Below are 69,532 nucleotides of genomic sequence, written 5' to 3' on the forward strand. Positions count from 1 at the left end.
GAAGGAGTGAGGTGAGGTGTTTTGGGGTAAGGGAGCGGAGAGGTAGGACAGGGTGGAGTGAGGTGGGGTGGGATGCAGAGAGGAAAGCACCCATGACGGATGCCCACGTAGTGCCAGCACACCTTGGCAGTGACAAAGCTCTTGATGCCCCCCATGGTGACTTTGTGGGACCTAAATGCCCCTGGGGATGGGGCTCGCAACCTCCACTTCCCAAGCAAAGTGGCCTTGTAGCAAGCTCGATCTGGAAATGGATACCTCTGAAGTTCTCATCTTCAGAGCAATGATGAATAAGGTGGATCTCCCCGTTACAGACGGGGCCAGAAGCTGCATTTTTAGGAGTCTTGAGGAACATCAGGGTTACAATGGAAAAAAAAAGCTGATGGCAGTCGTGATTTTAAAACGAAGAGAAAGCATTCAGATGACCCCAAGGCATGGTTTATTAAAGGAAGGGCTATTTGCTCTGCTCCAGATGTATGTGGGAGACTGCTAAGCTTCAGAGGCTAATGCTGATTTTCTGTGGTCTCTTTGCTTTGGAATGTAATAATGTGAAGGGATTTAATCAATAGGGTGATACAGAAACGTAAATTGGTTTCTGTAAAGATGGCTTTGAAAATCTATAGAATGTAAGGGAGAACTAGAAGGCTTCTGTACAATTCATAAATATCCTATAAAATACACGGGAAGAATAATTCTCCATTCGTTAAATGCATATAAAAAGATATAGGCCATTTATAGCAGCACTTTCCAGTAATAGCAGATGAAACTTGTAAAGAATGCGATCAATATTGGGATGACTCCACCTCATCTCTGCAGGTACCCAAGAGCAACACATGAGAACAGGGCGTGTGCGTGGCTGGACCTACAGCAGAAGGGTTTCCTCCTGGTCCCATTCGCTAAGGACTAACTTATACCCTGATGCATAACTGCTCTAGAGACCTTCCATGCTTTCTTCTTTGCTTCTATTTTTACTTTTTATTATAAAACATGTAACTATTTTACTACTGATAGCAGTAATTTATAATTTCTTTTTTTCTTGTGTCCAAAATATTATGGCCGTGACCTTATTGCTTTAGGCACTACACATAAGAGAAAGCAAGCTGTGGAAACAGATCTGGTACGATATGAGCTGTATCAGGTTTTAAATCAATTGGTATGCTCATTATTTTTTTCTAAGAATAAACCTGATCAGATATCTTCCTTTGTTTCCATTTAGATGTGTTTCCTTTGTCTTGTTTTACCGTTCTGAATAGGAAGAGCACCCACAGTGCTTCTTCTGTCCCACATTTTATGTTGTGGACTTTCCTTGTATCTTCTTGTCCTGATACCTCTCAATTGTCTCTTGTTCCCAGTAACCAGTCTCAAGTTTTATTCTTTATCCTGGTATTTTCATATTGGGCAGAATATTTTCATTGGGATGAAGTTTCCCCCATGTTTGTTTTCCTTGTATTAATACAGGAATCTCTACAGTTATGAAAGCAAGCTAATCCACACTCAGAAAAAAAAAACAGGAACACCTAAGCCAGTTCTCTGGAAATGCTTTTGTGTGCATGCAGATGTTATTGCTAAGGTGAGTGGGGAGAAAACCCCAGAATTCCACTTTTTACAATAAAAAGTCCATCAGATTAAATAATAACAAGAGTGGCAATAATTCAGGGTTTTTAATAGCCCTGTTGCCAGCATTAAGTTTTTCTATCAGGAAAGGTCACCAAATACTGTGTTATTTAGACTGGAAAAGCAGGACTGAAAAAATAAGAGGGGGAGAGCTTCCTTCCTGGAGTCTCACTCCTCACCCTCTTGGACCCCGGCGCTATTCAGGGCATGCAGCCTCCGTGGGCACCGTGTGCTTCCGAAATGCCGTGGGCATCTTCCCCCACCCCGAGCAGTTGCGGAGTGCCAAAACCTGGAGGAAGATGAAATTATGGAAAGAATACCAAAGGAGGTGATGAAACAGCTGCCACTCGCAGCATTTGCCAGCAGCGCTGCAGTCCTGCCCCCGCAGAACTGAGTGGGAGTTTTGTTACTGATATCTCACGGCGCAGGCTTGGACCATCTCCTCCAAATCCTGAGCCACCCGTTATCTTCAGTTTGCACCTGCTTCTTATCTACAAATTTAATCTGTGAGCAAAAATGGCCTCCCAAATGTACTGGAGCAATCACAGTGGCTCAAAGCACAACTGAAGCAGTGTAAGCAGTCTTTGGCCCCGTCTGACCACCAGAACATCAACACTAGGAAGAAATGTCTTAAAATCATTCGATTTTCAAGAAGCGAGCAGTCCTTATACATTTCTGCTCACTGGGATAATCCCAAACTCTTTGGCCAGAAATGGATTATGATTTCTTATGAATGGTTGAGTCCAGAGATTAGAGTGGATAAAGCAAGTCAAATTAATGTTGACTGTATCAGCATTAGCATATCCCTGATTGTTTCCGTTACTTTTTTAGAATATAAAAACAGTTGGATCCATCTAGCTCTGTATCTTGTCTCTGCAGCCAAGAGTGGATGGCTTAGTGAAACAGTGTAAAAATAGACCGTGTATTCTTCTCCTATTTACCTTATAATTTCCCAGCAACTGGTGAGTTAGAGACTTCTGGAACTCCGGGTTGCCTCCAAGCTCCAGTATTTAGTAGCTACCAGTGGCCCTGTCCTCTGAGAATTTGTCTTGTCTCTTTTCTTACCTCTTTTGTGGATTTGCTTTCCACAACGTGCCTTGCCATGGTAATTCTTCACCATGTAAAAACAATTTCAAGCCTGCTTCCTGATTGTTTTGCTAAATGTTCTTTTGTTATGAGAGGCAGTAAAGGAAATGTGTTTTTTAACCATCTCTCCATCATTGTTTTGCAGGTTTTAATTGTATTTCCCTTCAGCTATCTCTTTTTCCAAGCTGACATGTTTTTCTCTATTTCCTAGATGAAAGCCATTCCATTCTTTATTGCCATTCTCTCTCTTTTCTAAATTTTACCCCCCAAAAGTTCTCTTTAAAATGCTGATCCTACCAAAACAACTTGAATTTAGCTGGAATAGGCAAGAGCAATGTGGCTGGGGGCCTCAGAAGAACTCTCATCATCTGAGCGATAGGGTCCTGTGACTTTGGGGGTCCCCTCTCCATCTAAGGGGAGAGATCCTAATTCTTAGCCCTCGGTTCGCCTTTCTGACGACTCCCTAGCCCCACACAAATATTTCAGAGCTGTCTGCTTTGACCCCTAGATCTCTTGCAGCAAAAAGCGATAGCTCAAACCAGGCTCCACACACGGATAGTTGGGGTTATTTTTTCACGTGTGCATTGCTTTGCACTTATCACCGCTCAGCTGCATCTGCTGTTTTATCACCCAGACACTCAGTGCAGCGAGACAACATTGCCTCGACACCTCTTCAGCTCCGTTCCTAATATGTGCAGCAAATGCAAAGCAGCTGAGCTACAATGCGTTGCAGATGGTTAAAGAAAAATGCGTAAAGCTAAGGCCAGCTATCCTTGCCTTGTATCTGCAGAGCAGTCTGCACGGCTGTGGGGGCAAGATGAATGATTCATTGCCACCATGAGAAGTGCCTGCAGAAAGGGAGAGCATCCTTCACTCGCTGTACAGTTTCACAGCCTGTGATACCCTTGTGCATGATTCTCACGGAGGTGCCGAGAAGCCCACGCTGCTGCTGTGCTCAGGGATGCGGGTTGTCTCCAAATTTCATACCTGGAGCCCAGGTGAGTGGGAAGAACTTGTGGCCCCGCTCTGTGAACTCCTGAACTCCCAGCACTGCCGTGGGACAGGCCCTGTATCTGGGTCTGTTGCTTCCTAAACCCTCTCTCTGGTAAATCCCTGTTGTTTCGGAGCATCTTCAGGGGCAGACAGAGGTCAGACAGGAGGCTGGTGTGCTCTAGGGCAATGAGAACAGCAAGAAGGAATCTTCATATTTTCCATCCACTTCTGAGAGTGCCTGAAAAAAAAAGGCTTTGTGATTTGACATTGCAAAAATTCCACATTTAACAAAAAAAGTCCCACAAAACAGAGCTTTATTATTTTGCAGCTAGCCCTCAGTTTTGAAGACAACAAAAATGCTATGTCCCAATTTCTGGTTAAGGAATATTTTTAACCAAGAGATGTTTTTTTAGCCTGGATGAATGATAGATCAAGGGGAAAGATGAGTTTCGGCGACTTTTAAAACAATCTCCGTTTCAAGACAGAAAAAAAACAAAAGGCTTTTGTTCCGCAACAAAAACCATCCTTAGAGTACAAGAAGTACAAGCACAATTCTTTCTCTCAAACCTGAAATATTACAGCCAGAGAAGGACATTTTAATTTTGTTGAAACACACAAGGTGTTCACCCGTGGGCTACCTGTTTCTTCGCAGCCATCATCCCCATACAAAATTGAGGCAGCGCTGTGGGAATTGCTGATCATGTCTGCACCTGCTCCCCAAGCTCCAAGCATCTCACGGTGCGAAAGGAGGTGACGAGCTGCAGAGGTAGGATGTTAAGAGATCACTTTCGTTATTTCTTTAAAAGCCTGTAGTTTCCTCTTGATGCCCTTTCCCCAGTGATCGTCTCTCTGCGGTCCTACACGAAAAGACCTTGCTGTTTATTTTATAACAGGTTTGCTAAGGCCAAGGCCTGTGTGAGGTACCACACAGGCTCAAAAGCAATCTGGGAGGTACAGTCACAATTCCACGGCACGGGTGATAACGTCAGCTCAAATTCCTCACAAATAAACCACGTTTTGCTGCCATTTGTTAATAGAAGCATTTGATTTCTGGAATTTACCCAACGTACAGGAAGCCAAAACATCTGGCTTGTCAAGATGACCATAAGCTTGCAGAGGGAATGACAAAGATGCCAGACGAACAAAACCCAGGAAATAAGCACAGTCTAACCAGAACATAAGCTCAGGCCCTAAACCTACCGTCTCACCTTTCTGCTGCACTGTTTTCTATCTTTTTTTAGACTGAAATTCTCCGGGGAGGAACCTTTACATATCTTAGGACGTGCAAAGCGCTGTGACAGTACATAACAAGTGACTCTTCCCACCTCTCCTGCTACTTCATAGGCTGTGATGAGAATTATTAGAAGTGACTTGCCCATTGTGACCCAAATGGAAATAAAAAAAAGCAATGAGCCATAGCTATGTGACCTCAAGCCAAACGCTGCAAACTCGCGTACCTAAATATAGACACCTAAATGAATGGCCTGATTTGCAGAGGCACTGTGCAATTCTGGCATTTGTAGGTGCTCTGAAAAATCAGGATGCTTCTTTAGGTATCTAAATATAGACCGAACTTCTGAATATATTATTCAATCTGCTTCAGAACGTAAACAACGAAGAAAACAAAGGTACTACAAATCCTATTTGTACATGTGCTAATTACCAAGCCACACAGTGTAATCAACTGCAAGACACAATTTAATCCTATAAAGTGAACAGTGTGGTAATTATTGTTTATTAATTGTAGAGAAGGAACCCTAGGATATTTAGGAACCCTAGTTGTGAAGCACTGCCAGACAGGTTTGATAGAGAAGTCCTTTGTGTCTTTGTTTTTAATTCATCTTTATCCCTAATTACAGAGATGAGCTTCAAAATGCCAGATTAAGGAGGTTTGGTTTTTATATTGTGAGATCATAAAACAATTATTTACATTTAATTCGCTGAAAGAGGGATTGATGGTCTTAAAGGGGGGTGGTTTCCTTCTCTTTCTGAAGCTTCATTCGTTATTCTGACACCTTTAGGCAACTGTGGAAGACGTAATTATAGCATTGGAAGCAGAGGAGTGTGAATGATGAGTTATTAGTGAGCAAATAACAGCACACAGCATTCAGTTAACAGAAAATAAGCCGCCCAAGTAGATAAGTAACAACCGAGACTATATTTTTGTTCCTGAACTGTGAAGAGAAGTAAAGACTTACTGCCTTTCTCAGCACTTTTACTAAGACATGTTTTGGTTCGACACTTGATGTATCATGTGTCGTGTGACAGAGCTGCAGAGAGGCAGCCAGTCCTTCCAGGCGCTATGGTCTGCCAGTCTTACCCCTTTCAATGTTGCACTCTTGAAAATCTTGGAGGAAAGAGTAAGCTGGGCGAAAAAGGGGTGAAAAAAGAGCACTAATGAAGCTTGTGGGGAGGAAAGAAACAATGAGGGGAAGCTAAAAGGGAAGGGAGAGAATAAGCAGGGCCTCTGGGCTAGCTTCTACCTTGGGGCTGCTCCAGTGCCAGCTCTGGGATGAAACCTGCTGTGAATTTGTCACATAAATATGCTTGCAGAAGGAGCCCATGCTAGAGAGGATGCCGTACATCCAGTGTGGTGCTGACAACGGGACAGCCCCAGCCCACTGTGCCCAGTTTCCACCTTCCACCACCTCCCAAAGATGCCGGTGCCGTCCTGTCTCCTTGTGGAGGGATAAATTATCTTGTCATGGGCAGATCCGTGCTGGCAGGTGTGGTAGCTCAGGGCAGATGCTTTAGTGATTGCAGCTCTTGCTATGTTCTCTCACTTGGATTTGTCCAGGCTTAGGGGTATGTAGAGAACTTGTTACCCTGCTCGTTCCTAAAGACCCCTGTGCCAACCTGTGCGAAATCACAGAATCACAGAATTTCTAGGTTGGAAGAGACCTCAAGATCATCGAGTCCAACCTCTGACCTAACGCTAACAGTCCCCACTAAACCATTTCCCTAAGCTCTACATCTAAACGTCTTTTAAAGACTTCCAGGGATGGTGACTCCACCACTTCCCTGGGCAGCCTGTTCCAATGCCTCACAACCCTTTCGGTAAAGAAGTTCTTCCTAACATCCAACCTAAAACTCCCCTGGCTCAACTTAAGCCCATTCCCCCTCGTCCTGTCACCAGGCACGTGGGAGAACAGGCCAACCCCCACCTCGCTACAGCCTCCTTTAAGTTACCTGTAGAGAGCGATAAGGTCGCCCCTGAGCCTCCTTTTCTCCAGGAAATGCATGCCTGCAAAACCTCTGAACCCGATGGAAAGGCCAAAGTCTCTAAGAAAAGATTAGCCCAAACAGCAGGGCTGGATTTGTTTATTAATGCCTGAAGGACAGAACATGACCATCTCCTGGCGATTTGGGTCTTCTTTCAGGTATTTTAAGGAACAACCAGAATGTTTTGATGAGACTGGCTTTTAATGAAGTGCTACTTGATTTAAGTTCACGGTCAGCGAAGACCGGTTGCCAGGCTTTCAGACAGTAAAACATCCTTTGGTTTATTTTTTCAGAAAAAAAAAGGGAACTTCAAGCCTCAGTTTAAATGCCTGAAAGCACTCTTGTCATCGTCCTTTTATATCTGTGTATTACTCCAGTTCTGTAAACAAGCTTAAAATAGTCAATGGCAATACCAAGATTCGGACAGAGGAAGCGCACCAAAGGCAGCATCTTCAGCTGTGATGAATTACCTGACGTGTAGGACTCCCTCACACCACGCTTTGTGTCTTGCAATGCTCAACTACTCGTTTGAACCTGGGAATGACGCCCAGGTGGCTGTGCCATGACGCCGGCAAACATTTCATAGCAAAACATTTTCTTTTGGTATCAAGTAAACAGAAGGAGCCACTTAATGCTCTTCTGAGCGATGATGGTTTTCAGAACTGGGATGGGATTAAAAGGTCAATGCCTTGCAATTGCCTCTGGATCTGTGTCAGCAGTAACAAAGACCAACATTATGAAACTTTTGTATTTAGTGGAAGAGAGTCATGTCCACTTACGATGGAGATCTTTGGCATGAGAAAGAGTAACAAAGTCCTATCTTCAGCCTGGAACACGCTTTACCAGTGCAAGACCCCATAACTAAAGAAGACTGGAAATACCGTGCTGAGGGTATTCCTCAGAGCCTCGTTTGGCACTTATTTGGGTCAGATCCACGACAGGACCCAAGAAAAATGGAATGCCAGATCTTGCCACTCCCTAATCACACTCTGCAAAGAACAAGATCCTCTGTAGCCTTAGGCTTCTTTGGCCAGCTGTAATTACCTGATCAGATGCTTGCTAAACACTGCCTTGTCCGACTGGTATCATACCCTCAGGAAAGATGTTTTCTCCCTTCCTAAATCTTTAATAGATGCTTTATGGCAGTGGACTGCCTGTATAGAGAATTCAGGTCTTCAGAGTGTTCTGATTTATGTTTTGCAGACCCCTCATGTTGCCTTTCCTGCCTCTCTCCACCCCAGGAGTGCAGAGATGGCAGATCAGAAGCTTTTGTTTCAGAGAAACGCACAATTTTGTTTTCAGAACTATTAATATAGAAATGTAATTTCAGTCCTTGGATAACACAGCTCCCTTTTCTGATCTGCATTTTTACCTCATTTCAGGTGGAAATCTGCTGGATTTCACTTCGACCCGCTGCAGAAAGGTACAGCAAGCTCCAAAGGGCCATCCATTACTGAACTTCATTTTCCTCAGGAATAGGGGAAATGTCTATCAGGAGATGTTATAGCTCCTCTCCAGCACAGGACTTCCTGTCTTCATGTCTAAAACCCACGTCATCCCTTTCAGGCGTAATATCCCATTGAAACTCAGGCCCAGTTGCTTGTTCATTTGCCACAACTCCTCCTTCCTCACTTGTCTTTTTCAAAGCTGCAAAGATTTAACAGTAACAGTTGCGTTGTACTTGCACATTAAGCTCTTTCAATATTTGTTGATACTTGGGAAGGATGATATACACGTATCAATCTTCTCATGCAACAAAGCCAGCACACAAGTAGAAAAGCCTGATAGAACTTGGAGTACAAATGTAGTTATTTTCTCACAGGCAGCTCTAGACATCCTTCTAGATTGCTCCTACCAAGTGGTTGGTTTTATCACAGCATTTTTACTTAGCAAGAAACATGCCCAAAGCCTTGAGTTTCCAAGCTTTGCTTGGAACACAAAATATTTCTGAAGATTCTGGGATACAGCTGTTACATCAACATCTTCAAAAGCGTGAACTAAGATATTTCAAGTATTTCTTCTGAATGTTTTGACTGCAGCTCTACAAAGAATGTGGTTTCTCAGTCACACAACTGTGACAGTTCCCATTCAGACTAGCGCATAGCTTACCCCAATTCTTGCAGCCAGCCATCGCTAGCAATAAGCGGGCTCTGATGAGTGTGAGTAATACTTACAATTTTTAATTCACAGAGTTTGCAGCAGTGGGTAATTATCATTATTACCCCAGTTTACAGATGAAAAAACTGAGTCACTGAGAGATGAAGTGATTCGCCCAAATCGCGCACTGAGTCAATAGCAGAGCTGGGAATAGAACGCAGAATTCCCTGCCTCATCTATCGGAGCCCTCAGATAATATCATTTTATAAATGCTCTATCTTTGTAAAGACTTCGGTGCTATAATTATCTTCCCGGGACTCTCATGGAAACAAGATATTTATAACTCCATTAAGCCTTTCCTAGTAATTTTATGATCAAAGTGAAAAAAAAATAAATCATCTTGTGCCAATCAGTCGCACGTTCAATGTCATTCAGAATGGCTACATGATGAAAGCTTCTCCTTGGTTGTTTCAATTAAACGCTTGCTATCTGCTGAATGCCTTTCCTGTGTCTAATTCCCCTTCCACTGCATACCAGTGGAGAGGAAATATTTTTTGCCATGTGATGAGCCACACATTTAGAATGTACCAAATAACTGGGAAAGATGCTTGCTGCCCATTAAGCCTACTGGTTTATGCTATAAATGTTTTTTTAGAAGAAAATGTTTTTCCTTAAAGTGCTTAACGTTTGCCAGTTTCCCCTAACATGAGCAAAGCTACCCCAGTATTCCCACTTATGCTTGATTATCTGAAAAAGTTCAACAGTGATGCCAAGACTAACTGTAAAAACTGGTGAGCAACAACGGCAGTAGGACCGTGGCTTAGCAAAGCACTTAAGCATGTGCTTAAATTAAAATCCAGTCTCACTCTGCAAACCAATCGTTTGCTTAAAGCAAAATAAATGCTTGGGTTTTGCTTGGCACAGCACTTAAGCACGTTGCAGAACCGGAGCCATCAAATTAATTTCTGTTTGAAAGGAAGTCATTATTTTTAGCTTAGCTCTCAATAGCTCCAGCCATATCTTTTGGTCCCCAAGTATCTATTTTGAGGAGATGTATGTGCTAAGCCTAAACCTCTGGTTTCTGTGACAATCAGCAGCACAGAAATGACTGAATGCCATTAGTAGTACAAAGAAAGAGCCCACTTGAAATACTTGACTGCTAAGCACAGATGAGAGGGGCCTCCAGTGAGGCTCATTAGAGGGAAGACATAAAAGAAGGCGCGATTATTCTGGGAGGTGGCTGCTGATACGGAGGGTTATCTGTTCGCTCTGTGACTGAAGAAGATTCACTTGGAGTAGGTCAACGATTTTAATGGAAAATGTTTTGATGAGTCTTCTGTCAAATAGTGTATTTCCACAGTAAATTTATGATTTCAGTGAAGACGTTTCTACTTCCCTCAAAAACATCAAAAAAAAAGGGTTTTCTGCAATGCAGTTATTTTCTGAGTTTTATTTTGTTTTCAGAAACTCTTAAATACATAACAAAATACAAAAAGTGTTTAAGGAAACTCAGTGTAAAATAGGTTTTTATTTTTCACTTCTTGTAACTGCAGATTTTCTCTCTTAGAAACAGGAATTACTTATTCCAATATAAATTAATACCAGCAGATAGTCTTGGCCAGCCCAGGGTGAGGGCTTTGCTCGGAAAAATATGGCCAATGTCATGTTTGAGGTTGAATAATTGCATTTTCAAAGATGTCATCGCCTCTGCATTCCCTTTAACATCCATACTTCATACAGAAGGAAGAAATACAAAGATGAAAAGGTAAAAATACATTTCTTTCTCTGTGGGTTTAAAAATCTCCTGCTTCTTACACCCTAGTGGTAGTGGTATGAATAAATCCTTGTGACTCCTACTGGTAAGAAGAAAAGCCTTCTAACAGTAGGAATAGCCAGGTATGAGCACAAATCACCTGTGGAACTTGAGCGTTGTCATTTTTAAAACCAGACTGGACAAGCACTTGAAGAATTTAGAAACCATTCACCCAATCCTGAGTAGAGCAGAGTGATGACCTTTTAATAGCATTTAACCCTGTCCCAGGGGTAAAGTGCTATCCCTCCCTCCCCCAGAAGCTTCTGAATTATTTCCAGGTAGAAGACCCCATATAGCTCTATCACCTGACTACCACATTGCTTTACTAATCCGACTCACATGCTTTTTTTCTACCTAGGAAAGTATGGCAAGTGCACGGAGCTGTCATCCACAACAGAGCAGGCAGGCAGCAGTGGGATTCCAGAGTCAAAGCCACTTCTCTTCGCGTGCTTCTTTGGTATCTCTCCAGGTGTCAAGTGCAGGTAGTGCTTCTTTCCTCTCAAAAGCCTAAACTTGGGGGAAAAAAAAAAAAAAAAAAAAAAAAAAAAAAAAAAGAGGAAAAAAAAAAAAGCCCTGCCTTCACAGACAGTTATTTTCATAACTGATTATGGCCTGCTAGGGAGTTGCTAAATCTGGCAGCCTGACAGAAGCGAGGCTGCTGCAGCTCCGTGCCCGCAGGTCCAGCCAGGAGAGACTGAGCAGGCATTTCCCGGAGGCACACGCACAAACCCGTGTGTAACGAGTACAGATGCTGATGGCCACACACATCAACAGAAACACGCAGCACTCCCACGACCAGCTCCGGTAGCCTCATCCTGCTCCCCTCCCTGGCAGATTGGGGTGCAGGTCTGTGAGTACAAAATGTTATCTATGAACATCTATTTCCAATGCAGATCCCTCCAGTAGCTGGTCCTGAATCCTTGCTCTCCCTCGTTGCCTTGGTCCTTCCACAGGCCAACTCCTTCTGGCTCACCCCTAGAGCCACTCCAGCTACTTGCCAGCTTGGCAGGCTGGATTCTTGCTGCACTGATCAGGACCAAGGCACAGCCAGACAAAACTAACAGTCGGAAGCCTGTTCACATGCAACCAACTCTTTACACCCCTTTATCCCTTCATTTTCCCACATTTATTCCTCCCAAAAGCATCCATATCCCTTCCTTTCCCCACCTTTGGTTCCTCCCATCAATATCCCACAAGAATTCCTGTGCAATTTAGATGCTCCTCTTGGTGCCCATGGGAGTCACCTCTGGACACAGGGCTTTGGGTGCCTTTCATTCAGCGTAACCAAACCGTTGCTGACCTGCAAGTTATACTTCCCTTTAGGGACCTTTGACTTTAGTCAAGTTTGCCATCAGAGAGTTTTGCTTTTTTTGAGTTAACCTCTCTTGGGGAAAAAACACAGTAAATACATAAACACTAAATAGAAAAAATAAAAAGAAATGCACATTGGAAATAGTTGCTTAGATTTGCAAATCCACTAGATACCTGGGCAGATATTGTGGACATCTCCAAATGTTAAAATTAAATCACATACTTTTGGGTAATGACCATAGATGAAAACCAAGGGAATAGTTCTCAGTTACCAGAGCAATTCCGAAACAGCAGTTAAGAGTGCAGCTCCTGCAGAGTTAAGCACTATAAGCCAAATTAGATACTGGATGAATCGTTTTCCAGACACATAAATCATTAAAGTTTGTTAAATTGTCGTGTCTGTAGTTGAGATAAGCCAATCATTGAATGAATTATACGAGTTATTTTCCTATGGATGTTATTCTCATAGTTTTAAGTGTTTCTGAAAGTCCATTTGTGTTTTTTTTACAAATATTTCTCAAATGATGAATAATCTTCAAAGACTAAAAATACATGCCCGCTATTATTATATATGAAATCTGACAGCACTTAAAGTGTTGGTATCTGAACTTATTTGACAGCTTCCTTGAACAACTTTTACTAGGTGTTCTTTATAGGATTACATCTTTTTAGATTTCTGCAAGTTGGTCTGTTAAGTCGTGTTAAAAGTAAAAATGTTCTAGAGCTCACACAAGCGATCTGATGAACAGTGATGGCATTTCTTGCAACCTCTGCATTGGAGAGCCAAGCATCACAATCAAGCTTTCATTGCGTATTTACGTAAGGTTCAGTCCTGAATCCTGTGGAGCAATAAAGCTCAGTCACGTGTTAGGCGTTCCAGTGGAACAACACCTCAGGTATTTGTCATGCTTGACATTCTTCTGTTATTAATGCATTTTATTTGCAATATGTTGGCCCCAATTGTAGACAGGGTAGACCAGATCCTCCATGACCTACACAAGCAACAGGACATAAGTGATGCTACTTTATGGTGGCCAAGGATCTGATCCAGAGGTCTCTGCTCAGCACCTTCCTGGCTTTTGGGCACAGCAAAGCCTGGGAACCACAGGGTTACCACTGATTTCTTAGCCTGAGGCACCACCTTCACCTTAGCTTGAAGAAACCCGCAGGAAGCGGTGACCTGGCACAAGGGACCTGTTTTTCTCTTGGTTCTAACAAAACTTCCATGCTGGATTTCCAGATGTAGCCGCTTTTTGTCCTGAATGTTTGCTGAGTGAGTTTAGTGTATCAGTTAGACTACCAAAGAATGCAAATAATTTGGCCCACAAATTCCGAATGCAGCAGAGCTTGATTTTTAAATTCTAGGAGGCAGGCAATCAGGAAAAAGAGCCCAGATATGACTGTACTGTCATGGCATACACAGAGTATGTACAGCATTCAAAACTGAAATTAAGAACTTTTATGGCAGAGAACCTATTTGAACATGGAGGGTAGAGAAGCAGCTCAGCGGGGCTGGCAAAGCGAGGTGAGTTAGTACTGGGCCGCTCTCATTCCCGGCATTTATACTGGACCCGGAATGGTGCCATGGGTTGCTGTGTCCCCACCAAATGTAGAGGGCTCTGCAAAAAGAGGATCAGTAAAAACATGAAGTTAGTTCAGTTAAAGGAGCCATCTTCTTGCTTTAATATTAAGATATTACCATATTCTTGGAGCTTTGGCCTCAAAGAGTCAAGACCAAATACTGAGAATATTTCTTGGCTTTGCAGAAGCCACTCGTTAACTTTTATTCCACTTCCTCTGACAGAGGATGACACATGAGATCTTAAGAAACTCTAATGGTTTGGGATATTTTCACCAGCATAATTGCCTGTGGGTGCAGACCCGATTTATAAACAACTCCACCGAGAGCTGGGATGGCAACACACCACCAGTCAGGATGAGGCAACCTTCCGCCCTGTTCTGGTGGGAATGTGAGATCAACCTCTCTTCAAGAATTCCTCAACTTTTAGCCCAAAGGGCAATGCTAACAAAGCCCAGACCACTCCTAACTTCTCTCTCTTCTCCCTGACAGTTAACCAACAGGGCCCGCGTGTCATGCTTAGGCTGTGACAGCAGACACGTTCATTCCACAGCACTTTGTGTTTGTGAGGAACCACAAGTTTTGGAAAGTGGAAAGGACACTTTGCAAATGGGATAGGAAATTACTTCTGAGTGACCACGCCACTCTCTCTTAATGGTAAAACCTCTCTGTGTTGCATTTGTTCCTTCAGCCCTACCCTAATCGTTTTTCTTCCACCACTCAATATGTAACGGAAGAGCACTGAGAATGCTGCATCTGCTTTCATGCCTGCTTCACGTATTAATAATCCAGTTCCATATTCATTGGTTTTGTGAATGGCAGAAAGTAATTATAAAACCTCTTGTAATGTTTAGGCAATGATGAGACAAAACACTCTCAGGGGTGCATTCTTGTACAGACAGCACAGCCCCATTAGATCACTGGAGTTACTCTGGGTTTTCTGAGTAAAAGTGAAGATCAAATTATTTCTTACATGTTTTTAAATGCTTCTCTCAACATTTTGCTTCAGTATAAATAAGCAGTTAAGAATGGCTGTTCAGCTGAGCACGGTGAATGAAGGATATAAAGGTGTGGAATGTTAAATAAATACACGGATCTTTTACCTCCTTTGGTACCGCATCCAAAAGCACAAATTCGTATTTGTACAGGAACAGCACAATGAACAACTGGATTTCCATGATAGCAAACCACCTGCAAGAAAAGAGAGAAAGATGTTCGATATCCAGCCTGATGATCACACTTGTGGTATTATCAGATAAGAAACAGATTCTCTTTTACACATTTTACATTCCATGCCTCAGTTCTGCCTGTAGGTTTATCTGCAGTAGGAAAAAATGCTGTGGCTTTGTTCAGCTTCACTATTCAGTGCAGAACATGAATGTAGCGGCTGCCCCTGCTTTCTGGTGAAACTTTAGAGCAACTCTATCCCTCTGACACCCTATTTTAAAACAGCTCCTTATCATTAGGGTTTTTTTCCACTGTGTAAACATTTATGTTCTTCTAACACTTGCTGACTCAAAATAACTTCCTAGGAGTGAGAAGCCAGTCAAATATAGAAAAGGCTATATGACTAATTGTGCTATATAAAGTTATATAATACAGCTGGGAGCCTGATGACATCAGAGGAGTTGTGACAGCGGGAGTTATTACTTAATGTGTCAGCATTAGAATGCAGCATGAAACCCAAGGGCATGATTTTTTTTTTTTTTTCTGTAACATGCTCAGAAAGCTCTTAGTCAGTGCAGAGAAGATTTCAGATAACTACAGATGAACTCTTCTCAGCTATTATTTTTTAATGTCACTACGTACAAGAACTTTCTGCATTCAGCCACTTGCGTGTACCTGTGCCAGGTCAGGGGATTACTCATTTGCAGAATTTAGCCATATGTCTTAAAGAGTTAGTTAAAATAGTCAGACTGCCTTACTCTTCTACACAGTTTATTTTCCATTATCTGAGAGATGCTGGAAAACTCAGATAAAAAAGCTATTGGGGAATTCACCAGGGAGAAGAGCACATGACTGCACATGGGATCTGCCTGGATTTGGCCCGGCAGGTGTGAAGAGGGAGCTAATAAGTCCCACAAGACCCAAGATAACTTCTGCAGAGCTGTTCAGATCTGCACACTGAGCTGCCCCGTGCTCCGGAGTGGGAGGATGCTTGTTTGTTTTGGCGTAGCTTGAGACCCAAATGATCTCTGTGATTTCACATTGCAATTACCTTGAGATGGGGAGCTCTTGGTGACCTTCAGCTCAGGGGAGAGCAGTGCAGAGCTACAGGAATGGAAACCAGCTCCAGCCAGGCAGGACTTGCTGGCCCAAACTCAATGCCAACAAAGGGGGCTCCTTTCAGTCCCTGCACTGTTTGCACGGTGCTGCCCTGGGCTCCTGATGGTGCTCCAGGGCTCCTGGTCCTGCCCCTGCAGCCCACCGAGATCTCAAAGTACTTTTTCAAACAGGCTGCTGCTGTTTCTCCCCTCTGCAGAGACGCTGAGGCAGATGGAGGGTACCACATGTCAGAAGGAGAGCTCAGGAGGAACCAGGAATGAGAGGCAGGACTGCAGTGTCCCGGTGCATCCCTCTCTCCCTGTCCATGTCGTACTGAGCACAATCCGTGAGCTCTCTTGCAGCTGACTGCCCTTTAGTCCCCGCTTGCCTTTCATATTCATAACCGAGTCCTAAAGCAGTTTTCCTCTAGGAGCTCTGAGTCACAGAAGCCTTCCTGCTTTATTTAGTGACAAGGGGGCCGACCAAGATGCACTTTCTCAAGTCTTGTCCCCAGTGCACTGCTGTGTACTTGTGTTCTGCAGCAACCCAGGAGTCCAGCTGGGCACTGAGATCCTGCAGTAAATGGAGGCTGAGAATGAAATCACAGCCCTTGTGCTGAAGGGTTTATAATGTCAGTGTAAGATCAGAGACAGTGGATGGATCCATGCAAGATAAGCACCAGCAACCAGTCTCCTGGTTAGACAAAAGTCATGTTAGACTAGCAGCTCCACTTTTCCCTTTGGTACAGAAATGGCTTTGTGGGAGTTCTTCCTGTGTCAGTTTGCTAGATTATTTAACAAGTTATTTTCTAGCTTTCAGTTCAATTACATTAGCTTTTGATTTCATGATAAGATTTTGCAATATGTAGAGAAAATGAAATATTTAATACATTTCATTTATAAATACCAGTACTGAATTAAATGAAAACTCATCTGAAACCTCAAATAACATTGTTTCATTCAGCTATACCACGGACATCTGCAACGTGGGATCTGGATACATCCCTTCATTTAATTTCCTTTCTTCCAGGACTACCACATTATTATTCAGAATTACCACCAGAGAGTGTGGAGGTGTGTGATACCATGTGGCCTGCCAAAGGCTTTGAAAGGACTTTTTGTCTATCAGCAAGTGAAAGACTCTCCATCCATTGTCTAAGTAGAAATGTTATCATTTTCTTTTGAACCACAAATTTATTTTAGAGATGTTATCGGAGTCCAGAGAACAGCCTGAACAAAGAAATAGGTCAGTGTATATAAAAAAGCAGCTTTCAGAAACGTTATTTTGCAGCTTGTCCTCTACTTGTGGATGCCTCTTGTGACTTTTGCTGTTGCCCTTGCTGGGAATGAGGCTGCGCTCAGCTCATATTTAGCTCAGGAATATTGGATAAGCCATGGAGGTACAGCAGTGAGTGAGGGCTTTACTTTGTTAAGCCAAAAGAGTGGATGCAGATTTATTCATTTTACTTATGTATACAATGTCTTCACAAAATTTATCTGACACTCATGTCCAGCCTGCTATAGGGTACAGATTCAAGGTTCTGTTTCCTTCCAACACCCTCTGGCTTCCTTTGCTGCACGTGGGACTCTTGGATTAAAACGACCTGTTTTAAGGAATCTTGGTTATTTGCTGCCTAGAGCAGACCAGGTTCTGAAGGCAGAGAACTGAGCAAAGCGATGTTTTAACACAGAAAACAAGGAGCAGCTGGCTCCCTGGGATTTGTTCCAGGAAGAGGGACCACAGAGAAAACAGCAGAAGGAATGCAGGAAGCACTGAGGCTGGCATTGCTGGGGGAATGGAGGAGACAGGATCTGCAATTTAAGCCATTGTACAATTGCGTGGGCCTTGATGGAAAGACGAGAGACTTAAACAGAGAGGAGCCATTTAAGACATTTGAAGATTAGCAAAAATGGCAATGGCATGGAGGATGGAAAGAGAGTCTCAGACCAGAGAAATGTAAAGTTAGTTTGGAAGTGGTTTATGGTGACTTAAAAGCCTGCTGTGTCTGTGAAGTGGCATATTTGTACATGGAACAACTCCCTTGATGAAAAGGTGCCTCCAGCAGCAGCAGAGTTAGGCTTTTCTCCCTGGGGAATATCCCTTGGTACACTAGTCTCAGGTTCTGCTTTTGCATCGTGCCTTAACCTGCTTTTTCCAGGAACGAAGCCACTTTCAAATTAGTTTAAATAAGGTCCAGATAATACTGAACATTAGAACATTGACAAAGCAAAACAACGAAAACACTGTATGGCCAAGTGTAAGGGGAGCCCAGTTCAAGAGGGTTGTTCTCTGCAGGGTTTGGGAATAAATAAACCCCAGCTGTTTCACTGACCTTCCTGGACACTGATGCTTCCCTCCTCCAAATGCCACAAAGCTGTCCAAGAAAGCATTCTTCTCTAAATTTGCCTCTTTCCAACGATCCTGTGGGAAGAAACTTTTTTTTCCAAATCAGTCTTATATAAATAAAGCTTAACTTTATTTCTCCGGGCTAAAAATGACCTTGAACAGCTAATCCTCAATACAAAGTTGCAGTAATGCCATTTTTTGAGTTCAACCTGTTAGCGTTAGAGTCTGTATTCAAATGTCAGCAATAACTCAGGTAAACAAATGATGGTTCAATTTGAAATATATACAGCTGCCTCAAAGTGCTGGAGAAGTTTTCTAAATCCACACAAAAAATCATTCTTTCTATACATTCCCATTGTTTTAAATCCCACTTCTTGAGCTATTGACATGCCTACAAAAATGTGACCTCCTTTTAAATACACACACATTCAAAGCAGCTCTTCAGCCAGTGCCCTTCCTCAGCCACCAAGCTGTATCACAGCACACAAAGGACTCGTGCATCTTTCAGGCAAGCCGTATCTCAGGTGCTATGCACAGGAAAATTCAAGGTGTATAAGAAAAACGTGAGGATTACACAGCTTCATTCTCAGGTGCAAGCCAGTGTGTGAGAAAATGGTTCAAAACTAACAAAAAGAGCCTGTCTGTGCCCAGAGGGCTCCTTGTTCCAGACGGTTTTAAGAAAAAACAAATAACAAGAGCAGCAAGGCAATATTGGGTTAAAGTTTGGGTGGACTGACACTGACAGAAATACATTTTTTGAATTTTGGGTGACAAATTATGCCAGCCTCCAGAAACTCAGCACAACTCTACCAAGGCCTTCGAGTAACTTTGCTAATTTTTTTTGTGGCTAATGCTTCTGATGGAGCCCTTAGAGAAGCTGCAATCTTCTGTTTGTTTATCTTGGATTTTTTTCAGCTTGGGCTGTTTAGAGCTTTCTGAAGAGGAAATCTGTTAGCATGAAAATCTAATAAAAGCAAGAAAAAAAATTGAGGTGATGAAACAAAGCAATACAATTTGGAATGACAATATCCAAGGGTAACTGCCCTATTCCTCATGGAAGAAGTACAAGTTTTAAACAACAAGCTAGCTTGTTTTTTTAGGAAGTTACTAGAGAAATAAGTTACTGCATCAGGGTTTCTGCTTGGGGTTTCAAAGAGGCAGGAACAGTTATGAGGGATTTCAGATCGGTGAAGAGTTTGCTAGAAGGGGAATTTTGTTTGAATTACTCCTTGATGTATTTCTAAAAAAAGACAAACTGCTCTGTAGAGGATGGTGCTAAAAAGAGCAGCTACAAGCCTGCCCACACGGCCACCTGGAGTGGAATAATAAGCAAGAAACTCTAGATGAGCTACTAAATTAGCTGAGCTAATACGTACCAGAAATCATCTGACTGGAAGGACCAGTGAACCTGGGTAAGTACATGGAGATGAGCTACACAAACAAATGCCAGGGAGAGGAGAGGACGTGGACCTTGTTTCCACACTGAAGTCAGTGGTGTCCTTCTATGGTGGGCTTTGAATCGAGCCCAAAGTGATACAAATGATATCACCAAGTGATATCTGGAACAGGTAACTGAACTTTAAAGTCTTGCTTACCCCTAGAGGCCCCTCCTGTCTGTGCACACATTCTCTGCACATGAGGCCACCCTCCAGTGGCTGGGAAATACCCAACTTGAAGCCAATTTGTCCCTGTGCTTTTATTGTGAAATAGGCAAAGAGGAGAAAAGACGGCAAAACACCCACATTAGGAGTGACAACTTACAGGTTTGAACATTTCTGGGTCAGGAAAGTATTTTGGATTCCTGTGCAGCCAATACGGAGACAACATCAACATATCACCTGCAGGGACGGTGAAATTCTGAAAAGGAGAAAAAAAACTGAAGAAAAGAGAAAATCACGGGTTCAGCTCACAAAGCAATCTCTCCTCAGTGCATCTCTTCCATCAGCAGCAATTCCTGGTGCAGGTGGTAAAGCCACGGTGGGTATATGACATGCCTGAAGCTTCTTGCTGCTGCCACTTTTTTCTTAAGGGAGGCCTAAACAGCGGAGAATTTGGAAAGGCTATTTTTGTTCTAATTTAGTTTTTCACGTGTGGAAATAATAGAAACATTATTTCTGTCTTTCCTGCTTCTTGGTATGAGTGTACCACGTGAACTTATTTTTTTCTAAACCTTTTGTTCAGTATCTCATTCAAAATGCAAAGAAATTCATAGAAAGAGTTGTATGACAGTAGATCTCTGTGGGACTTCATTTCTTAAATGGGCAAGAGTGCCGATTCCTTAAGAGAGTGTTTTTCCCTCAAGCATTTATTTGTTAGACGCTTGATTGCTGGCACTTTCCTTCTGAATGGCAGTGAAGAGAACAAACAGTAGAGAAGCTTTATCAGTTACCGAATTATGGTTCCTTCTACTGTATTTGCTGTATATGGTTCCTGTTTTGTATACCTTCTGACTGTATCTCTTGATTCAATTAAATTCAGTTTAAATTTAATTCATAGCTGAAGGTAAGACTGTGAGCAAGAAAAGCAAAACCACACTTAAATTAATAATGTTTAAATTAATGATGATGAATAAATTTGTTAAGATGAAGAGAATATCATGTGAGACAGTGGAATATCTCTACTATCTTAACTTTATCTAGATCTTTTAAGAGGGATCTTTCTAGAAGAATCACAAAGCACCCTTCTGAAGAAACAATGAAACAAACAACAACAAAAACTCCAACTCTCACCTGAATTCTTATTGGGTTTACAACTTTCTTGGTGATTGCGCCCGGAGACCTCAGCCGTATGGCTTCCAAAGTGCACCATTTAATAAAAGGGAGGTTCTTAAGGTCCTCTTCAGAGACTTCTATTTTATCTTTACCTGTTGTGGCATGAGAAAGAAGACTCTGCAAAAATTGTATTTCATGCTTGTTTTGATACATGCTGACAAGAATTGCTTTTGACTTCAAGACTTTAGGACCTTGTTTTCACCAAAAATTTTCTTTACATTTCTAAGTAAATGAACAGCCCAACATTGGTAAGAAAAGCTTCTGAAAATAATTTAATGTATCTGTGGTGGCTGTACTTATGGCACTGGTCAGAAAAGGCCAAACAAAGGTCACATTGAAAGTTAAGCATCCCCAGTCTTTTTTAGTAGTTTGGCAGGACACTGAATGGAAATCTCAGGGATTGTAGCACCAAGACAAGGAGCCATGGCCGAACTCTTGGCCTATTAACACTAGAAAATAAATTACAGCCAGGAGACAGGCTAGTTCATGATTGTCCTTATTGTTTAATTATCCACATGTTACCCAATTTGGTTTTGACCCATGTCAACTAGGAGTCTTCCAAGAAACTCTAAGCATGGTTCAGGGGAGTGGATGTGTGAATGACTGCACTCAGCAGGTGACTATTTTTTGAAGGAAAGAGATTAGTCATGTGGCAGTGAATCACGCTGGACAAACTGGCCTCAGATAAGAGAAAAGAGAAGAGTTCCTGGCCTGTTTTTCCACAGAATAGCTGGTGAATATCACACAATGAAAAGCAACTGAATCGAAAGACCTCATCTGACCCTATCAGAGCTGCACAATAAAAGCATGAAACTGGTTAATACAAAACTAGGCCTAAGGGATTGGTGTAGAAGGAAGACACAAGTACACATGGTTCTTTTTCTACCTTCTCTTACTAACACCAAAGCTGTTTTTGCTTAAAAATAAGTCAAGAGCATTTGCTGAACACACAGAGCTGGACCCCATGTCTTTGGTTGTACCCTGAGCAGCAACATTCACTATTCCCAGCCACTGACCAAGCGTGCCATGTGCTGGGCCAACCTGGAATAAATCATTTTGAGGTTCCAGAAGGATGTAATCTGATTTATTACCTGCTTTGCCAAAAACAGAAGTCAGGTCTTCCATGGTTTTCTTGTAAATGGAAGGATAAGACAGGATGAAAACAAGGGTCCAAAATGCAATCTAAACAGAGATGAAAGTACTTTAACTCAGGAATACAGAACAGAATTACAGTATCTTTGCAGCAAATCAGAGGCAGGTGACAACATTTGCAATGTCTGGATGTGCCTGTTGTGGCTGGGGCACACAGGGAGCTGTACATCTACAGGCTCAGATCCTGGGAGATTAGGTCTGGTCATCTGCTGTGTACTTATCTTCAGTGAGCATTATACAGCTCCGGCTTTGAGCTTTGAAACACAGAATCCTTTCATTAATTTCAAGTAACTAGGTGTTACAATGAATTATTAAACCATTGTGTGTGATTAGATTTAGCTGCATGAACAGAAAAAAAAAATAAATAGTAAATTCCTACTAAGATTAACAGAAATGAGGTTCAGTAGTTTGCAGGGCATTGTCACAGTGAAAATAATAATAATAATAATAAAAAAAAAAAAAAAAACAGGAAAAGTTTTAATTATCAGCAAAACAAGCAGTAGTATAGAAATAATTTGCTAACTGATCGTGCACTGAAGTTGAAAATCAAGAAATTTAGGAAAGGAGTAAATCCTCTTAAGGAGGATGAAACCAGAAGGCCTTGCAGCACTGCCAGGAGCCTCTCCCTTGCTGAGCCAGCGGGAGACCCAGCCCGCACGTAGACCTGGTTGCGGGCCATCTGTGCTGGTGAGGGCTGAGAACTCTGCTATTTCCCAAATAGCCCCACGTGGACACAGCTCTCCTTCTGCAACACAAATCTGGTAGCTTAGTTTTCATGTACAGAGCTTGGACACTGCCTTCACTGCATGGAGGGAGAACTGAATTTTTTCAGATGAGAGTGTTTAACAGGGTTTAACTTGCTTCTAAAAAATCCCTTTGGAAGGTGAAAGGCTTCTTTTCATCATGCCCGTCACCGGAGCAGTGGCTTGTGACTATTCTGAGAAACAGCAAAATATCTGCATGTCTATTTAGAGCTGAATATTACAGAAGTAAGTAATGATAGTGTTATGGAAGGAATGTCAGTTATCCTGATAACAGACAGCAGGCTACGCCTCGCACTTGTACCAACGTGCGGATCTACAGAAACCTCACTGAAATGGATGAGGTTCCTTTGGGGTAAACTGCAGCATTACCCAACCTACAAAACCCACAGATATATCCAATAGGAGTACATATAAAAATAACTCACTATCATTTTTTTCCTAAGTCACATCTGTAAAGGGCATAACTGTGCTGGAAAGAGCTTAGTAGTCACGGTAAATAAAGGATGTGTTTGCTGCTATGGATTTTTGATCTGAGAAATTCCTATAAATGTCTTTGGTCAGCTTAAGCTGCGTTAGATACATTGGGCTTGTTAGTATAGATCTATCTGTGTCATTAATCCATCAAATCAGTATCTAATGTGGAGAAAACTTACATGTAAGTGGCAGTAAAATCAAACTATTGTTTTTCTTGCCCTGAAGCAACACTGAAGTTTTACAGCAGATCCCCTAAAGCAAAAGACCCAAATTCACTCAGGGATTTATCCACGGGGTGAAGTTCCCCTATATCATGCTTCTGATACTCTTTACATAGAATATTTAAAACAGATAATACAGCCACCGTGTTTCAAAATGGAGTTAGATGCTTCTCACAGCTGAAGACTGTGACCTTAATAGCTATGAGATACATGCTCCCCAAATGTTATGATAAGGGAGATTATAATTTAGGAAAAGTACGGGAAGAGCTTTTCTTGTCATTGCTTCTGTGACATTGCAACCTGAGTATGTTTGTAGAGATGTATGTGGGTGTGATAATCCCTTCTTGGAATACATGCAGCGTGTGTGACCTCTGGTTCAAACTCTTTGCTTCCCAAATGCAGGCTTTTGAACAGGCAAGGTGTTTTTCTAGCTGATGTACTTACAGGCACAGCATTTGCTTGGGAAGCCCAGAGCATTAGGAGACCATAATTGGGAGCCAGATGTTTTCCTTGTAAATTATCCAGGAGATGCTGCAGTAGAGTCTGTTACAAAATAAATAGTATTTCCAAAAACATATTAAAATCTAGTTTAGGGCAGGGCTTAACAGAATTCAAGGATATGACATAAGACTATTTTATCACTGAGATATAAGGTTAGTTATGGGTTGTTTGCAGTCACAAAGCACAGAGATGAAAGTGAGACTCATAGGAAGAGGGCCAAAAGAAGTCAAGGCACCATGTGAATACTTGCCCTGCCCTCCATTTTCTTAAAGTTTGCAGGGGATCTTACTTCCTCACTCTCCATTTTTGCTTGCATGTGCAAGAAAGAAAAAAGAATTTTTTTTTTCCTTTAATTCCTGCTCATGTCTTTTGAAGAGCCTACACATTGGATAGAACAGACTGAATGAAAGGAAACGAAGATGTTCTCCCTGTTCCTGCCAAAGAGGTGACTGCTATGAAGAGATGGTCTGATCTATCAGCAAAGCCCCGAGTTATGAAAGAGTTCCAGGTGCTTTGTTAGCAACCTAACCAGGGACTTTAATAGCTTTGAGATTATAGCGACTGTGTAATACTCTAGCCCCAGTTTTTGTTTATAGTATTTCCTTAAATGTAACCCAACCATTCATTCAAGACAAAGTTTCTTGTCTGGTTTTCAGAGGGAAAAGGCTGATCTTGAATAAAAAAAAATGATCACTCTTTTTCCAAATTCCCTACAACGCTATGGGCTTCCTATTTCCTGCACCTTCTTACCTCCCACCGTTCCCTCTCCAGCCCCCAGTTTCTTTCCATCATTCTATTTTACAAAAGAAAACACAGTATGTGAAGCTTTTAAAGTCTAAATAAAATTTGGTTTGTTTAACAATCTGTTCTGTAACCATTCAGTTGATCAAGACTCCCAGGCCAGTCCGCCCTCGCACTTGTCAGCCGTATTGACAGAATTCCTGCCATAGCTAAGGAGAATAACCAGGGGGACAACTTATCATGGCTTTGACACAATCAATATTTAGGGTACTTGGCTTCCAATCCAGTTATCTGTTTTTTTTCCCCACTAATCTGGCTGCTGGAGGATCTAATCAGTCTACACCAAGGTTTAAAATAGTACATGTGAGGTTTTGAAATTTCACAGCCCAGTGCCCTCAGAGAAACAACCAAAGAGACTTTCCTTCACCTCTTTCAACTGCTCGCTGTAACTGCGATACCAGAGGCTAGCTACGGGTCATTGCGCTGATCCCTTGGTGTAAAATTCCCTGAAGATGTAAAGCCTCAGAAGCAAACTAAATTGAGGAGTGCGGCTCAAGAATTATGGCTCTGACCTATGTAGGAAACAGCAATACTGGGCAGTTGAGGTATATCTATAAAAGCTGAGATGTCTGGTACATTTCTCCCAGCACAGAAATAAATCCTGCCCTTCATTCCTTCAGTCAGAATCTGCAGCAAAGTCATCTTTTTCTTAGCCTCGGATGTTTACCTTGGACGTGGTCTCTGAAGGGTTGGTCCTTTCAGCATCTGACACTACTTTCTCAAATAATTTTAGAAGCCATTTTTTGGATTTAGACCAGTTCCTGTACAAAAAAGCAACAAACAAGAAGCACTTAACCGAGGCAGCACAAACCAACGTTTCCTTTTCCATGAGAAGGACTCCTTGGTTTCTTTCCAAGAGCCCCTAGGCAGCAGCCAGTTGATGAATGGTCAGTCTGCCTGGCAGTGGTGTTGACTGATGTGAGGAACAGCACGTCTGAGACCTTCATAGCCAGGACCTGTTACTTGAAACCCCTGGATTTTCACAGTTACTCCACTAGAGGTTTCATTCTGACTTTGGACAGACCGCTTAGGTCAATGTTTTCACGAACAATCCTCTCTGAGAAAACAAAGGTCTCTTTTTAGAGCATCCTCAGTTCTCTCTGAAGGTGGCTGCGAGGTGCTCAAGGTGCTGTCATGGTCCCAGGAGCACTGACGGGCTCTGCAAGCTCTTTCCTTGGGTTTTGGCTGCCTCTACCCAAGGTGAGCTCTGCCACGGTGCCGCTGTGTAACCTGCAGGCAGAGTGCCAGCAAAATAACAAAGGTGTGAAGAAGAGCAGAGAGCTGCCTCACTGGAGATGCTCTCAGCTTGGGAGTTACATTTAGGCTCAGCTCTTTCCCCTCTGCCCTGTTCTGCTGCTCCCTGCCAGGTCCACCTGGACCTTGCCCCCCTGAGCAAGGCTGCCTCCAATTTATGCCAGGAGAAATAGATTGGACCAGGCCAGGACTTCTCTGAGGCATCCATCTGAAACCCTGTATGAGCCAAGGATGCACCACTGCTAAAGACAGCTCAGCACCCTCCAGGAGAACGCCCCTCATGGTTGATATCCCAGCAAGCAAAATGCCCATAATGGGCACACCACAGTTATCAGCCCCGTTCCCTTACCTCAGGAAGCACTCTGGCATCTGAGAAGCATATTCGAAGTCCTCATCGTACTTCTGAAAATGTTCTTCGAACTCCTTGAGTTCGCTCTGACTTGTCAGGCAGATGCCTTTCCCAAACAGAGTGTTCACCACCGCTGGATACATGACGTGCCTGCAAGGATGAGATCCCTGTGACTTACAGGAGATGGGAGAGCTCTTGGAGCAGCCCTAGGTAAGGGTGCAGAGCGTTTAACTGCAAGGGAAGAAGCTGGGGGACTTGTGCCATGACAGCATGGGAGAGCTGCCACAAGGTCCACACCTTGCTCACAGCTGTCACAGATTTTAATCTGGGGCTGCGAGATGCACAGACCTGAGGGAAGTCCCCTGAACGTCGCCAAACTTCAACAGCTGGTACTTGAACAGTGGCAGAAAGGCTCTGGGAGCTGAGGTCCCGTTCTCCCCAGTAACCACCCCTCTCATTTCAGGTTAGCTACGTGGACCTCCTGAGCATTAAACAACCCCTTTTGCAACCAGACACCCAGGGAAATCCTTCCTTTGGCTGCAGTTTTGCTGTACAGAATGACGCTTTTCTGTTTTCTTTTTGTCTCACCCTGTTATCCTGCAAACCCCGAGCTCCTTTCCCAGGCCCCTTCATCTGTACTCTAGCTCCACAAAAGCCTTATGCAGTCTTCGCTGGCTTCCAGCTACTTCTGAAAGTGTATTTCAGGCAAGAGCTTTTGCTTTCTTGCTTTTCTAGAGATCACAGGGAAGCTGGAGCCACCTGCTGGCTCTACGGATGCAACTGCTGTGGCCCATGGGTTGTGCAGGTGCTGCTGTGGCACGGAACAGGTCCGTCCCTGCCCTCAGATACTTGAGCCCAGGGAAAAGCCCACAGATGGATTCAGGCGGGTGAATAATCACAGAATCACAGAATAACACGAAAAGGTGAGCCAATGCTAGCAGAACAAGCAGTGGTGTATACTACCCATTTGATGAGTGTCAGTTTTTCACAAGAAACAGATCTGACTTTGATCTCAGAGGGGGAACATCACGGGATGAGGAGGTTTGCACCCCATTATTGAGACCACTGGAACGGAGAGACGGGAGGTTTCAAAGGCCCTTTTCCCCACCTTCTTCCCCCATTAATCAAAACTGCAGTAAGTGAGCTGACAGGTGCTCAGTGTTTTACCTGCAGCACAAGTCTGTATCTTAAATGTATTATGCAGAAAAAGCATTATGCCAGCAAAAGCCAACCTGGGTATGGGCTCTTAGAGACAGATCCACACCAGAGGCAATGTTCAACTGGTAGTCCTGATGCACAGGCAAGGTACAGGTGTTCCTCAACGTGCTCAGGAAGGAGGAGTTAAAAGCTGTGTTTTTGTCCCATGAAACCATCAATTAAGGGATTTTTTTACATGAAGGATGAAGTTCCAGCACCACAAAGTCTACAACAACGCTCTTGCTTAACAGGGCAGGGCTTGACTCACATGGAAAGTTTTTACCCTGCTGAAGATGAAACATTTTGTCTGCTCTTTATGAACACGTAAAGCTTTCATCCCATCTTTTGGGAAACGAGACTTGTTGGAAGATGCTGTGCTGTTTCTTCAACATAAGTAATTAAAATGTTTCTTCTAGCTGGGAGCGATGAGCATCCTGACACAGATTTCCGATGACCTGCAGGCCTGAGCTCCACCTGCTTTATTCTAACATCTCTGCTCCCACATGCCCATGCATTAGAGCTGTAAATTCCCTTACCTTACCAGGTCATTCAGGTCGCCTGCGCCCTTGGTGCCCAGGTGTCCCATGTGCTCATGCAGTTCCCTACACAAAGTGCCCGTGAACATGTGCAGATTAGAAGGACCCATTTTTCCCTTCATCATGCTGTACAGGGTACCGTGATTCTGATAAAAGGCTTCTGCAGGAACAGAAACTAAATACGAAAAGAAATAGAAAAGTTTGGGAAGTATTCACCAAAAGAAAAGAATCAAAAATTTTTCATATAATTTGTGACTCTAAGTGCATTAGCCCTCATTTTTCTGGAGTGAAACTCCCAGAAACATTTGTTCTCACCCTGTAAAGATTTAGGTGAGCCCCCTGGCTTCTACCAGTCTAATATCTTCCTGTCTCTGGCTTCAGTCCCAGAACCAGTAATCAACAGAGCTCCCCCCAGCTTCAGTGGGGATGTGCAGAGATGCACACGCACTCTCTACATGGACAAAAACAGCTGAAATGGAAATTAAATGAACCCAGTGAGAAAAAGTTTGGGTCTTTATGCTACAGCACATCCTCTCAGTCATACAAGGAGAGGCTGAGAGCTGGGACTGCTCAGCCTCAAGAGGAGCAGGCTCAGAGGGATCTCATCATATGAATATATGGTGGGGGCAGTAAAGAAGATAGAACCAGGCTCTTCTCTGCAGTGCCCAGTGGCTGGACAAAAGGCAACAAGCACACATGGAAATCCAAGAAATTCCACTGAAACATAAAGTTTTTTATTGTGAGGGTGGTCAGACACAGGAACAGGCTGCCCAGAGAGGTTGTGGGGATGCTCCAAACCCTGCTGGACAGGGCCCTGAGCAACCTGCTGTAAGTGACCATGCCCTGAGCAGAGGCTTGGACTAGATCAACTCCAGAGGTACCTTTCAGCCTCAGGGATTCTGTGATTTAGTCTCTCTGCCCACTTTTCTTTCATTTCACACCCCGAATTACCAAATTAGTTTAAGTAATTCCTGTCAGTGCAATTCCACAGATATGAGGACACATGCTGATGGAATATGCCACTGACAATGGGATATACACCACAGCCCTTTCAGATGACTGTTGTACTACAGGATAACAACTAAACACTGTGACAAACTGATTTGCAAATTACGTGAGAGGACAACACACTATTGCTCCAAACCTGTTACACATGGGTGGGGTGTCTGGCTGCAGGATAGGACCTGATCTCTGAAAGGTGCTGCTTGGTGATAAGACAAGAATTGTCCCTGGTTCAGAAACCTCTGAATCCTTGTGAATGAACCCAAATCACTTCACAGACTTGCAGTGCTGGAGCTACATGAAGGAATTCCATTTCCCCTGAATTTTGGAGCATGGTCATGGGTTAAGACAGACATTTAAGACATAATCAAAAAGGTGATGGGCTTTGGACTGGGCCTTTAACATTCCTGGGCAATTAGATTTGATTCCCGTTAAAAAAAAAGAGCAAGAGCTCACTTACCTGCATTCTCAACAGCTTGTTGTACTGCCTGTTCGAAATTTAAGTCTTTAGAACTAAAAAAGGCTTCAGCTCCCTCTTCCTCAGTCACAAAAGTAAATCGTTTTCCCAGAGCGAATACTGTGAATACAGGCCCGTGCTGGAAGAGAGAGAGACTTCATGTTACTTTTACTTTATTGCTAATGCGTTTTAAGGGAGCCCCGGCAGGGGACAGGCCTGTGGGGAGGTCAGGGGAGAGGAGCTGCTCCTTTTGGCTCTCTGCATGCCTTGGCTCAGCAGTGCATGAAGATGCAGATGCATCGGAACAAAATCTGCAGACTCACAGATTGGTGACATTACAGGTGCCTGCCTGACCTCTTGAGGAGAAGAGATTCCCTCCCTGAGAGCAGTATGGCACGTTTGATTTACAGTTCAAACAGTATGGCCCACCTGGATTTAAAGAACCAAGTGATGGAAATCTACAGCATCCCTTGGCTGCCACAGCAAAGTACCCACATCACAAACTCCATAATCCTATCTATTTCAGTTCATGATTTCCTAACAAAAACTCCCCACTCCTGCATCTTTTAACTTTTTTTTCCTTTCCTAGTTTAAAGGGTCTGCTAATACCAGTGGTATCTTTCTTGTACAGGTGCTTAAGGATTAATCAAAATGATTAACAAACTCTTAGATTAGTTGGAGCTTGTTAAGCTTTATATTCAGGGAAGGTTTTTGACAGCATAAAACAGTCTTTTATTCTCTCTTAAACTTCTTCCCTTAATCTAGTATCTTAGAGTCCTCTCAGAACTTTCAGCAATACACATTTACCTCTGAATTCTTCCATTACGAAAAAGATCACTGATACTTGTAGATACTTCAAACTAGCAAACAAGCATGCACAATCTACGGGCTGTCAGATTCAGGCATACAAATCAAAATTAGGAAATGAAGCATCTTTTCTGTCTTTTCCTCAGTGAAGGTGATTTCTGCTCAGAGGCAAAAGCCTTGGATGGAAATCAAAAGCCCAGCACTGATGTTTGTCTGCACAGAAGTCTTTTGGCAAAGTTATTGCACAAATTGAGTGGTTTGGGGCTTTCATGGTCTCTAGCCACATCAAGGAACTCGATTTTCTCTTGCAGGTTATAATGCTAACAAGAGTGTTAAAAAGTTTTCTGTTTATCTGTTTGGAGTGCTGAAAAGCTTTGAATCCACTTTGCCCACATGGCTAATGTCACTGACTTCAACCATGTCTTTTGTTGTTTGGGTCTGTATTCGAAAGCCTGCTCCATCAAAAGCTCTTTGAAGCCAAGAAAAAGATTCTTCCTGACATCATTTGAATTTTGATTGTGTCCTTCAACTGTAAATTATTAAAGAAAGAAAGAATGTTTAAACTCTTTGGGTGATAATAAATAAAATATTGTTTTAATAACAGCTAGTTTGCTAAGTGTTTTTATGTTTTCATGGATAACAGCATCAGGCTTGGTAAAAGTCAGGGAGTTTGCACTGTGTTTGTTTCTTTCTAAATTTGATATTTTTTTTTTACCTTTAAAATGAACAGTAAAATGTATTTAAATGAATTTTCAAATAAAGTAAAATTTGAATTAGTAACTACCTCCAAATGAACTTAATTATTCAATTACGGTCACACTGTTAGACTGAGACACTTCCCCCTGTACTCGGCTCTGGTGAGGCCGCACCTCGAGTACTGTGTTCAGTTTTGGGCCCCTCGCTACAAGAAGGACATCGAGGTGCTTGAGCGGGTGCAGAGAAGGGCGACGAAGCTGGTGAGGGGCCTGGAGAACAAGTCTTATGAGGAGCGGCTGAGGGAGATGGGCTTGTTCAGCCTGGAGAAGAGGAGGCTCAGGGGCGACCTTATCGCTCTCTATAGGTACCTCAAGGGAGGCTGTAGCGAGGTGGGGGTTGGCCTGTTCTCCCATGTGCCTGGTGACAGGACGAGGGGGAATGGGCTTAAGTTGAGCCAGGGGAGTTTTAGGTTAGATGTTAGGAAGAACTTCTTTACTGAAAGGGTTGTGAGGCACTGGAACAGGCTGCCCAGGGAAGTGGTGGAGTCACCATCCTGGAAGTCTTTAAAAGACGTTTAGATGTAGAGCTTAGGGATATGGTTTAGTGGGGACTGTTAGCGTTAGGTCAGAGGTTGGACTCGATCTTGAGGTCCCTTCCAACCTAGAAATTCTGTGATTCTGTGATTCTGTGACTGCATTTCTGTATTTTAGGTGATTAAATGTGAGGAAGATGCCCAAGCTCCATCACAGTCGATGGAGATCTCGTCTCTATGGTGGGGGGAGCCTAAAGCCTGATTCAGCTCACCAGCTACAGCACACCTCTTATGATGAAGTGAGCCAGACCGTCCTTAGGCTCCACTGGACAGGATGAGGTACATGTCCACTGCCCCTTGGTAAAGCTGGACACCAAGCTCACCTGTAAACACCTACACGAACAACCTGGTGTTAAATCCCATCCAGTCTACTGCCATTTATTTTAAATAGTTCAAATTAAACCTGTAGTAAACACAATTAAAATTGGAAAGCTCCAAACAGGACCTTCAGAACAAGTCGGCTTAGTCGAATAGCACAGTGATGGGGGATATTCAAAGGCACGTCTTTCAGAGAGCAGAATTCTGTGTCATGCAGGAAAACACAAATAACTATAGTATGTGATAACTTAAATGTACAATTAAAATACAGCAGACTGGAAAAAGTTTGAGGATTGAGCTGCTAATGGCAATGTCCCCCCAAGAGTAAACACTGCTCTGAACGTATTGGGTGCAAGGAGTCTCCCAGTGTGTTGCAGAGTCTGATAAATGCTCAAGGTGTAAAGAAACCATGGGAGGGAGAAGCATCAGTTCGCAATTGCATTGGATTGAGACAAGTTTCACCCTGGAACCTTTCTTTAGGGGGTGATGGACTATTTTCAAAGGAAGTATTAAATATAATGTATTAAATGTAACAGGCTTGCAACTACTTAACCAAGTGCCAGGTCAATCAGTAATAAATATTAAATTTTCTAGAAGGATTGACATATGCAGTTGCAGAACTACCTACCTGATCTGTTAAATCACGCTCAGTGCCAGCAGAACGATAAGCAAACATGACACCTTACTAAAATGCTCCTGAGGGAGGAGCTGGGAAGCTTCACAGAATCATTCCAGCACTGCTCCAATTTTTATAAGCATTAGTGAAGACCAGAATAGGTAGTGGATGTACTGGAGGAGAGCCCAGTGCTCTCTATAAAGAGATAAAGACAAGTGGCCTTAAACATTTTACTAAATGGCTTACAAGGAGGAATGAAAAGTTTGATGATAGTCTGGAGATATTTGGGAGTTTAGAGCAAACTTTGAAGATAAACATCACAGAAGTACCAGAAGAATCACATTCTGACACGACTCCAAGATCTATTATGCAAGTGATAATGAGAGCTTTCATCTTCCTAGGAAAGGAGTGGAGAAAGGGCAGCAAGCATCTAAACCTTGTGTCCACACCTTTAATTTAACAGGTGTCTCTGCCCATTCCGTCTTGGACGGGATATATTGAGATAGAAAATGTGAAGGGATGCACAGGAGGATGAACAGCAGTATGGAAACTTCAAGAAAAGAGTAATGATTCCAAGTTTCTCATATCGCAAAATCAAGTGGGCACCTACTAGAAGCTAGCTGGTTTAAAGCTAGGCAAAATACTTTCTTCACGAGGTGCCTGGTTAAATTACAGATTCAGGGCCACGGGATGCTGTGGAAGCCAAAATGCACAGGGTAACAAAAGGGGTTAGGCTAGTGTAGTTAGATCACTTGGATGCAAATCCCAGCCTATCAAGTCCCTAAACTCTTGACAGCCAGAAATTTGGAGGGAAAAGCAGAAGGCAGCATATGCTCATCTGGGTGTGCATCTACCAAGAACCACTGCTTGAGCCAGACACCTGAATAAACAGACTTGTCATCTGTCCTGCTGTAATTATCCTCATTTTCTCATGTAAGAGAATCAGCTGCTGGAGCAAGCTGCCAAGCAGCTCTGGATTTGACACTGTTGCATTACGGGCGGGTTCCGATGGAGCAGGGGTACTGCCTGTCACCACTGCACTCCCACCTACTTGCTCTGGGTGAAACAGGGCTTGAGGAGGAGACCTGCTGCTACACAGAGGCAGAGAAAGCAAGATGAAAATTCCGCTCACATTTAGGGTCTCCAAGGCACTCCCAATGAACAGGGAACACTGCACCAAACAGCGTTTGAAATTGAAGCCGGGTGGCTTCAGGAGGAAGAGGTGGTATCTTTTAATAGACCAGAGATGAAATATTTTATTAGAGCAGGGAATTTTGCTTTTGTTAGAGCCACTCGTGACACATGGGGGGGAAAGTGACAATTCTCCCAGCCCACATAGTCTTCTATAGGAGGAAAACAGAGGCAGTGATCTTCAAGCAAAGCGCGGGCTGGCAGCAAAGGAAATCTGGTGTGCTGCCCCAGCACCTGAGGGAAGAAGCAGTGAAGGAGAAGCACAAAATAAGACAGCAGTGAGACTGTTTAACCCTTCAGGACAGAAAAAGAATGCCATTGTGGCAGGCTGAAGGACTAATCTATGAGAGTAAGCTTCTAAGTGTGAAAGTCTCCTTTGACAGTACCACTCCTACGCAGCTGGGGAGCTTTCACACTGCCTGAAGCCTGTTTCTGAACAGACTTGTTCGTGTTCAGCTTGCTCGTGCTAAGGACACTTAACCCTTTTCTGGCAGTATTACAGAGCTTGAAATTATTGCAGATGTATTTTGCAACCCTTGCAATGCCTGGTAACAACCCCTTTGGCAGGCAGCACCTGTTTTATTTGGCTGCACTGTGAGGCAGCGCTTAGTCCTTTAAAAAGGAGCAGGCAGGAAAAGGCTTGTCTGTCCTGGCCTCAGCACAGAGAGGGAGGCAGGTCACCATGTGGGAGGATGTTGAAGTGCTGGACTAAGGAAACAGTTGAAAGAAAGGCGCTAAGAAGCAGGAGACTATAAGAAAACAACAACAACAAAAAACAAACAAACAAACAAACAAAAAAAAAACACAACAAAACCAAAAAAGTCTTCTCTTTCTGCCTTATCTCAAGCTTCCCTTTGTTAAAAATATTTCTTGGTCTATTTTCTGTCTGAACAAATGCTGGCCCTTGGGTTTCTGAAGTCCTTCAGGTATTGCACAACAGGAGCTGCCACAGCACCAAGCATGGCCTACAGGGCCACAGGGAGATCAACAACAAACTCAGAGGAGCCAGGGCCGCCAAGTGTGTGTTTGTACTTCAGTGTGTTCTTTAACGTGCAGAAGTTTTGCTCACTCAAGATGTAAATGAACCTTCAAGCAGGACGCTTCTGTCTGGTTTCTTTTAAAAATTTAATCTGAGAGACTTTGTTAACAGCTTCCTAGGGAAAAAAAAAAAAAAAAAAAAAGCAACTAAAGGAAGCTTATGTCATCGTAAAATATCTGTCCCCAAAGGGGATTGCACTGGAAATGACAGTTTAATCTGGCTGCCACCAGGATATGTTTTCAATGGAACAAGGAGCTGCTCTAATAGCCTCGTAACAGAAGAGCCAAAGAAGCATTATGACAGTTTTTCAAGCGAGGGTTGATCATTTTTTTTAAAGTATTATATGACATGGTTCCTGAAATGTAGGAGAATGGACTTAAATGAGGTTTCAGTCTGAAATTTCTGTTCTTGGATGAATAAAAAATACTGATCATGCTATGCATAGACGAAAGATGTAAGAAAAACATATTAATACAACCCTACGGTACACCCAATGTACTTTATTACAATGTTCACAGCTTGTGATGCTCTTCTTACACCTCATTCAGCTGATTACACTTGGACCTCAGTTTCCATTTAACACTCTGAGTTTTTAACACCCACAACTGCAAAGAAGTATTTATAAATATGAAATCTAATAGTTAAAAAAAAAGAAAGCAGATTTTAAACATCCAATGTTTATTAGTGCTTTTGTCAAATTGCAGGATTTTAGAGCTGTTTCATTTTTAGATAGCGTTTGCAAGTAGTGGGCCGTGTGGTCCTTCAGTACTGAACACCTGGGGCTGAAAATATTGCATCAGTAGCAGGTGCCAACATCACTGAATGAAAACAGGAACGTGGATTTTATGTCAGTTAATATTAGCTGTTCAGAAATTAGGTATCTAATTGAAATGAATTGTTTAGGCTCTTACTGTATAGACAGACAGAGAGAAAGGCACATTCTCCGTGGGTAAATCTTCACAACCATCTTTGGTACATTTGTTAGGAGGACCAAGTTGCCTGCCAGGAATGCCTGTGCCTCTCCTGAGTGCTGTGGGATGCTAGCTGATGCTGAGAAGTGTCTCCTAAGTTTAGGTACAAAAATAATAAGGCTCCTGGTCCCAGCCACAGGGCTGCCTGAATTATGTGAAACCATGATTAACATGTAGCCAGACTGCGCAAGCAAAACAGCAGCGGAGCCGAGTCCAAGCAGGGCGATTCCAGCACAGAGCTCGGACCCATGGCTGAGCAGGCTTCCTGACACAAAGCCCAGCCCTCACCAGCTCAATGCTCCCGACCTTACAATGCGTGACAGGAAAGGGCTGATCGCTTTTGCCAGGCTGAAACTTCAGACACAAGTTTTTCCTCGCCTTCCCCCCTGCAGGAAGCGCACACACCCAGAGGCAGGCACACTGCCGCAGCCCTTACCTTGCTTCTGGCTTGCTCTATAAACTCCAGGGGAGCTTTCCCAAACTGGAACGCGGCTCCAACCCACGGGATCCAGCTCCCAATGCAAGGAGGGCAGCTCGGGTTTCTCGGCTGAAACAAAAACCACTTAACAATAACAAGTCCCAGGAGCGCTGCCAAGAGCACAGCCAGAGCCATTTTGCCTCTCACTGCCTGCTGCAGCGGCTGCTCCGCCTGCCGCAGCACCCAGCAGGGCCAGGATTGTCCCTGCCGCTCAACAGGGGCTCTTGTGTCAACCTGGCCGGCTGGCTGCCACCACGGAGACACAGTGACAAAGCAGGGAGCAGCCTGGGGAACAAGCCCCAGCTGTGAAAAAGGCAGAGCAAGTTGTCCACTGCTCCGGGATGAGGACCAGCTCCGCCGTTTGCAAAACTTTGATGTTGCTGTGCCAAATCCCTGCACTTTGCACCGGGGAGAGGTGCTGGGGGGTTGCTGCACTGCTGCCCGGGCAGCCAAGGACACTGCCAGGGACACCGTGGCAAAGTGGCGGGTCACTTTTCTCCATTAAAAAAATACTTTTAGCAATAAGAGTATTGCAAAACAGAGGTTGGGACTTGCAGACATTTAGCCTTCAACACGGCAGATGTCAAGGAACATCTGCAGACATCTCCTTAAGCAATGAGCCTCAGGAAAGGTCCCTCTCACCCAGCCAAGCTCACGTCTTTAGGGGTTTCGTTAAGTCAGCACCTGGAGCCTTTATCTGCTCCTCAGGCACTGGGCACACTATTAAGTATCATATATATTACTATCAGACATATCATTATTATAAATTGTGTTACCTGAAGCATGGGCCAGCTAGCAGAAGGAAATGAGACGCTCCATGATCTCCCACATCCATTTATTCCAGCCATCCCAGGCATCTTTTAAAGCATTCTGTGCTGGGGTGACTGGCTCAGTAGAGGGGAGAACAGTGGATGCTATCTCCATTGATTTTAGCAAGGCTTCTGACACCATCTCCTGCCCCCAAATTGATCAACTACATACCAAGTAAGCGGACAGCAAGCGTTGTGCACCCCAGGGGTGGATGCTGGAACCGCCACGGTGTAATGTCTTCATCAGTGACCTGGGTGGTGGGACAGAGAACACACTCAGCAAGTCTGTAGATGGCACAAAACCAGGAGCAGCGGCTGACAGCCCGGGGGTATGCCACCTAGGACATCATCAGGGTGGAGAAATGGGCTGATGAGAACCTCATCAAGTTCAGCAGAGGGCAACACGAAGTCAGCACACAAGGGCAACGTGAATCAGGCTGGAGATGTAAGCCTCGTATCAGGGAATTGCAGAATGGTTCAGGTTGGAAGGGAGGCTGCAGGACCTCTGGAGGTCATCTGGGCGAACCCGCAGCTCAAGCAGGGCCACCTAATACTGGAGGATATTTTCATTACATGCACAACCCAAGCAGTGAGTGTGAGGTAATCTCTATGCACAGGCGAGACAAGCCCCGAACACATTCTGATGACGTTAGTTAAAGGCTTTTGTGTTTGTTTCCATCTTTGTTTAGCTTAGCTTCTATTCCTGGGAAAGATCTGGTGAAGGAAAAGAGATGCTACTGACAGCATTATCACGGGGAGGACACAGCCAGTATGGTGGCCCGATTGTCACTAACAAGCTGCCTCAGACTAGGTCTTAGGCCTGGCTAAGATTATGTTTAATGTTTGTTTTCCAATGGAAATTGTCACAGTCCCCACTGCTGAAGGCAGGCTGGAGGAGTAGGGCAGTTTGGCTGCCTTGTGCAGCAGCACCCAGCCCTCCCTGGCTCTGCTGCTGTGCCTCCATCGCACCTCAAGTCCATGCTCCCTTCCCCTGCATGCAGCCTGAACTGACTTTGGACAGAAATCAGAAACTGCTGTGTCGCTACAAGCCAAATTAAATAAATACTAAGGGTTTTCTTTCCTAGAGCTGTTTCCCTCAGGATTTGGAGATAAATAAAACCCAGATGTTGAGAGCTGCTGCAGCAAACGCTCATCTCCAGCTCAGACTCATTTGTGTTCCTCAGCACTGTCCCCGGATCAGCTTGGTTGAAAAAACAGAGAACTTCCCCAGACTAAAAATGACCATGGAGTGATGTTCCCTCCATAGGATGCTAGGTTACAGGGTTTACTTTAAGGAGGGATCTAGTTGGCTTCCAGTCCCTAAAGCATGGTTACAGAAAGGACAGAGAGAGACAGCTCCCAGAGGTACACATCTGAAAGGACGAGAAGCCACGGTTATTAGTTGGAACCAGGCACATTTGTGTTAAATGGCAATCAACCTTCCTCCCATTTTCATCAGCAGCCAGGGGTTTTTGTCAGTGCTTTGTCCCATCACAGCACAGATTCTAACGAATTCTAACCCAATGAGGGATCCAATTTAATACCAATTATGGATGACCCACGAGATAAATTCATCTCACTTGCCCTGGATATTTTACCTGCAATGCTCCCTTCATTTGTCTCAATTATTGTGACCTCTAATGCATACCAAAATGTTAGTTAGGGCTGGGGGGCGGTTCTCGGATGATTTCTGTGTCCTAAAAACCCTCAAATCCTCAGCGTGAGGATTAGTGATTAATGGCTAATGATTAACTCAGTGATTCAGCTGAGCTTTAATGGCAAATGAAGATCTTCTCTTGAGCAGCCCGTGCCTTATTTATTTATTCATTTTCAGGATGAGAACAAAATGTGCCTACATTAACCTAAGAGAAATTAAGAATGGCACATAATCAGTGGGGTTTCAGTGTTCATCCAGGAAAAGCTCAAAACTTCTGACATGCAGGGGTTTGGCAGAGACCAGCTCCTGCCCTCCCAGGTTTGCGTGCCCCTTGCTCAAATTGCACAGCTCCGTGCTGAGCCCCCACAAACAATTTCCCCAGGGAACTGCTGACAGTGCTAGAGAGCCCATTCTTCAGCTCAGCATGTATGTAGCTGCTGCTAATTTTGCTTTCATTCCACCAGATCTGGATCAATTAAATCTGTCTGAAAGCAGGCAGCGACGGTGCCCACGCAGCCATTTGGCACCAGGATGCTCTTTGGGGACGATGTCGGTGACAAAGATTGTGCAAACTGAAACACCCCACAAAACAAACAGTCCCGCAGCTGCTCTCATCATCTTGACACCTTGTTAATGATTTTATTTTTTTTTTAACGTGAAGACAAGTGCCAAAATTGTGTGCTCCCAGCCTGCTGGCAGGGGGCAGTGCTGCCGCCAGACTACATTTCCCAGGAGCCCGCTGTCTCCCGTGTCACTCACCGAGGACCTTGCAGCTCTCCGCAGGAATTCGGGCTGCTGCGGTTGGAAGAGCTGGCACTGTAGAAACATGACCTTCAGCAATTTGTCTCCTAACCAACCCCGAGCACAGCTGAGCTAGCGTGGCCAGGGCCGCTCCTCTTTCAGAGCCGTGCAGGGTGGCTGCTTAGCCTTGCCGCATGTCACTTGCTACATGGTACCTGCAGAAGACGAGAAGAGCTTACCTCTTCCAGAGAGATGGCCCCGGGCCAGCAAATTCGCTCTGTCAGCCTGTGCGGCCACTGTGGCAGAACTAGGTACAAATCACCGTGGTTTGGCTGGAGGGAAGGGGATCAAAAATTGGTTTTGGGGGGCAGGGAGAACTTCAGTCCCCGGATTCCTTGCTGCTCGGCATTTGTTCTGCCATTTCTGCTCCAGCAAATCTGCTCCTTCCACTCTGCTCGCTCTCCCTTTTCCATGATTTAAGCTTTGCAAGTGTTTTGTGCCACCTGAACTAGCTGTGGGGTCTTTCGCATGGAAATCTTTGCCTCTGAGACTGAAGGGCAGCAGTCAATTATCACAGCACAGTTAGAACTAACCTAACCTTTGCACTTGCTTGTTTTCTGGAGCAACACTAGAGGCAGTCTTTTGCCTAAGGTAGCAGCAAGGTGCTGGCTTCTGCAGGAATTTGCTCTTCCTAGTTAATGTAGGTTAATCAAAGAAAAAACAAATCTCATGTTTCTGGCTATGGTAGCAATGTCTGTAAAAATGGAGGGTAGCAAACTGCTTGGTGAAATGCAGGAAACCTGGCATCTGCATGGCACTGCTCTGTCCTCAGTAACTTACTTGTAATATTTCCCAGCCTATGGTATATGACTGCTACAAACTCTTACGTGCAAGCCTGTCGCAGTGTGCTAACCATTTGTGATGTCTGTCTTTGCTGGTCTTTAAATGTGAGCGCTGTGTTACTGTGCCCCATCACCTGCAGAGCCACTGCTGGCCTGCATGCAGAGGGACACCTTTACGCCAGCTGTATAATGACTGCTGAGGATTCTGAGATTAGGGGCAGCAAAAACGCACCCCCAGTGTGCCAAAATGGAGGTGGGCCACCTTCCCTGGCTGTTCCTTAATCCTGTGAAGGAAGTCACAGCTGAAACTCGCTCTTTGTGTCTGCACCAGCAAAGCAGCACTGGCGTGGTTTAGGGTGGCTTGTAGGATAGCTGCTCACCTGCATGGATATCTGCGTTACACCACGGCCAGTGTGGGGCTGCTCCTGGCGCTGAGTCATGTTCTGCCACCACGCTGGGCAGAGCTGGAGAGGCCAGACACCCAGTAAGAGATCCAACTGATCTTCATTCAGGAGTAACTGGAACAGAGCTTTTACCCCAGAGTCTCTTGGGCATTATGTGTATGGCATGACGGCTTGAAAAAGAAGTAAAGGGAGAAGTCTTGGGGCTTGATGCATGTTCGTGTCTCATGCCCAAAGCCACTTTGAACAGATCTGGGTGTGAATCACCTCCTGCTCCCCACAAGTCCCCCCGCCCTGCTGCTGGTCGCTGCACTTTGCTCACACCTTGCTGCCTGCCTTGGGATTTGGGTGTAGCTGTCACCAGCGCGGTGGGTCCCGCCACGGCCAGACCCAAATTCACGTTTGTCCTCTGCTCCTTCTCTTCAGTGACGTTCCCCCTGGACCTCACGAAAACTCGCCTGCAGATCCAAGGTGAAGCTGCTGCACGGGGCAGCGGAGCTGCTGCCGGCCAGGCTGTCCCGTACCGCGGCATGCTGCGGACAGCGGCTGGCGTGGTGCAGGAGGAAGGCTTACTGAAGCTCTGGCAAGGAGCCACACCGGCTGTCTACCGGCACATAGGTGATTATCAGCAAGTTCGGGACCTGCTTGCTGTGGCCAGCGGCCTCAGGCCATGAGCTTTCCCTACCTTGTTGTACTTTAAAGGTAGCTGCGAGGACTTCTTCAGCCTGCTTTGCAATCCCACTTTGAAATAAATAAGGATCTGGCTCAGTCCCCTCTCTTCATGGCGTTGTTCTGGCCTGTAGGAAAACAAAATATAATTTCCCTGTCATCTTTGCAGGAAGGTTCTCTGGGCTAACAGGCACTTGCAGTCCTCAGAACAATAAATGTATTTTATCTGAGGGAAGTGGGGAAGGACTGGGAAAAAATATAAAGTTGCAAACACCAGGATGAAGAAACTCGTTAATGGTCCAGCCAGAGGTAACAGCTTGCTGTGTTTTACTTGCCAAGCTAGTGACAGCAACAAACCTCAAAAGCACTCGTGGGAGATTCTGTGCTTGGCAGCCAGCTGAGAGGGGAGTGGTGCAGTAGGGTCTGCTTGGTGTGCTGGGATGAGCCATGCTACCTCTTGGTACATTTATGGCTCAGCCAAAAAGATGTGAAAAAATTCCTGGCTATAGCATTTGTACCAGCCAACTGCCTTCCTTTCCCCATTTTCACCATGAACATGAGCAATGACCAAATGGCCCAGGCAAGCTTCACAATGTTTTACAACAAATTCCTCCAGCTTTCCCTCACCCAGTGACCTCCAGGAATGGCAGACTTCAGACTTACCTCCTGCTGTTGTTTTCCACAGTGTATTCTGGTGTTCGGATGGTTGCATATGAACATCTGCGGGACTCCGTGCTCGGAAGGGCTGAGGACGATACCTTTCCTTTCTGGTAAGGTTGCACATGTGTGCTTGTGCCTGTTTGGGGATTGTCCTTTACTGCAGGTAGCCCTAGAAAGCTGTCTTCTCTTTGTGGCTTGCCCACCTAAAGAGGGTAAAGATAAATTAAAAAATTGAGCAACTGTATGGACTACCTGGTGCTATGGGAAAGGGTTTTATGTACTAGCAAGCAGTTCCAAGTTTCAGATTGACATTCAGTTGTTATAATATATACAGCAACCTCTCTTGTATCTTGCCATCCTGCCTTTAAACCTTAAGTGAAGAGCATAATGAAACCTGGAGAGGAAGCAGAACATCTTGGTGGCAGATTCTCCAGTTTTGTATTAACTTGAAATTAACCGAACTATTCCTGACTATATTAACTACCTGCATTTGCCAGAATTATCATTTTAACTTCGGTTGCCAGGATAAGAAAGAGCCACTCACATTTGTCTCACTTGGGCCATGCTGCCGAACTCTTTAGCACTCTGATTTGTAAAGCTCCTCAGTGTATTCTGCAGTGTGTTTGATTTCCCTGTGCGGCAGGAAAGCTGTTGTTGGAGGCATGTCTGCGGGTGCCATCGGACAGTTTTTTGCCAGCCCAACTGATCTGGTGAAGGTGCAGATGCAGATGGAAGGAAAAAGGAAGCTGGAAGGAAAGCCGTTACGGTCAGTTCTTCTCCAGGGTGGCGTTTATCCGCCTGTGTTACTCTTTGGTAAGGCTGTTAGGTTTCTTACCCATTTAGTATTGCAACACAGCTGTGGAATCAGGGGGTCACCTATCATTAGCTACCAGATTTGTGCATACCAGGGAAACTCATGTTTACTAAGATGTCGTGGTAGGAAAGTCAAAGATTAAAGGGATCCAGAGACCAGATCCTCGCAGGTATAAACTGCCATTCCTAAGTGAGGACCTGGCTCAGCAAAGCTCTGGAATACGCAAAGATGTCTCTGTAGCTGGGTTCTCTCTCCATTAAACTTTCATTTCAGATTTCGAGGAGTGCACCATGCATTTATGAAGATCCTGTCCGAAGGAGGAATTCGGGGACTTTGGGCTGGATGGGTGCCAAATGTCCAGAGAGCTGCTCTGGTAAACATGGGAGGTAAATTGAATAACTTGGCCTGTGGTGCTTTAGATCTTAAGTCTTTGGGACTGAAAGGCACTGCCTGTGGCTTCCAATCATAAACATTGGCTCTGTTCTTGGCATATCCTGCAGCACTACCTTGGCTATTTTTTTAATTTTGCATGTTTTAATCTTCTTTGGCACACTGGGTACTACTTCCTAGGTCAGTTGGCACAGGATTAGGTTAGCTGACCAGAAAATGTCTTCTGAGATAGAAAATCTCAGTCGGCTGAATATGAGCCAGCAGTGTGCTCAGTTGGCCAAGAAGGCCAACAGCATCCTGGCTTGCATAAGAAACAGTGTGACCAGCAGGGCTAGGGAGGTGATCGTCCCCCTGTACTCGGCTCTGGTGAGGCCACACCTCGAGTACTGTGTTCAGTTTGGGGCCCCTCGCTACAAGAAGGACATCGAGGTGCTTGAGCAGGTCCAGAGAAGGGCGACGAAGCTGGTGAGGGGCCTGGAGAACAAGTCCTACGAGGAGCGGCTGAGGGAGCTGGGCTTGTTCAGCCTGGAGAAGAGGAGGCTCAGGGGTGACCTTATCGCTCTTTACAGATACCTTAAAGGAGGCTGTAGCAAGGTGGGGGTTGGCCTGTTCTCCCACCTGCCTGGTGACAGGACGAGGGGGAATGGGCTTAAGTTGCGCCAGGGGAGTTTTAGGTTGGATGTTAGGAAGAACTTCTTTACCGAAAGGGTTGTTAGACATTGGAACAGGCTGCCCAGGGAAGTGGTGGAGTCACCATCCCTGGAAGTCTTTAAAAGACGTTTAGATGTAGAGCTTAGGGATATGGTTTAGTGGGGACTGCTAGCGTTAGGTCAGAGGTTGGACTCGATGATCCTGAGGTCTCTTCCAACCTAGAAATTCTGTGATTCTGTGAAAATTGGAGGTGGCATAAACTGCACCTTGCTAAGCAGCAATAAAGGGATCACTGGACTAATCATCTGGATGGTCGCAGCAGGAGTTATTATATGAGGGCTATATAGTAAATGTCATCATGAATTATTCTACAGAATTTTCCATTTGGGATCCATGCTGCCATTTGTAGGGTAGAACAGCGAAGAAGGCAATGGGAAGGAGCAGGTACTCACACGTCTAACGCAGGGAGCTACGTGCTACAACTCGCATCAGAAACCGGGGGCAGAGTGCTAGCTGTGCCAACGGGAGGGGCTGCACTGCAAATTTTGATCTTGCCACATCTCCATCCTTTGTCAGTAACAAACAGCACAAACACCATTTGCTTCTGATGCTGTTTTTTTGGTCATTATTCTCATTACAGATCTGACCACTTACGACTCAGTGAAACACTTCTTGCTTCTGAACACACCACTCACAGACAACAGTCTCACTCACAGCGTTGCCAGGTGCCGTGCTCCTTTTTTTACCCCTTTTCCACTGTGGGGCATTCCCTGCCTGGCTGACTGGACCAGCACAACCTCTGTGTGCTAGCAGAAGCCCCTAGTCTTTGGTTGTGATATGAATGATAAAACTACCCTTATACTGGTAGTGGTTTGAGTTTTTTTTGCCTGAGAGAATGTCACTGTGCAGAAGTCACAAGACAAAGGATGCTAGGAAACTGCCCTCACCAGAAGGGCCTTACCAGTACATTAGAACACCTGTGAGAGCACACAAATAATTCACCTTTCTGAAATTGCTACTATTTTATCTACTTTATTTTAACTTTAGCAAACAGTAACAAGTGATATAACCTCTGCAGAACAACCTCTTTTACTCCCTTGAATTATGAAGAGCTCCGCTTTACATAAGCAATAACATAAATCAACTATTATGGTCCTTTATCCCCGCCTCAGGACTACACACAGAGGCGAGGGCAGCTGGCACTGAGAGGACATTTGAGAAGAAGCAGTACTAGCAAGCCTTCTCCTAAACAGGTTTATGTTAATTTATGAGGTATTACTCGTGGTTTTATGATACCTGCTTTCATGTGTCTTTAGTATTGGAAATTAACTTGTGATAAATCATAGGGTTTTTTTGCTAAGTACCTGTTGTTATTGATAGTGGCTGTTCTGGCTTGGTGGCTGCTGTCCTGGGAACTCCTGCTGATGTGGTCAAAACCCGGATAATGAACCAGCCGAGAGACAAGCAGGGAAGGTACGGACACTTGGGGACTTCTCAGTAGGACAGAGAGACCCTGGTTTCACTGATTTCACTGGGAGTTGGTCCAGGTGCTAAGTCCTGGTTTTCATCTTGTTTCCTTTTTAGTATTTCAGTTTTGCATGTCTCAGGGGTTTTGTTGGGATGATCACACAGCCATACCAAGTTCCTTCAGTGGAATTCAGAGCAATTAAGACTCCAGTGAGCTCACAAAAAATAACTGTACAAATTTGGCTGATACAGGTTATTTCTTATTTGGGATGGGCTTTATTTATTTGTGAATTCTGTATTTGTAATCCTAACTGTTTCTTTTCTGCACATTGCTAGAGGTCTGCTGTATAAGTCTTCCACAGACTGCTTGATTCAAACGGTACAAGGTGAAGGGTTCATGTCTCTATACAAAGGCTTTATACCAACCTGGATGCGAATGGTAAGTGCCTTTTAACTGTCTTTAGCAAAAGTTGAACAATGTGGCATGAAAATGAAGGGAGTGTTTTGCTCTATCAACATTTCAGAGTTATTTGTGTTTCTCTATTTAACTGCAGTTAGCATAGCTGCTCATGGATGAAATGACTGCAGGCAGTGTCACTTCCTTGGCACAGAAGAGGCTTTTGCCCAACACCAGTGTATTGCTCTAAAAAAGCAGACAGCACAGCATGTCAGCTACAAGGGTGCAAGTTTCCTATTTTATGCAAGGAGAACCACGGAATTACCTGATTAAGGTTTTAGAACAAGAGAAGCCTTTAAAAAAAATTAAGAAGCATTCATCCTTAAGTACTTCCCAAGCATGAAACATTTCAGGCTAAACATTTACAGGCTGGCAAGCTTGCAAAATTTTGTGGTGTCTTGTCAAGGACTGTGCAGCCCTAATCATACACAACATCAAAGTTTTTATATGACAGACATGAGATTAAGCTTGGGAACAGTATTTTTAAGAAAAGACAAAAACAGTTTAATGTACTGGGATTATTTTGTCAATGCTGTTTCAAGCTTCTAACTTCTGTGCTTGCTTTCACAGGCTCCTTGGTCACTGGTATTCTGGCTTACATATGAACAAATCAGAAGGATCTGCGGAGTTAGTTCTTTTTAAAATCATGAAACCACATCAATATCCACAAAACAAAGAACAGGAAAGCTGTATTTTCATTCCACAAGGCATTCTTACAACTCAAGGAACTAATTCATTTAGGAGACTGGAGTAGGATCACATGTATAAATTGCTGCCCTAAATCCAGTCCTTCCTGGGCGGGATGAGCCATGACTTAAGAAACCTAGCTGCTTGGCAGACTGCTATATGAAGGTGAAGTTATCGGCAAGAAAAAAAAAATGTCAGAGTAAGACTTCAACTTGCACCAGCATCAGCTTTCTGGAAGAGTGAACAAAGGTTAAAAAAAAAAATTCTAACAAATATTGTTTGTTTTGTAATAGTGATGATTCCTATTATTAAAGGCAAGAACAGATTGAACAATGCAGCACTGAACACAGGGCTTACCAGCCTACAAAATCACTTGGGAATTTTTGTTATTATTACATTTGTACTCACATAGAAAAAGAACTACCTCTTTAGTTTGATGCCTCAACAAACCAAGTGCGAGGTGCTAGGTACTGAAACAGATTGAAACGGTTCACCTGACTTTCAATTCCCTTTGCACAAAAGGCAGAAGGGGCTGTGCTCCTCGTGCTTTTCAGAGTCTACACTCTGAAAAGTCTACACTCTTTTCAGAGTCTACACCACTACACTCAACGGAGTAACATCCACAAGTGAAATTCAGTCCCTGAAATTGAAGAGCCTAGGAAAGCCTAGGAAATCAAAAGCCTAGTTCACTCTGTGCCACTTGAGGGGCTCACAATGGGCGTGCTGTCCACAGGACAAGTTGAACTACTCGTCCTTTCAGAGTGCCAGCACTAACATAGCAGGTTGGGTCACTAAGTACCACTTTTCCATGGAAATATTCACTCTGCCCTTTTTAAATCTAGGCAGAAATATAACGTTCCCTTTAAAACAAAACAAAACAAAACAAAAAAAAAAAAAAAAACACACAAAAAAAACCATAAAAACCAGGATATTTGAATACATATATATTTTAATCTAAAGTTTTCCACGTTTTATAGGAAAGAGGCCTACTTTTGTTTGTCACTAGGCTTTGTCTATCAGGAGGCAAAATCGCACTCTAGTAGAAATCATAACATAGACAGAACAAAGCTGGCTTTGATTTAAAAACACCAAACAATGAAATGACAGTACAAAACTTGTTCTCCAAGTAAATACTCAAGATTTCTTCCAGACTAGATTTTGCAACCAGTACCTCCCATGTGCCAATTTCTGATTAAAACCAATTTGAGTGTCTTCTTGGCTTCACTTGTAATTATTGCTTAGGTTGTGGGTTTGTTGTGCCTGCATATGGTTGGGTGTGTGACTTTGAGGTGGGAAAATAATGCTGTGTAGACACTTATCTTACCACTATTAGGTGATCAGAAGTTGTTTTTTTTTTGTTCAGAAATATTATTTTTTCAGTTGCCAGCCTGAGAAGATAATCTGAGTTCTTTCCTTTTTGCACATCATCACCAGCAACTATAACCCAGCAGGCAAGGCTGCTTCTTCAGTCACACCCAGAGCAGCCCTGCCTGCAGTCCCGTTACTGAGATAGACGATGCTGGATATACAGAAGTGCCTGATCTAGAGTTAAAAAAAGTAATTTTAGAAGTTTCTTAGTGAAGAGTTGCTTTAACTCTTAAGAATGCTTTTTATTTTGAGCACTGCACACTAAAGAGACAACAGTGCCAAAGCCTAGTATTAGAAATAAATATATTTGAATAGCAAAAGTTTCTATTTACCACATCACTTTTCAGTGTGTGGCAATTCACAATTTTTCAAGCAGAAGCTTCTACTGCGTGAAGCACAGGGCCACGTTTATTGGACTTACCAGTTTCAGAAGCTAAGAGTCAGCCCGAGGAGGGCACCCTAGCTTTCAGGTTGGGCTCTCCTGCGTTGTAACAGACAGACAGAGCTCCTGTTTGCTGCTTCACGAAGCCCTTTGAGGCGGCTCGGCCCCTGTCAGAAGCGGCCCGGCCCCTGTCAGAGGCGGCCCGGCCCCTGTCAGAGGCGGCCCCCGCCGCGCTACAAAATGGCGGCCGCCGCTGAGGTGCTGAAGGAGCCCGCGGCCCCTCCCGTCCCGCCCTCACACCACCGCACCCCCACCAGCCAATAGCCGCCGAGTCTTGCTCCTAGGTCCCGCCCCCAGAGCTCGCTCCACCCAATGGAGGCGAAGCTCCACCCGGCGCCGTGCCGCTGCCACACAGCCGGCATGGAGCGGTCCACTCTCAGCGAGGGTGGCGCCGGAGGGAAGGGGGCTCCGCGCTGAGCCCTGCTGACAGCTTTCTCCCTCGTAGCGCCTCCAGACGTCCTCCATCTAACACAAGCATCCAGCTATATTGGCTCACTCCCTTTTACCTTCCTTTCATTATCCTGCTCCCATCCCTCTTCCTTTCGTCCCCCCCTAGGGTGATTTAAATGGACTCGACCACGCCGGCAGGGCAGCCGCACCGGGCCGTTTAACGCCTGGCGGGTCACGTGGGCGGTGCGCGCTGTATGAGGGGGCGAGGCGGGAGGCCCGCCCGCCATTTTGCCTCGTGTGGGGCCGGCGGCTGAGGGGCGCTATGGGGCTCGCCTCAGGGCCCCCCGAGCCTGGCACCGCCGTCACCCTGCGGGTCTGTGCCGTGGGTGCGTGCCCCGAGGTGCCCGTCGCGCAGCTCTGGGGGTCGCTGGGCCAGCGCAGTGCCGAATATAGCCGCCTCCGCAGCGAGATCCAAGCAGCAGCTGGGCCGCGCCTCAGTAACGCCCCGGGCCCTGTGGGGCAGGCGGCTGGTGGGGCTGAGCTGCGTGCTGGAGAGCTGGGCCTGGTGGAGCTGGCCGGGCTCTGGTACCGCTGCCGCGTGGTGAGTCGCTGTGGCTGGGAGTACCGCGTGTTCCTGCTCGATGAGGGCTGCACGGTGGCTGTCCCTCCCTATTACCTGGCACGGGGCTGCAAGGAGCATTTCTGCCTGCCGCCTGAGGTGCTGGGCTGTGTTGTGGCTGATCTGATGCCGGCTGGAGGCCCTATGGCAGCTGCCTGTGGGGATGCGCCAGTCTCCACCTGGACAGCAGAAGCTATGGAGTTCCTTGGTCACCTGCGTGGCAAGGAGGTGTCAGGCGTGGTGAGGGAGGTGATGGTGCCACAGCACCTCACGGTGCTGGAGCTGCCCCAGCTGGTGGCCCAGATGCGTCACCTGGGCCTGGCCAGGCAGGTTACTCCAAGTTGGTTCTGCCAAGTACTCAAGGACTGTCTAATTCACGAGCAGTTAACAGACCAGCTTGGACTGCGGCCTCCTGCACCTTCCCTCACAACAGTGCCACAGCTTCTCCAAGTTTTCCACTTATACCAGCCAGCGTCACCTGCCTTGGATTACTTCTACCCTCAGCTTCAGCTGGGTGTGACAGAACCTGTCATAGTGACCCACATCTCTGACCCTCACCGCATCTACTGCCAGTTGCAGAGCTTGTCCAAGGAGATCCACCGCCTTTCTGATACCATGCGCCACATTTATGACAGGTGGGAGCAAGATGTATTGCCCAAAGTGGGCTCACCCTGTGCTGCGCGTGGCGTGGGGGGCTCCTGGTACCGAGCGCTCCTGCTGGAGGTCACCGCTGGGGAGCAGGACCAGCAAGTGGCTCACGTGTTCTTTGTGGACTACGGCAGGAAGGAGACCGTGATGGGAGCCAGCCTGCGCCATCTGCCCCTTGAGTGTTTTCGCATGCCTGTGGTGACTTACCCCTGTGCTCTTCAGGGTGTCTCGGATGGGGGTTGCAGCTGGTCCCTGTCTCAGATCAATGAGCTGAAAGCTTTGGTGCTGGGCAAAGGAGTGCGAGCTCGCATCGAAGCTTTTAACTCCTTCGAGCATCTCTACAACGTGAGTCTGTATGGGGAAAGTGGCATCAACCTGAACCATGTCTTTGGGGTGCAGGCTCGCTGCCTGGTCAGCAGCCACCTGCAGGTCAGCCAGAGTGAGGCGGGGGAGCAGCTGGAGGTGGAAGAATCCACAGCTGGAGAACTGGAACTGCCACCGGGAGCCCCTCCTGTGGCTTTAACGCCCAGAGATCTGGCTTCTGCTCCTTCAGTTGGTGTGAACCTGAAGCTGGGTGTGTTCGATGATGTGCAAGTCTCCCATCTCCGAGACCCGTCCGAGTTCTGGCTGCAGCTCCATGAGCATCACCAGCTCTTCAGGCAGCTGATGCAGAGCATGTGGAATTTTTACTCCAATGCCACGCAGCTGGGTGATGTCGTGTGGGACCCGCAGCCTGGATCCCTTTGTTGTGCCAGTGGGAAAGAGGGGGCCTTTTATCGAGCAGTAATCACCAGGGTTCTGGACAATGGTATGGAAATACACCTGATGGACAGGGGCAACACTAAAACTGTAGAGCGGGGTAAGGTAAAGGAGCTCCTGCCTCGGTTCAGGGAGCTGCCGGCTTTAGCTCTGAAGTGTTGTTTGGCAGATGTCTCCCCTCTGAGGGGGAGTTGGAGTGAAGACTCTGTGTCTGCCTTCCGAGAGATTGTACTGAACAAGGGACTGAAGGTTCATTTTCGCAGTGCACAGGGTGACAAATATGTGGTTGAAATCTTTGACCAGTCCCAACTGGGAGAGAAAAGCGTGGGTAAACTCATGGCCCAGGGAGGGTATGCTGAGTACCAGGGGTGTGAAATGTCTGAGACTCTTCAAAAATCATCTGAGAAGGCTGTGAGGCAGGCCTCTTCTGCAGCGGCTGCTGGGGAAGAAAAACAAATAAATGCAGCTAAAAAGCTCAGAGAAGAACCTAGTCTAAAGAAAAATGATAGAGCACTTAGTCCTGTAGCTGTAACGGTCAAGGAGAGCCCTGTTGCAACCACTCATGGGTCTAAAAGTACTGAATCTCTTCCTGCTCAGGTGTACGAGGGCAAGGGAAACCTGCCCGTTTCTCACAGGCAGTGTTACGTGGAAATGAGGCCGACTTTCGCTTATGGGGGTCAGTTGGAAGTGGGAAGTACAGTTAGTGTGGTTGTATCATGCGTTGAGAGCCCTGGTTATTTTTGGTGTCAGTTAAGTAGAAATTCTGATGACTTCACTGTACTAATGGCTGAAATTCAGAAGTACTGCAAAAATTCATCCCACCCAAATACTTGGCCGAATTCGGTCTGCTTAGCCCAGTACTCAGAGGATGAAAAATGGTACAGGGCTCTGATTGTCAGTGAAATTAGTTCTGCAGAAAAAGTAGAAGTCATATACGTTGACTATGGCAACAGAGAGTGGGTGTCTCTGACGGGTCTCCGCTCGATCCCTGAACATTTCCTCCAGTTAAAGGCTCAGGCTTTCAGGTGCAGCCTGTACAACTTAATCCAGCCTAACGGCCAGGACCCGTTTGTTTGGGATGAAGCAGCGGTTCTGGCTTTTCGGGAGTTTGTTGATGCCTCATCGTGTCACTTTGAGCTGAGGTGCACAATATTTGCCTTGGCTTCTGTTAATAATAAGGAGCTCTTTAACGTTGTGGATTTAATGACGCCTTTCCAGAGTGCTTGCCAGTTACTGACAGACAAAGGTGTGGCCAGGCCTTTGTCACCTGAGAAACCTCTGGCATCCTGTGTCCAGCTCCATTCATTCTATTTTTCCACGCACGACATCAAAATTGGGAGTGAGGAGGAGATTTTTGTTACTCACGTTGACAATCCGTGGATGTTTTACTGCCAGCTTGAACGACGTGCAGATGTCTTGGCGCAGCTTACCAATAACATCGGGCGCCTCAGTGAAACAATGACCAGCTTAGAAACCTTGCCGAAGTCTGGAGACCTGTGTCTTGCGAGGTACACCGATGGCAGCTGGTACAGGGGAGTAATTACAACAACAAAACCCAACAAGGAAGTCTTTTTTGTGGATTTTGGTAACACAGAGACAATAGAGAAAGATAATCTGCTTCCAATACCAAGTGATGCTTATGATGTCTTGCTTTTGCCCATGCAGGCCATAAAGTGTTCCTTATCTGACATAACCAATGTTCCCAAAGAAGCTACGGGGTGGTTTAAGGAGGCTGTCCTGGAAAAGCAATTAAAAGCAATAGTTGTAGCGAAGGAATCTGATGGTAAGCTGTTAATTGAGTTGTTTGATGGCAATACCCAGCTGAATGCAAAACTGAAGGAGGGGTTAAGATTAAGAAACAAGGCAGGACTGAGTAGGCAGCTAGAAAATGAAACTTTGTGCTCACAAGATACGGATATGAAAAAGAGGAATGAGCCTGCAGAGTCTTCTCTGAACACAGGTAGGCCTCTTGAGAAAAAGAAATGTAGATCTGAAGCCCAGGGAGGAGAGGAGAGTAGCAAAACACGTGTCAAGCCAGGAGGTGGAAGCCTTCGCCAGCCTTCTGTGAAGAGAGGACTGCCAGGTGAATTACTGGAGGCTGCTGAGAAGCTGAGCAGTAGTGAAGGTGCTTTGTTAGCTAGAGTGGGGGAAGAAAAACAGACTGTGCTGTCTGTCAAGGTGGGTGCCCAGTCGGATAATAAATCTGGTACCGAAGGTAGATCAATACCAGTTAAAAATGTATCTGCCCTACCCCAGCGGAGCATAACGCCAGCTCATGAAGTGTTAACATACGTTTCTCACGTAAACGATCCTTCAGATTTTTATGTTCAGCTCGCGGGCGATGAGGCTCAGCTGAGCAGCATTTCAGAACGCTTGAACAGTGAAACGCCAGCAAAGGACCCTTGCGGGCGACTCTTGCAAGCCGGAGACTTGATCAGTGCTGTTTATTCCGAGGACAGCCTGTGGTATAGAGCTGTAGTACAAGGGAAGGCTTCCGACGACTCGATCAGCGTACAGTATATTGATTATGGCAACGCTGCAGTGATCAGTGTTGATCGAGCGCACAAACTCCCCGAAGACTTGGCTTCAGTTCCAGCAATGGCCGTTCACTGCTCTCTGAGTGGACTTCAGTGCAGCAAAAGTACGGGCTGGACAGAGAAAGCGATCGAGTACTTCACCAAGAGAACAAGTGAAGTGCTGCTCACGTGTGAATTTGTAGAGAAGGCTGGGGATAAATGGGCAGTTACGCTCAGTGACGATCAAGGAGTAATAACAGTTGATTTAGCTGATGAAAATTTTGCAAGAAGAGAAGGGTCTTATTCAGCTGAAATACTTGATGGAAGGGCGAGTGGTGATGCGGTAAATATGTGCCAGCCTTTGCCTTCTCAGGCACTAAATGGAATTTCCAGTGTAAGCAATAGTAAATCATTCCTCTGGAAGTTTCCAGAGGCGGGTCAGACTGTACAAATCTATGTCACAGTCGTAAAAGGTCCAGAATATTTTTGGAGTTGCAGTGCTGATACAGAAAGCATAAACTACGTAGAGGAAAAAATAAAGGAAGCTGAAAACCTTGGACTGAACTCTCTGAACAGCTGCATTAAAAGTGGTGATATTTGTTTAGCAAAGTACAGTCAAGATGGGAAGCTCTACAGGGCTAGAGTCACCAGCGTAACAGATGATGGCGTAGCTGTTAGACACGTGGATTATGGAAGTGAGGAGACTGTTGGCTTGGAGATGCTCAGACAAATTCCATGTGAATTGCTCAAAGTACCTAATCAAGCATTTGCTTGCTGCCTGTCAGGTTTCGATTCCTCAGAGGGCTCGTGGCTTAGCGAAGCGAAAGAGAAGTTTTATGATATGACTGTAGAAGTGTTACTAGAAGCTGAGGTAGTAGAGATGCAGGAGGATAAAGCTTTTGAAGTCCCTCTGTGTGTTGTCAAGCTGGAAGCATCTGGGAAGAGTATTAACGAAGAGATGAAAGCTTTTTGGAAAGCTAATACAGGAAGTGATCACAAAGCTGTCCCAGACCTTGAGAGCCCCATACAGAGAAGCAGCTGTTCAAGCAGTGATACGGGTCCTTGCCTCAAAAGAGAAACTACTGCTGGTTGTGAATTAGCTCAGGAAGGAAGCAAAAGTGCCTTACTTTGTTCTGAATGTTTCTTGGATGTCACTTCTGGGTGTTCAAATGCTGGAGGAGCAAACACGTTGGTGGGAGCTGTTGAGCATGTGCCTGGGAAGGCTGACGACGGACCTGAAGCAGCTGAGACTCAACGCAGCTTTGACAAAGAGGTCCCTCTGCTTGAAGAAGATCCTGCTGTCGAGGTATTGCTGGAAGCAGCAAGAAGCTGCAGCCCTCATATCTTGGGGAGTGGGATGAAACCTGTGGTGCAGGAGCTGCCTGGAGCGCTGCTCCTACAGGACGCTGAGCTGAAAGCAGAGCAGACAGGTGGTGCTTCCCCAGGCAGCCTTTTCCTAGGGAGCAAACAAAAAGAGCTGCAGAGATGGCTCCAGGTACAGCGTTCTGCAGGTGGTGACACAGGGGCGTTGGTGGAACTGGATCAAGTACAAATGCGCTCTTACGATGATTTAAAAGAGCTCATACTGGAACTGGATGCACTTTCAGTGCACTCAGCTGATGAAGAAAGCAAGGAAGCACTGGGAAGAGAGTCACCTGAAATGCAGACTGCTGCTGGCAGCGAAGCAAGAGAGAAAGTGTTGGAATGGGGCACATTTGATCTGCCCCTCGTGCACGAGGAGACAGAGGAGTTGGCAGTTCTGAAATCTCTCAAAATTTTACCCTTGCTCAACGAGAGAGACAACCTGGTGCCTTCAGTTAGCGATGGAGGGAAGGTGGAGCTGTTTCCATCTGATGTTCAGCTTCCTTTGGGAGAGAACGCAAAGGCACTGGAACTGGATCTGTCGAGGGTTCATAAAGCAGAAGCTTTGCAGGAAGATTGGATAGAAGTGGAGCCTCCCCTAAGGCTGCCCTCGTCTGAACATAGGCCTGAGAAACAGCTGGACTTGAAGACCCATGACATGCTGTCGATGCTGGGCACTGAGATCGAGCAGCTTCTGGAGTTGGTGCTGCCTGACGTGCAGCCTTCTCAGGAGGATGGAGAGGAGGACTCCTTAGGGCTGGAACATGCTGCCCTGCAAAGTTCTGCAAATAGTGGAAGTCAATTCTCATTTTTTACAAAAGACTTAAGCCAGAGGCCTGTTTGCACCATGAAATCATGTGACTGCAGAGTTGAAAAACATAAGGAGTGGCAGAAGAAGAAGGATGAGCGTTATGTGGAAGAATGGATGAAAGAGGACTTGGCTGAATCATTTAGAGATCATAGAAGTGCTCCTACACACGTGCAGTCTTCAGGCTGTGAACCTATGGATGCAGAAACGGGAAGAACACAAAATGATAACTTGGCTGACTGCAGCGCAGGTAAGGTGTCTGATTTTAAGGAGCTAACTAATAAAAATGTTCATTTAAACACAAAATATTAACAAATTAAGTGAATGTTCATTCATCTAAATGTAAGAATAACTTGTAGAAAACAGATTTTTATTCTTTAATAAGCTTTTAAGGCTTTATTTTGGTGTTAACCTGAGTATGCATTGACCGGTTATGGCACTGATGGGTTATGGAAATCCAAGTATGTGTAGTACTGTGGAAAATGTGACGGTAACAGCAAGTAATATGAGAGGTTAATGGTTTTGTGATTGGAAATCTCATTCTAAACATGAATGCACTTTCAAGATTGTTTAGGATGACAGATTTTTGACTTTATTAATAAAAAGTAGTGTGGGGGAGTACAGGGGGACTTGGGAACAGAGTTATGAGGGAGTTGAATCTTTTGGCTTTTTTGGTTTGTGTTTTCCTCCTCCTTCACTGACACGTCAACCTTTTTGTAGAATGCAGTGAATACACTTGTAACCTAAAAGGCTTTGCTGTTGGTTCAAAATGCGTGGTGTGGACGTCCCTCAAATGGTGTGAGGCTCGCATTTTGGAGGTATCTGAAAAAGGTACCAGGGTAAGTACGATTGAGTGCTTTTTCTCTACTTGTAGGACGGAGTCCTTTTTTTTTTTTTTTTTTTTTTTTTTTTTTAAATTTCTTCCAAACTTGGAATATTTAGCAAAAGTGTGCTACTTGTGAGGTCTGATTTGGGACTAGATGGAACCAGGTGTCTCACACTGAGTGGATGCTAGATGTCAGTGCTTGATGCTGCCTTCTCATCTTATCGCCCTGAATAGTCTAGGAGGGCTAGAAGGTCTGGCTCCAGTTTGAGACAACACTCCTGGTGTGCAGTTCTGTTATGTCTTGATTGCCAGTCACTGTTCTGCCATGGAGCCGTATTACCATTAATGCCTGTGAATCTTGGCGTTGTTTTACTGATCTTTTAGGGAGTTACTGCTAAAAACAGTAGAAACATAGGAAGTTGAATTGTATATTAAAAGTAGCGTACAACTATTCTTACATTTGCGAAATAAGTCTTTACTGAATTTGTGGCTGGTGGAAGTTAATTTAAACACTGGATTACAACGTGCTGGGCTGCCTTGTGCTACTGCTGTTCTTTAAGATGGAATAAACGATTATATGATTAATGCTTCTTCCTCAAGTTAGGGGTGTGTGTAAATGTATACATATATAGAGACATTAAAAGGATAATAAAAGGGCCTTTGAGTTGTAAATTAAGGTTGCAAATCTGAAAGATCATTTCATAAAAGTAACTCCTGGGAAGACTGAATTCCTGAGGTTATGGGAAGCCAGGTCTTCTGTTTGCAGATTCCTTTTGCTATCTAAAGCTAGTTCAGCTGCGTTCAGGAGATGAGTCAGGTATGGAATGATAGACCAATTTATCAGTTTCTTGCCCCCTCTGTTTTACTGGGTGTTTTCCAGCCTTTCCCTCTCACAATACTTGGATTACAATCCCAGGAGAGGCTTAACCTAGGATGCTGTAGGAAGAACTCCATGTGAAATACTTAAATGTAGCGATTCTTTGCCTTAGATTCAGTAGTGATGCTCAGGTTTACTGGCAGTCAATTTCTTCTTCCTTAGAAGATCCACACTGAAAGCTTTCTCAGAGGTAGGGAACTAGGTGCTCTAGGAATTTTCTCTTCTTGAGTTGTTTTTCACTTACTGTGTTTTCTTGGAGCATCAGCGGTGCTAGCGAGATGTTGGCTCTGTCCACACAGGTATTGAATCTCTCCAGTGGCAGCGAGGAGATTGTGGATCCGGAGAACGTCTGGAATGTTATTCCTGACCGGGCTTACAGATCACCCAAGGTACGGTGCGCTGTGGAACTGGGGAAACCTGTGGATTTATGGAAAGGGTGCTCTGAGTTGTCATTCTTACTGTGTCACCATGAGGATGGAAGGGCAAAACAGCATTAATCTAAATCTGCATTTGTGCTAACTGCTAGTAGCCCAGTGTTTTTAAGACATCATACTGTCCTTTCTTCTTTAACAGATGATACAAATCTCTATGGAGACTATAGAAATCTAAATCTATGATTTATGCAGTCTCTTTATGTAAAGTATTTGCCATTTGGTCTGGTGATAGCTTAATTAAAAAAAAAAAAAGCTTGAATGAAGAAATGTTGCTGGAAGACTCCTAAATCAGAAACATTAGAATAATGCTGGTGCCACACAGCTTTGACAGATCATGCAATTGGCAAATCATGGAACATGTTTGTATTACGAAGTGATTAGGCAATGATAAGAAGCTTTTCAACAGTATTCTTCATGAAGCACCAACCAATGAAAAGTTCATGTTTAGAACTCAGAATTAAGGCTGTCAGTTGTGCTACTGATGGTGACAGGAGACTTAATTTCCAATTCATTATTCGTAAGTTTTTGTATCAAAGAAAAAAGGTGGAAGATAACTTGAAGATTCATGTGGGGAGGGGAGGGAAGAGTCCAGCAGTGCTGATGTGAAAAGTTAGTCTAATATTAAAAGGAACACCTCAGTGGGAAGTATTTTGGCAATGGTGCCAGCTTCCTAACAGAATCCTCTTCTTTAGGCAATTAACCATGCAGCAGAAAACACGCTGTCCTCACTGGAGGAATGCTTACTTCAAGGTAAGATTACCTTAATTAAGCTCCCAAAGAGGTTGTCTGCTCAGGATTTAGATGTATTCTAATTACCTAGTAATTGCTTTATTTTAGAAAATACAGTTGAAATACCTTTTTTTTTTTTTTTTTTTTTTTTTTTATTCAGGTATTTCCTTTAATACTGTTGTAAATTTTCGTATAGTGAGTGCAAATGATGAAAGTTGCTGATGTCTTGATTAGAAATCAATTTAGAATTTATTCAACCTACTGGACTGAGCCTCTTGGGCAAACTGGGGTGGGATACCTACCTGTGGTACAGATTTTGGTAGAATTTGGGGGCATTTGCTGTCAACACGTTGCTTTTTTCACTTTTTGGAGGCAAGGTGAGGGACTGCTGGTCAGACTCTACTAAGAATTGTAGTTTGGCTCTTCAGTGCTCCAGTTCCTGAGGAGATCTTGGTCTCTGAAGCTAAATCCATAATTTTGTTTTCTTAGTTGTTTCAAGGATAACTTGTGAATGGTGCACATACAACTTAGATTTTGGAGTGTAAGAGGTGAATATCTCTTCTGTGTACCAAAGGGAATAGTACAGGTGCTTTCAAATCACGCACCGTTTCCATAATCTATGGAATTGTGAAGCAGTTCTGGTCAAAGGGGGCTTTTGAAGGACCTTTATTGTACCTGTGCCTGCTCAAAGCAGGGCCGAATAGATCAGGCTGCTTGGGGCCTTCCACTCAGGTCTGGAATTTATCCAAGGGTGGAGATTGCAGAACTGCTGTGAGCAGCTTGTTCCTATGTCTGACCTGTGTTTCCCTGAGAAAGGCTGAACTAAGCTTGCCTGGAAGTAGTTTTTGTGTGTTCAGTGATTGGAAACTGTGTTTCAGTACAACCCTACCGAAAGCTGACTGACCTGTGGGTTGTGGCAAAAATAAAAGTGGTAGTGAAGAGAACTTGATTAAACTAATGAACCTACACATCCTTTCTCAGTTGCATCACTCAGATGCCGTCTTATATCAAAACCAGAAACAGCAAGAGAGAAATGTTTGCAGTTTCTACAACTTTATTTTGATCTTCTTTTTCTTCCTTGGCTGCCTTATTACAGTCCAAATATGACCTCTGTGCGTATTTTGTGTGGTTTCAAATACACCCTCTTAGCAACAGCTGAGTGAACGTGAGCAAAGGCCCTGCAGATCAACAGGATGTGAAAACTCCCGCTGAGGTTTATAAGCCCACTGAGGGATGGAGTGCCTCTGAACTCACAAATGAAATCTGGGAGCACTGCCTGCTTCATCTGCTTGGACAGTTCAGGTGTTTCAACTGTCATGTCATTTTGCAGTAACTTCTCATGAGTAGGTGGTTAATATGGTCTAATATGTTGGTAGTGTGTCTGAAGGCTTTTACAGAACTATGACTTGAGATATTAATTCATTTATATACGTATACAGAAACATCTTGATGGATCTGATCTGTTTGTGTTCTCTATAGAAAAGCAAACCAGTTGCAGTTCAGCTAAATCTGAAAAATCTGAAGATCCTTATTTTCTCCAGCATTCCTGAAAGTGATGTTTGCCACGTGAAGCTTAAAGCAAGTACCTGTGTACACTCCATTGCCACGAAAATGGGTTTTAATGGGATCAAGACTACAAGCAAAACACTGAATGCTGCTTCTACCAAACTGAGCAAATGCCTGTTATTGCCATAATTCCCTGTCAAAGAATTAGTGGTTGCTGGCAGACCGGTCTTAAAGCTGTGCTGTCTTTAATTAAACAAGAATGTGCCTCTTGACGGGCATTCATTACTGAATGCTTTTGTGTCTTAACTTATGCCTGGCTGTCAGTGGGTTCTTCTTGAACAAGTTTCTTGTGAGTTACTGCTGTATAGGCTGCTGTGGCGCACAACACTGCTTTCTGCTGTTTGCTTTTTGAAAAGTTGCATTCTTGTTTTTTTGTTTTTTTTTTTTTTCTAGAAAAGTTCAGGGTATTTATGGGGAGGGGATTGGGATAGTTTTTGTTTCTCTAGAGAAACAGTTGTGTAGCATTGGAAGTCTTGTATTTATTACAAAGCAATGGAAGAAGCTGGAATAAAGCTGACACTGGGGCATGCTCTTCAGGGTTTTGTTAATGACTGGCTTTCTTTCCCTATGCATTTGCCCCAATACAGTGTGACACGTACCACATACTGTCACAGGTACTCTGTGTCTGCAGGTCATGTGGCTGTGCACATCCTGCAATTCCTGCTTCTGTTTTGATCCAGAGTCATTCTCTAGAGCACCATGAGCCATGCCAAATGCTTTGGAACGCTCCACAGTTGTGTACAAAACAGAATTTGTGTTTGTGACATAGCCTTCAATGGCAATAACAAACACTGAAGCCTTTTATCTCCAAATCAAGCAGACCTAGCAGTGTGGTTATGCTTGCTGCATGTGTAGTGTGGTAAGGACTTCTACACCCAGCTGCAGCTTACCACACTCTTCATGTGTTGAAAAGGGGTTGCTGTTTTTTCTACTGTTCCATGCTTCTATATAATGTAGGTTCTTCCATCTCTTCTGGGGCTGTGGATTTTTCACAGTGCCACGGTGAATTACAAACATAATTGTCTTGCTGAACATTACAGTAGATCCTGAGCATTAGCACTCGCTCAGTAAACACTTGCATATTGATCCCCTTAGTAGAGACAAGACACGGTGGTAGGCTGTAAAGAATTTAATTAAATTCTGAACAACAGGCCTTAGATGTCATTGCAATCTCATGTTAAGATCACAGATTATATAAATATTTAATTACAGTTAAAATACAACTGGAGCAAGCAATGAAGTTGTTTGTAACCTTATTTTGAAACAAATAGGCTACAGTTAGTAGTCCCCCTATTGCAAGGCTTATTCACTTAATAGTTCTTCCTTGTGGCAACTTGAGAGTTCTGCTCTAAAAATCAGAGCTGCCTTCAGCCACCCACACAGCCAGCTTTTTCTGCTGACACATACAGACAGCAATGCCAGAAAATGAACAAAGATGAGTCTCTAGAGAGTATTACAACTGTACAGGACAACATGATCAAACTATGCTTGCATGCCCCTCTTTAAAGGGAGCAGGTAGAACTGACACAGCTATTCCACAGGTTCATCTACAGCAGAATTATTCACGTGTCACCGAGTGACAGTAGTAATATAGAGATAGTAGTGGTAATAGAGAGAATAATACAAGAGACCATGCTTAAAGCTTTGCCTGGGGGGATTACACTTACTACACTGACCATTTCAGCAGCTTTTTGAATGGAAACTTCTGAGTGTGGCAGCATGAACAGATCTTAAAAATGTAAGTGGGATAAGTTTGTATGAAAAGTCACGTGTCAGAACAAACTCCTTGCTGTGCTGTTACCTTAAACTATTTCCTGTTGCTTTTACTGTAGCTCTTCTTTTAAGCAGACAGTTCTGAAGAGCTTCCTCCTGGTACCTCTCTAACTAGAAGGAACAGAAATCTGCCCCAACTCCCAGCTGTTCCCAGAGCACAACTGAAATAATTAAGTTTAATAAATTAGTTTCTTCTTACACTGGAAAAATAAAAAGGCTTGTTGGATGCAAACTGACTTAAAGCTTGGTAAGCAGAACTTTAGTTGAATTCCTGGTAGTTTAATTTATCTCTGCATAGTTGATTCTAGGTGAGAAACAGAATATTTAAATTACGATCAAGTGATTTCCTCCCTCCTCCCCCCCGCCTATAAAGCAGAAATTACCCTGTTATGGTATTATTTCTGAGAATCCCACTAACACATCTGAACTTAACCTTTATACATTTGGATAATTTTTTTGTTGTTGTTGTTGTTTTGCACCCCAGAAGCTGTGTTGGAGGCCAGTGCAATCACATCTGAGCAATATCTGGCCAAAATTAGTGTCCTGGTTCCTGTGGTATTTACAGTACTTCCTCGCATTCCTTATTCGCCTTGAGATGGAGATAAGTCAATGTTGGTACCAGAAATAACATTGGGTCCTATGCCATCCAGGAGGGAATCCCACTTATCAAAATCTTTCGTAAGACCTATAAATAGGGGGAAAGAAAACCCAAATGGTAATGAGTTAAGTTGTTGGATTTCTGTAAAATGATACCAAAAAAATAAATAGGATACATGAATCAACTTGGCAAAGTAGGGGATGCAGTCATACACGCTCCTAGTTTTTAAATACAAGCACAAGTGTACTGAAACTCAGATGTTCTTCCTCTGAGTTGCTTATATTATAGAAGTAACGTTTTCTAGAGTTTCATTCAAGTCTGCATTTTTTCTGCTTAGACTTTTCTGAGACTTACTTGTAGTGAAGAGTAAGTTGAGATTTAACTTGTAGTAAATGGTGGTTATAAAAAAGGAGTTACATGTTTATATCAAAGCATGACATGAATCAGCAGATACTTACTCAAATGTTTCTGCAGGAAGGCTAATGAAGCATGATTGCTTATATCGATAGCTTCATTGGGATCTATTTCTCCTTTTAGTTTGAAAAACTTTCCAATGATTTCTCCGCTCACAAAGGTAAAGTCAGGAAAGCTCTGATGCACTGACCCTCTGCAAACACAGAATTGATCAACAGGCTCATAAGAATGTAGGCGTTAGATTAAAAGATGACAGAGGCTTCCTGAAAGCCAGACACATCTTACGCTATCTTATCAAACAAAGGTTAGTTTCAGGAGAGTGCAAGGTTAGCAGTAAATTGTGCCATAACCACAGAAGGGAGGAAGTTCTGTTTGTGCTTAGCCTTTTGCCACAACAGCAATAAGAAGGCTTAGCAAAACTTTGAGATCACCAGGTTGTCTCTTTGCCCTAAGTGCATTATACAGGTGTCAGCACCCCTGTGCGTGGTGCTTTTATTAGGGGAGTGTACAACTGCACCCAGAGGGCTATTTAAAATGCCCAAATGCAGATGGATGAGGTACAGAGCAACGCTTGTGCCTGACAGAGGAATGCACACCTTGCAGTGTCTTAATGTTACCACCTGTGCTGAGAAAGGTCTCTGTCTCCCCTGTAGCAGACATATTGCTATCTAATATAAACATGCAGTGAAAATGTGGGCCCTGAAGAAGTAGTGACTGTCTGTCCTGCAGCTACCTGTAACTGAACAGCTCTGACAAGAGAATAAGTTCTGTAAACAAAGATTCATCCTTGACCACAGAAATGGTGGATGCCTGGCACTTACTTGATGGTGATCATTTTCTTGTTTGAGTCATTGGAGCTAAGCTTCTTCATCTTTAAGATATTATCGGCCCACTGGAATTTTTCAGAATTGATAAAAAGCAGCGGTTGCTGGACACTGTTCTCATAAGTGTCATCGCCCACTGGGAGCATCCACGCATCGAGAGCAATGCCACACCTGCCAAAAACAACATCTGGATATTGTCACAGGTAGAGAGCTTTGTGCGGACGTTTTCAGCATGCTTTGGTTTGCAGCAGACATGGGGAAACTGATGATACTGAACAGGTAAACGCGTTAATTAATCACTTTGTAGCGATAATGTTTTCTACTCTGGGGGAAGAGGATTAATCCATTATTGCATTTGTTGGTCTCCGCTGCCAGGTGCAGCTGGGCACAGGAGCTTCTGCAAGGTTCCACAATGTCATGGGAAAATACAATACAGCTATTGTGTTCCTCTGCATCCCCAAAGCTGAAGGAAGCACGAGTTGAAGAAAATGAGACATGCCAAACATTTTTTCTTCAAGAGCTAATTTGTAGCTGAGGGATCTTAGGTCAGGCTCCCTACTCCAGGCTTGTTGAGTGCCAAATGTCCCTTTCTTTGTTTCACATACTTACCTGAATCTAATTTCTTTGCTGAGACTCTCAATAACTGTAGCACCACCAAAAGAGTGTCCCATCACAGCTATTCTGCTAGTATCAACAGAATCCTGTTAAAAAAAATCCAGGTGCTGTAAGAGACTTTCTTTCCCCTTTTTTTTCTTTTCAAATAAGTTTTTCATCTACTGTGTGATCTTCAGAATAGTCTACAGGAAGCCGTTTAGAAACGGAAGAGGAAACCCAGAAGCTTTATTAGGTGGTTAACAGATTGAAGTTGCCAACTTTCACTCACCTTTAGCTTATTCCAGTCAAAGTCTGAATTCAGTACGTTCATTACTTCCTCCCCTGAATTGATTTTTAGAATGAGGTTGAGTGCTTTGATGCACTCCTGTGCTCTCTGCTGCACCTGGGAGACAGAAAAGATGGGACAGAAGTAGAATGAATTATCAGACAACTGGTTTTTCTGGCTTGTTGTACACAAAAATTAGTTTTTTTTTTTTTTTTTTAATATAAGGGACTGGTACAATAAGCACTATTCTGAACTGTAGAATTGATCTGTAAAACAAAACATTGAGAAGTTTTGATCAAATGTGAATTTTGGGGGCCCCAAATTGTTGAAGCTCTTGTGTAGATCCTCCACTTGTCCCATCTGCACAATAGCTCTGAAAGCATCTTTATGCTGGATGTACCTAAAGCAAGAAACTGCCTCAAAGCCCTTCCTATTTTACATACATACACATTACTAAAAAAATGTAACATAGCTGTTGCCAATACAGGTTTTCAACGTAAGAAGCGTTCTGGATTTTCATATGTTTAGTTAAAAAACAAACAAAGAAACAAAAAAAAAACACACAAAACTTCAAAAAGAACCAACGAGCAGCAGCATCCTTGGGAACAACTGAGCGTAGCCAGCCAGCAAGACATCTGTTTATTACCGAATTTCAAGTAAATCTCAACCTCCTGGCTTCTCTACTAGAGAAACATACAGGCAACAGCTCCTGCATGTTATTTGCAAGCTCAGATGTTGTGTAGTTGGACTCACAAGAAGGATGTTGAATGCACACAGGAAAGGACACTCATGCTGCTGTCTGTGTGGCCCTGCAAGATAAACACTTCCCCGTTTGAGTCTGCACTGGGTGGAAGAAAGCACTCCCATATTTTAAAGGTCAGGTCTGTGCTTGGAGGAGCTTATCGCCACGACCACATGACATCTAGCACGGATGCTGCTTATAATCAGGAAGTCTGCACTGCTTACACTGCTATAATCCATGTCAAAGTGTGTCAGAGGTGGTGAAGCAAACATCCCCCTTAGAGCAGCGACGATTCATCTTGCTGGCAGCAGTAAACAAAAGCTACAGCAAGCCTAGGGCCACACAAACAACGCTTAAAGACAGGGCTGGGCAGCACTTGATCGCAGCCCCAGGAGGGTACCTGCTTGTGACGCAAGCAACGTTCTTCCTCTCCCGATTTTAGTTTCCTGTAGTAGATCCACTCCTTCTCCATGTTTGGTGTAGACTCTTCCTCTGTTTCAGAAACAGACCTTTTTTTACAGTAATACGTTGCTGAAGCTGATTCATCTCTGCAATATCAACAGAAGGTTATTTCTGAGGATGTATTCCATTTCTTCGGGATTAAATCAAAAGAAGCCTTAGCTTTCACTTTCTTCAAGAAATCCAAGCTCCCAACCAGTGCTGCCCCACCAAAACTCCCCCCACCATTACGTTTGCCAGGTTCTACCAATAAAAGAGAAAAATAGTGTGCTTGAAGAATGACAAATGATACGTGACACAGGACTTTGCATTAAAGGGCTTCAAATTTATCTCCTTTTGGTTAGCTAGGAAGTGAGCTAGGGAAGGGGTTGGGGCTGAATGTGAGATACTAGTTACTCCTTTAAAAAAAATCTTTACATGTAACTATTTATTACCAGAAAGCTTCTCTCCATCCAACTGAAGAGCACACAATATACCCACCTGTGCTCCACTGCAGCCACTATGAAGCCTTGAGAAGCCATCTCTATGCAAATAGCAGAATAGATTGTCCTGCAATCAGAACCACACTGGTGATACACATGCACTCATTATAATGAGTTCAGTTGCACTGCTCCTTAAACACTGCACCCTGTATGTGCTAGCCCCCATTCTGTATTTCTCCTCTCTGCTTTAATTTGCTAACGAGCAGAGCAGGCTGTTGTATGCCAGTCACCCAAGGGTGCTTTTTGTTGCACTGCACCCTGTTACTGTTTCAGTACCTATTCATCAGAAAATGTTAATAATTCTTAAAGTAGCACATGGGACATTTTGCATTTTCAAAGAGCTGTCCAAAGATAACTACCTAGTCCTCATAATGTATTTATGCATGGTTAAATACCTGCACCCCTAAAATATATATACCTGGGAAGCAGAAATAAAGAAACCAACCCTGCCTTTATTTCCTGGCATTGATTTCAGTGGAAGCATGCAGATACACAGCAGCCTGTTCTTCACATCTCTTTTGACTCCACAGGGATCTCACCCCCCTACTGAAAATCTGTTCAGAACCATTCTTAGAGACTGTTGTCTCCATGGACGACAAAAATAGTTTGTCAACAAACTGCTAAATTACCGAAAAGCTCCAAGTCCATGGGAAAAAATGAGGAGTGGGTATTTTTCTCCTGGCTTAAAATCAGCATTTGGTTTTGCAGGACAGGTCACAGAACCTACATAAAAATGGAAGCGTGTGTCATTATCACTTAAATCAGAGACAGCACTTGTTCCTGTGGGAAAGATCCCACAGGAACAAGCCTGGTGATTTCAGAAAGGTCATCTAAAGATTAAGGTAGCAAATCTTAAAATGCAGAAGATAAACGAAGACGTGATTCTGCAAACACATTCTACAAAAAGATGTTTTATTTCTCCTGTCCATAGCCTAGCACAAGGCCAACCCTTTAAACCCCACAAGAACAATTTCTAGGAGCAGCCAGGCATCCAAGTTCTGTTTGTATTCAGAATTTCGCATCTATCTGACTCTTGTATGTCTGCAAAGTTCCCCTTGTGATTTGAATCCTGAAATAGGGGCAGCTTCCCCATAACCACCCAGACACTCCCACATACAGCGATCACGGACCGTGGTCCTGCAAAAGTGGGTCATGTCCAGCGTTGAGCCTTGACACCCAAACCCTTCCCAAACACACGCTCCTCATTGGGAGAAACTAGTTTTCAGTCAAAAACATGCTGCTCACATAGAGTTCGTGCCCTTGTCAAGAAATAAAGCGTAAACCAATCTCACCAACGTAGTATTGGAAAAGCCTTTCTCCTACAACCCGGTACATGTTAAGGAAGTCGGAGAGTCCTTGATAGTACTCTTTATCTGGAATCCACGGTGCCTCTTCGTTATCTGTGGCGTTGCATGAAGGGTAATACAGGCGTAAGAAACTTCCCTAGGATCAAAAAAATATATATATTTTTTTTATTTCTTAACATATGATGAAAAAGAGGGAAGATAAAAACATTTATGTCAAGGGCTTCAGTTGCAAGAAAAACAGCTCAAGAGAATTTGGAGAATCTCATGAGAATATTATTATTCAATGCAGGCTGAGCTTTGATGGCAGTCCTATGTCGCTGTCATTTTGTCCCCACAATGACTTGAAGCAGTACAACAGCTGGCATCCTGGCGGCGATGCTCACACAAATGTCTCATGGAGCTGCTACCAAGCTCATTCATCCTGCTAACCCGGGGGAAAGGTAACCGACCCTCCCAGAAGTACAGTTTTCCACTGGATTAGGTCAGATTTTCCTCCGAGACCAGTGTCTGGATGTGTGGCCCAGCAGATGAGGTTTGGGTAGCCAGGGGCATGGCCTCAACGTGGCCATCATGATCCCAGCTAACCCGAGCAAATGTCTCTGTCTGCTGTTAGCAAAGCACCTGGACAGCAGCGCAGCAAAGGAGTGCAGTAACTACTGTTCTTCCTCCAGTATCTCCTCACCAGGATGATTACAAGCCTGTAAAGTCCATCTTTCTAACCAATTTTATTACTTGTGTTCCTCTGCCTCCATTTCTTACTGCTGCCTTGGGTCTCCTCTTGCTGTTTGTATGCCAAGTCTGCGGGGGAACCACACAGGCTCCCCGTCCTCCCCTCACCAGTATTCTTCCTACACAGCAGTGTACCAACGTGGTCTCTTCAAGGACATCTCCCAGCAGACAAGGTGTGTGCAAGATGCTGCTTGAACGCACCGCCAGGCTCCTGCTGTGGCTTTATTTAAATACGTTCAGTCTAAAACTGCAGGCAAGGTGCATGAGCCAGGGAGAGCAGCGTGAGCATGAGCTTTGGAATCGAGTCTGCTCCTCTGAGCACAAATTTACCAGTTTCATACACAGCATGCACCAAAAGCTTGTTTAATGAATCTTGTTTCCATTTACTCATCAAGCTTCAATCAGCCTTTCACATGACAAGCACTAAGGAGGACACCACGGAGCCTCCATCCAGGCTGGTAATGACATCAATTCAATCCCAGAATAGTCCCGCTGAATTTCTCCAGGTGACAGTTTACCAGGAAAGGAAAGAGGTTCATTACCTGTCCCTGAGAGAATTGCCATTATGCAGATTGCTCATCCACGAAAAACACAGGGGCTGATTGCAAAGAGAAGCTAATCACTCTTGGGTGCTAATAGAGCGGAAGCTCAGCAGAGCCGAGGAAAACCTACAAATAACCACTGCAAACAGGCCACAAATTCCACGTAGTTATTCCAAAGAGCAAATCAGTACTGCAAATGCACAGTCTTCCCACAAAAAAAAACTCAAAACCAAGAGGATTTGAAACAGAAACTTGTAAGCAAGCCCACCAGGTGGCTATTCACTGCTCCTGCCTTCCCATCGTGGTGTCTCCCTCCTTTAATGTCCTGGAGGCACCCAAGTGTGCCCTGCATGCATCCTGCACTTCTGCTCACACCTTTGGCCGGATTCCCCGACAAAACCAGAGTCATGAGGCTGGCAATGAGCCTTAAATCCAAAAGAGGGTGAACCCAGTGCTTACCTCAGCTGCATTTTCTGTCATCAGGTCCGTGCAGCCCACAGAGTGTGGCCCCTTCCCTTCGGGGATCCTGTAAAACTTCTCAGCGCTGTTGCTGCCCATTTCCTTTGGCGCCTTCGCCGACAGGCCTGGGGAAGAAAAAAAAAAAAAAAAAAAAAAAAGCACAAATCAGGAGAATTTGGGGCCTTTGTGGCATCTGTACTCATTGTGACGTATGTGAGCAGACC

At 44.4% G+C, this 69,532-nt stretch overlaps 4 protein-coding genes across 9 annotated transcripts in view; 2 read left to right on the forward strand and 2 right to left on the reverse strand.

The window, feature by feature from the left end:
* Positions 1-2,748: 2,748 nt before the first annotated feature.
* CYP39A1 (cytochrome P450 family 39 subfamily A member 1) lies at positions 2,749-36,861 on the reverse strand. 3 transcript variants are annotated; one of them, XR_014317176.1, is made up of 14 exons: positions 36,469-36,861; positions 29,806-29,941; positions 28,344-28,518; positions 26,611-26,760; positions 25,675-25,768; positions 24,150-24,248; positions 22,186-22,276; positions 21,053-21,186; positions 20,085-20,180; positions 18,310-18,398; positions 14,816-14,903; positions 11,177-13,752; positions 4,329-4,448; positions 2,749-3,928 (listed from the first exon to the last, which is right to left on the reverse strand). XR_014317176.1 is itself a non-coding variant. In XM_082756698.1 (12 exons), the coding sequence occupies exons 1-12, from the start codon at positions 36,643-36,645 to the stop codon at positions 13,694-13,696; spliced, it is 1,401 nt and encodes a 466-aa protein (XP_082612824.1). In that variant the 5' UTR covers positions 36,646-36,861; the 3' UTR covers positions 10,170-13,693. The 3 variants fall into 3 exon arrangements, 2 of the variants coding, with proteins under 2 accessions (XP_082612824.1, XP_082612823.1); XM_082756698.1 differs by lacking the exons at positions 2,749-3,928; positions 4,329-4,448 and having other exon boundaries at positions 10,170-13,752; positions 18,310-18,411; XM_082756697.1 differs by lacking the exons at positions 2,749-3,928; positions 4,329-4,448 and having other exon boundaries at positions 10,177-13,752.
* Positions 36,862-39,800: 2,939 nt separating this feature from the next.
* On the forward strand, positions 39,801-47,957 carry SLC25A27 (solute carrier family 25 member 27). The gene is made up of 9 exons (XM_082755658.1): positions 39,801-40,028; positions 41,387-41,578; positions 42,315-42,399; positions 42,933-43,055; positions 43,377-43,489; positions 44,785-44,869; positions 45,525-45,617; positions 45,948-46,050; positions 46,639-47,957. Exons 1-9 carry the CDS (start codon positions 39,926-39,928, stop codon positions 46,708-46,710), a joined length of 969 nt encoding a protein of 322 aa, XP_082611784.1. The 5' UTR covers positions 39,801-39,925; the 3' UTR covers positions 46,711-47,957.
* Positions 47,958-49,277: 1,320 nt separating this feature from the next.
* Positions 49,278-57,979, forward strand: TDRD6 (tudor domain containing 6; the record flags this gene model as incomplete). The annotated part of the gene is made up of 4 exons (XM_082756199.1): positions 49,278-55,917; positions 56,388-56,506; positions 57,670-57,759; positions 57,944-57,979. 4 exons carry the CDS (start codon positions 49,278-49,280, stop codon positions 57,977-57,979), a joined length of 6,885 nt encoding a protein of 2,294 aa, XP_082612325.1.
* Positions 57,980-61,219: 3,240 nt separating this feature from the next.
* PLA2G7 (phospholipase A2 group VII) overlaps positions 61,220-69,532 on the reverse strand; it is an 11,981-nt gene continuing 3,668 nt past the window's right edge. For all 4 annotated transcript variants that reach the window (XM_082758405.1, XM_082758406.1, XM_082758408.1 and 1 more), the window contains exons 2-11: positions 69,309-69,433; positions 67,564-67,714; positions 66,901-66,994; positions 66,270-66,338; positions 65,731-65,878; positions 64,592-64,705; positions 64,318-64,409; positions 63,706-63,879; positions 62,929-63,077; positions 61,220-62,557 (exon numbers count right to left, since the gene is read on the reverse strand). In XM_082758405.1, coding sequence (XP_082614531.1) covers positions 62,454-62,557; positions 62,929-63,077; positions 63,706-63,879; positions 64,318-64,409; positions 64,592-64,705; positions 65,731-65,878; positions 66,270-66,338; positions 66,901-66,994; positions 67,564-67,714; positions 69,309-69,433 — 1,220 coding nt within the window. In that variant the 3' untranslated portion in view covers positions 61,220-62,453. The remainder of the gene's footprint in view (positions 62,558-62,928; positions 63,078-63,705; positions 63,880-64,317; positions 64,410-64,591; positions 64,706-65,730; positions 65,879-66,269; positions 66,339-66,900; positions 66,995-67,563; positions 67,715-69,308; positions 69,434-69,532) is intronic.

Source organism: Aythya marila, assembly GCF_965140915.1.
Source record: "Aythya marila genome assembly, chromosome: 3".
NCBI lineage: Eukaryota > Metazoa > Chordata > Aves > Anseriformes > Anatidae > Aythya > Aythya marila.

Coding starts and splice junctions, on each gene's coding strand:
- CYP39A1 (XM_082756698.1), bottom strand. CDS start 36,645: ATGGCTCTGGCTGTGCTCTTGGCAGCGCTCCTGGGACTTGTTATTGTT. Junction 24,249..25,674: donor CTTCAGAGACCACGTCCAAG/GTAAACATCCGA, acceptor ATTTTGTAACAG/ACTCTACTGCAGCATCTCCT. Junction 14,904..18,309: donor AAGCATCAGTGTCCAGGAAG/GTCAGTGAAACA, acceptor CTTTTCTTGCAG/GTGGTTTGCTATCATGGAAA.
- SLC25A27 (XM_082755658.1), top strand. CDS start 39,926: ATGGTACCTGCAGAAGACGAGAAGAGCTTACCTCTTCCAGAGAGATGG. Junction 43,056..43,376: donor CTGGAAGGAAAGCCGTTACG/GTCAGTTCTTCT, acceptor CTTTCATTTCAG/ATTTCGAGGAGTGCACCATG. Junction 43,490..44,784: donor TGCTCTGGTAAACATGGGAG/GTAAATTGAATA, acceptor TTCTCATTACAG/ATCTGACCACTTACGACTCA.